This window comes from Hylobates moloch, unplaced genomic scaffold (assembly GCF_009828535.3).
Source record: "Hylobates moloch isolate HMO894 unplaced genomic scaffold, HMol_V3 SCAFFOLD_12, whole genome shotgun sequence".
In the NCBI taxonomy this organism is placed as follows: Eukaryota; Metazoa; Chordata; class Mammalia; order Primates; family Hylobatidae; genus Hylobates; species Hylobates moloch.
The window spans coordinates 59,857,062-59,929,150 of NW_026652287.1; the positions used below are offsets into that span (position 1 = coordinate 59,857,062).

Here is a 72,089-nt window from a genome sequence, read left to right on the forward strand (position 1 = left end):
AGAAGGTGTCCACACCTCGGGCTGACAGTTGTCAGGCAGGCAGGCAGCAGCATCCTGCTGGGGACAGAGCTGGATGAACAGAAACAGTGGAAAGTGCCTGGGGAGATGGGCACAGGGACTCAGGACCCCGCGCATGGGGTGAGCTTGTGCTTGCCAACAGCAGAGGAGGGAGGACCAAGGACAGGAGGCCTGGGGCCTGGAGGGGACACTGGCAGGGACATGGGGCAGCACTCCCAAAGAGAAGTGCCACCTGGCCAGGACTCCCAGAAAAGGAAGCCCTGGCAGCTGCCAGCTGTGTCCCCAGCCCTGTCCTTTCCTCTGAGACCAAGCAAATGGGGAAGGACTGAGCTCCAATCAGAGGCCATCAACGGAAGGGCCTCAGGCCTCACTTGGCCCATTAAAAGGTTTCACTTGGTCTGTTGAGTGTTGAAATTGTTTTCAGTGATATAAAATTTTTAATTGGGATAGCCTATGTAAAGAGCGAGATTTGCAATTTCTCTTGAAAAATAAAAAAGAAAAAAAAGGAACATTTTGGGTTTGGGGGTGTGATGAGCTGTAGCTGCAGGGTCGTGACTGGTGGGCATGGGCTTGCCGGCCGCCCTGGCCGCAGCACTCCTGGAGGCTGGCCACATCCCTTGCCACTCACTGGGGCAGCCCTGGAAGTCTTGGTTATTCATAGATGCCAAGAATCTTCAGTGTCCTGCAGCTGCATATGAATTTCTCTTTCTGCTCTCCCTCTGCCATGTGTTGGTGCTGTGGGGCAAACCAGGGTTTTGCTAGCAAGAAAATCCAAGGCAGTATATTTTAGACTTCCCATCACAGCCCCTCTCCTGTCCCCTTCTCATTCCGGGACTGGTTCTCTCTCTTATTCAGCCAGCATTGCAGTCCACAGGCCTCCCTCCAAAGGCTCCTGTGAGCCCAGAGATCATAAGTTAATCTCCCCCTGGACCCACCACACTCCCTGTAGATTGCCCAGGCTGAAGACCAATAATTTGGAGCTCTTTCAACAGGCAGTGCATTCTGTTGGCAAGTGGGTTCTAAGCATCTCCTGCCATTGTGTACCCAGATGGGGGAGCAAGGGGAAAGAGAGCACCTGTCACATCACATGCCCAAGGCTGCCAGAGAGTGACCAAATCCAGAGAGGTAACATGTGTGTGACAAATGAGTGTGAAGCAGGCTGGAGTCAATCAGAATGGCTTCCTGCAGGAGGTGGAGCTTAAGCTGGGCTAGTGAGCGAGTGGAACAGGGTGAAGAGCTTGCTTGCTGGAGCAGGCTAGGCCTGAGCTCCAGGATTTGATCTTTTGGGTATAGCTATGTGCTGTTGGGTGTGGCATTTAGGATCTCTAGACCTCGGCCTCAGTATCTGAAATGGGAATGGTTCTAGTGTCCACACCCTTTTCAGCCTCACCTACTGCAAGGCTCAGCCGCCATCTTTCTGGAGTGGTTTGGTCATGTTTGCTGGAATGAGTCCTTCCTGAGCTTCCTCAGGGCTGGTCCTCTCTGCTCTGTGTACCAGGACTCAGGATAAGCCACGTGGGAGGTGACCAAGAATCACTTTTTATGTGGCCAGTGGTGGGGGAGGTCTTGTAGGGATTACTGTGGGAACCAAGGTCACTCTCAAGTAGGTGAGATGGAGAACAAACCCACGAGGTGTTTGCTGCAAGTTGAAAAGTGAAATACGTGGCCGAAGTAGTTTCATAACATTCCTCCTACCTCTCTATGCCCCCCCCAAGCCCTTTCCTACATTTGGGAGGGATGGCTGTGGTGACTGGGGAAAAAGAACTAGAGAGTTCTACTAGTTGTCTATCAGACAGGAGCCTATGATAGACTGAGGGAAGCTGGGCAGAAAATAAGCTAAGGGTCACAGTGGTGCCCAAGCTCAACGGGAATCAGCAAAGCTGCACTATAATTTCAAAAATACGTGTATGGTATAAAATAACTGTTGACCTCATTGTTAACCTGGAGTCCTTGGCCTCTGAGAAGGATGGTGTCTTCTTATGCCCTCTCCTTCAACTCTCAGGATGAGAAACTACAATTCTGAGTGGAGGGAAGGGCATCCCTTAGTTCATGGGGCCAGTGGGAGGCTTTCTTCCTGTGGGGCCTCTTTGGGTCTTCCAGATGGTTGGAAGCGGCCCTTTATCCTTTCGGGAATAAGGGTGAGACCAAGGGAAAAGACACCGTTAGTGCCTGGCTAGTTTTTTGGATGGCACCCACTGCAGGTCACCTTCTGGAGGTCCGGGATGCCCACCGCATATTACCTTCTGCAGATCCAGGGCGTCCACAGTAGATCACCCTCTGCAGGTCCGGGACACCCACTGCAAATCACCTACAGATTGGGGGCACCCACCCGCAGATCACCCTCTGCAGGTCTGGGGCATTCACTGCAGATCACTCTCTGCATGTCCAGGGCACCCACCAAAGATCACCTTCTACAGATCTGGGGCATTCACCCTAGATCACCCTCTGCAGGTCTGGAGCATTCGATGCAGGTCACCCACCGCAGATCACCCTCTGGCAGATCACCCTCTGCAGGTCCAGGGCGTTCACAGCAGACCACCCTCTGCAGGTCCGGGCCACCGCTGCAGATCACGCCCTGGAGGTCTGGACAGTTCTTGAGCACAGGCACATGCATTTTCATATCCTGAGGCGAATTCACTGGTGTCATTTCCCCAGCTTCTCCGAGTCTGCCCTTTCCACGGATGCAGAGAAATTTTCCATTTCAGTGACCTTCTCCACCTATATTTCATGACTCGTGTGCCACCCTCTCCTCAGAGCTTTGAGCTGAGGCCACGTTTCCGGCATCCCACCGTGCCTCCACTCCAAGCTCTTTGCACCTGCCAGGTGAGACAAGGCTGATCAGAAGATGCTGTGATGAGATAAATCACTTTCCCCTCGTCACCCTGAGGACTCTCGTAGCCTCCTGTTCTGTGAGATTTCTTCTAGAAAGTGAATTTTCCCCGAGGCCCTGGGAGCAGGAGCACCCTGCCCCTTGGGGATCTCATTGGCCCCTCTTTAGGTGATTCCTATGAGGTGGCTTCCATGTTTGGTGCTGGTCCACACTGGAGGGCCAGGCCCTATCTTATTGGTATTTGTGCCCCTCCGAGTGCCAGTTCAGAGCTGGCACAGGGACATTCAATGACCGTTTGCAAAGAAAATGTGTGAGTTGCAGAGATTCCCTTAGACCTATGCTACAAGGCTGTTCAGAGAATGAGCATTTGCAGGAGGTAATAGGTGGGAGAAGTTGAGACTGTGACCCGCAGAGAGCTCATCAGCAATTTGGCAACCTTGGGTCTCCACATAGGGCTCAGCCAGGCTGTGATTTACCTACTCACGTGTCTCAGTCACTCTACTAGGGCTGGGAGGCAGAGAGAGAAAAGGCAGGAGGGAAGGGAGGGAGGGAGGGGAGGAGGAAAGGGGACAAGGAGGAAAGGGGAAATAAAAGACTTATTTTGCATGATAGAGATGGAGAGCATTGGTGGGGGGGTGCTGGGTATGAAACTCATACTTTTGTAAACACACAAAAAGAGAAAAATAATAGGTGTGCGGTTAGGTTTGCTGTTCCATTCATCATTGCCCCTCTAATGTCAACAGCCAGCCCAAAAGTCCAAATGTCCCACCTGGGGTAGCCTGTAGGAATCCGTCCTGTGCTGCAATCCCTACGGGAGCCTGGGGACGGTGCACTGGTGAAAGCTGTCCGGTGTGTCTTATTTTTAGCAGCAGGGGAACGTGGACACCTCTGGGTCAACCCTGGGATTCAAATCATGTAACCCAGGTCTCAAATTCTCTCTTGCTCTTCTCTTCACCTATGTGGACTCTAGAGTTACAAATCCCTCCTGGACAGTGGAGGTGGAGTGTGGCCAGTTGTCATTTTGACAGGTCTTCCTTGCTGTTGTCCTCGGCTGTTCAGGTGACCCCCAGATGCATGTGGCTGGCTGTGTGTGACCTGTGTAGACCAGGGCACCTTAGTGGTTTCCTTAGTAACCTGAGCATGCTGGGAAGGCATGGTTTTCATGTGGGCCAGGTAGGGGACAGCCACTTCAACTCACCAGGTAAATGGCAGTGGGACAGGGCACTGGCCTGACCACACTTGTGAAAACTTCACAGAGCACAGAAGAAGAGTAATGCATACACCATCTCCATACAGCCTGAGAGACTGTATCGCCCTGTGTTTGCAGCGACACGGACAGTTGGGTCTTCAGTCAATTCAGAAGACATCAACCCATCAGTCTGTTATTTATCATCTTTTTTTTTTTTTTTTTTTTTTTTTTTTGAGACAGAAACTCACTCTGTTGCCCAGGCTGGAGTGCAGTGCCACAACCTCGGCTCACTGCATCCTCTGCTTCCCAGGTTCAAGCCATTCTCCTGCCTTAGCCTCCCAAGTAGCTGGGACTACAGGTTCCCGCCACCATGCCCTGCTAATATTTGCATTTTTAGTACAGACAGAGTTTCACCATGTTGGCCAGACTGCTCTCGAACTCCTGACCTGAGGTGATCTGCCCTCCTTCGCCTCCCAAAGTGCTGAGATTACAGGCATGAGCCACTGTGCCAGGCTCATCTACCATCATTTAAACAACTCAAACTCATGTGCTTCCTTCTAACTCTAGGTCTGTTCAAGAGCAAAGGCCACTGGATGTACGTTGGATCCCACTGTCCATCTAGGGCCATGACTTCCACACCTTGGCATACCTCGGCATCACCTGGAGAGCTGCAGCCCCAGCCCTGAGGGCTCCTGACCGAGGAGGTCTGGGTTGAGGCCTGAGAACCTGCATGTTTAACGAGATCCTAGGTGACACCGATGCCGCTGGTGTGGGGACAGCACTCGCCATAGTCAGAGAACTGTGGTCCACTGGCAAAGTGTGAATCCTGGGCCAGGCTGGATTTCTCCAGGATTTTACTTCTCCTCCTGCTTTTCTTCCTTTCCTAGAGTCAGGCCAGGAGGACTGCGGGCAGCTGGGACAGAAGTGTTTGGAGGTAACACATTGTATATGTTCTCCTTGTTCTCCTGCCCTGCTCACCTCCACTCCCTTCCACAGCTGTAGGCTCGCTCCTCTGCTGTGGGCTTTCCTCTGTTCCTCAGTCACCCTCTGAATGAGGGCACCCTTTCAGGTGACAACACAGACACTCCACAGACATCTGCTGGCTGCCCGGTCTCCAGATGCCCTGCGGAGATGTGATTGGAAGAGTTTGGGGCAATTCCAAGGGAGTCAGTTGAGAGAATCATCCCAGTTGGTTGGAGGAGAGCAAAGAGGTAAGACTGAGAGGAGACGCTCTGTAAGATGAGCACGCAAGAGTATGCCGGGGCAGAGCGGGCATAGGAGAGCTAGCAGGAGTGGGGGACAGGGACGTGTGCTATCCTCCCAGGCAGCTACAGCCCAAAGCCATGTACAAAGGGAAAATCACCAAGAGGGAAAATGACCACTGAATAATCTCCCAGGATCTGCCAAGTCAATATTTTTGTTGTTGTTGTTGTTTGACACAGGGTCTTGCTCTGTCACTCGAGCTGGAGTGCAGTGGTGCCATCATAGCTCAATGCAACCTTCACCTTCCAGGCTCAAGCGATCCACTCATCTCAGCCTCCTGAGTAGTTGGGACTACAGACACACACCACCACGCTTGGCTAATTTTTTTTTTTTTTTTTTTTTTTGTAACACAAGGTCTCACTTTGTTGCTCAGGCTGGTCTCAAACCGTTGGGCCCAAGTGATACCCCCACCTCGAACTCCCAAAGTGCTGGGATTACAGGTGTGAGACAGCATACCCAGCCCCAAGTTAAGACTAAGGAAGCTTTGCAGTAACACCTCCACCTTAGGCCCACTCCGAGACATAGATTCTGTCCACCCCAGTGGACCAGGGGGCAGAATCTATGCTATTTCATTGCAATTGTAAGCTTTTGTTTGTTATTTTTAAACTTATTTTCTTTCATGTGAGTTATGTGGATGGTTGAATCCTCATGATTTCTTCTTGCACAGGGCATAGCATCCCCAATTTCACCTCTGGAGCAGCGATCATATAGTTTATTGCACAAATCAGGCATTTCTTTTTTCTTTTAACAAAATTAAGATCACAATATTTTGTATCTTGCTCTTTACATGTTATAGGATATAAATACTTCCCATTTGACTGAAGTATCTACTTAATCAAAAAGACTGATGCTTGTGTAATATTCCATTTTATGAGTGTATCGTAATTTATTTCATCATTTCCACATTGTTGAACATTTAGTCTTTTATTCTTCTACTTGTCATTGCCGTTTTTATGTAAGGAAGACATCTTTCTGTGCACATCTTTGTGGTCATTATGGGTTGTTTCCTTAAAACAGATTCCCGGAAAAGCATTATTAGGTGAATAAAATGACTGTCTTTTAATCCCAAATAGGGTAATGGTATCTCCTTCCTCAACTTACTAAAGAAAAAATCAAGAAGTCGTGAAACTAGGTCCTGTCAATGTCTTACTCCAGGAACCTCTAGCAAGAGAACAGCCATGCCCCCCAGGAAGTGGTGGAAGGCCCTGCTTCCCTCCATCCACACAGTCTTCTCCCTGGGAGCCAGATAGACAATGCTGACGTAATTGGCGTTCAGGCCTCCAAAACAAAATTAAAAGACTGGCCAGAAAAAAAAAAAGAAAAAAAATTCTGTGTCTTCAGACACCAAGGCAGCCTTCAAAAGATTTCTGAGCACAGATGGCTGAGAGGTCAGAGAATGGGAAACCCAGGGTCCCTCCGTGCTAATGCTGGTGCCCGGTCTTGGAAGATCTGGGTCTCCTGCCAGCTTCCCTCCCCACCTGTCCCAGAGTCAGAAGGTGAACATCTTTAAGCCTAATGGGGTGAATGCTGACGATACTAGGAGCTCATTTGTAACATAAGGGACCTACTACAATCCCACTCCTCATGCAAAATTGACAATTTATGGCAATATTCCTTGTTTAGAAAACAAGGCTATCCAAACACTATAATTACAACGTGCACCAGAAGCCAAGAGTTCCCTGCATTAATGCACAGGCTCCAGATACATTCGTCAAATAGAGTTTTTTTTTTTTTTTTTTTTTTTTCTCTTTGCCTTCTTCTCTGGGTACTTTTAAGTTCAGGGACAGAGAACATGTCTTCATTAGAAACATTAACATTCACAGGCTGTAGTAAATTTTGACAGTGAAAAGGTCTCTGTAACCTTTAGTTGTGCAGAAATTTACTTCCCAAGAAAATTACATCTGGCACTGTCTTAATTAATGCTAGCTTTCTTTTCTGAAAATTGTGGGCTTGTCAGTAAAAAAGGCAGAAAAACCTGAATTTAAAAGGCTGGACACAAAAGACGCTGAGAAATAAAGCTCTGCGAGATTTCATAATATTGCTCTGTTTTTGTTCTACAGTAAGAAGATGAAAAGATCTCATTTGATTTTGCCAAATGCAACAACATACATGTAATGTAGAATTGATTTGCATTTTCTCTCTTTTGTCTCTGAGTTTTATCATGTAAAGTGTGCTTGGGAAGGTATTCTATTTTAAAAGCAATAGGTCAAATAAAATCCATACCTACGAGGAAAAAAAAATAATGTATGACTTCATTTTTTTTAGCCTTTCTCTAACTGCTAGTATTAATCGCAGCTAACAGGAAGAACCGTGGCTGTTTTTGCATGTGAATTTTGATTATCTGACATTCTCTCTCCTGGTTTAAAATGGGTTCTAAGTATGATGGGAGAGCTTGGCTTCATGTCCAGGTATTTGCATTTTGCATGGCTCAGACTTCTATTTTGAAAATAAGATGCTTTGGCTTTCTTTGGGGTTTACAGATTACCCTAGGTTTATTTTTTTCTTCTCTATTCAGCTTTGCATTTTGATGATCTAGCATTACCTTTCTCCAGTTTGAGAAAGCCTCAAATACGTGGTCCTAAGTCGTTCTTTCTAACGTATGTTTTGTGTCACGTGACATGAAACATTTTTTTTTTTTTTTTTAATTTACTTTAACTTCCAGGATACATGTGCAGAACGTGCAGGTTTATTGCTTGGATATACATGTGCCATGGTGGTTTGCTGCATCTGTCAACCCCTCATCTAGGTTTTAAGCCCTGCATGCATTAGCTATTTGTCCTAATGTTCTCCCTCTCCTTATCCCCCAGCCCCCAGACAGGCCCCAGTGTGTGTTGTTCCCCTTCCTGTGTCGACGTATTTCTCATTGTTCAACTCCTATTTATAAGTGAGAACATGCGGTGCTTGGTTTTCTGTTCCTGTGTTAGTTTGCTGGGGATGATGGTTTCCAACTTCATCCATGTCCCTACGAAGGACACAATCGCCTTCCTTTTTTATGGCTGCATAGTATTCCATGGTCTATATGTACCACATTTTCTTTGTCCAGTGTATCATTGATGGGCATTTGGGTTGGTTCCATGTCTTTGTTATTGTAAATGGTGCTGCAGTAAACATACGTGTGCATGTGTCTTTATGGTAGAGTGATTTATATTCCTTTGAGTACATACCCAGTGACATGCTTTTAAAAATGGCTTAGTTTTGCTACGTGTATAGGAGGCTGGAGAACTAGAAGGTGCGTGGTCTTGGAGAAGCTCTGTAGCCATCAAGGCCACTCTGGGGCCAGGCAGGGTGGATCACGCCTGTAATCCCAGCACTTTGGGAGGCCGAGGCAGGTGAATTACCTGAGATCAGGAGTTCGAGACAAGCCTGGCCAACATGGCGAAACCCAGTCTCTACTAAAAATACAAAAATTAGCCAGGCTTGGCGGCAGGTGCCTGTAATCACAGTTACTGGGGAGGCTGAAGCAGGAGAATCTCTTGAACCCGGGAGGCGGAGATTGCAGGCGAGATTGTGCCATTGCATTCCAGCCTGTGTGACACAGTGAGACTTTGTGTCAAAAAACAGACAAACAAACAAACAAACAAACCCACCCTGCATTCTGATGCTGAGAGAGAGAAAGGGTGACTTGTCCAAAGTCCCTCAGCTCCCAGCCTCCTGGGTCCCTTACCACTCCACAATACCCTCTACAACAGCACACAGGAAGGAGGACTCTCACCTGTTCCACTTGCATTGTGAAACCTAAGAGAACAGTGATGGGATCGTTGATTTTGATTTGGGGCCAGTACCTCCAAAAATGTGGGGCAGTCCTGCCTTGGAAACGCGAGGGGATTTTAATGGTATCCAGCCAGCATGGTGTCCAGCTAGGGCCTGCCTGGGCACTTTCTGTCCTCTCAAGGTCAGGGAAGAAGGCTGTCTTTGGCTCCGGCATATCTTGAATGTCTCTGTGACATTGGCTGGCCACCCCTTTTAATAGAAAGAGAAGGACTTAGGCTTCATCAAGCCTTCATATTGAGCTGAAATTTAATTACATGGTTTGTTTCCATTATAAGTTCTTTTTAATGGTTATTTCATATTTATGGTAAGTGCTATTAGTTTTCTATTCATAGTAATAATATAAAACTTCTTTTAAAAATTAAATCCATTTAAGTAAAAAAGAATGAATATAAATTAATAAAAATATTAAGTAAAAGAGAGTACCAATGGTTCCCCGGGTGTGGTCAAGAATGATGAGGGTGCTGGAGGAGAGCTTAAGGTTCAATGTGGGCAGAAGTTGCTTTAGAGGACAGAGAGGAGCAGGTGGAGGGTATGTTCTGTTCTGGACCCCCGGGTGGGACACGTCTTCCTCAGTGTTCCAGGAGCTTTTTACATGAAGGTACCCATTATACATAATTTACGTGTGTTGATCAAATGATGAGTGGGGGCCTCTCGCTCATTTAATAACTCACCGTGGAGGCTGTTGGAGAGACTCCCCTTGTCTCCATGCTTAACAGACTCTCCTGCTGCTCCATGACAGCTGGATAGGAGGCAATATTTTAAGATAAAAGGATTATTAAAATAGTGCATGTGCTGTGTTCACACTCCCATGTGCTTCCTCTTTATCTGAGTTGTTGTTGAGTGCCATGTAATTTAATAAATTATAACATATTTATAAATAACAACTCGGGTTAATGTCATCATGCATTTTTCACAACTTAGCATTGTACACAGAACGAGTGGGAAAGTCAGGGGAGAAGGGGTCCAAAATGCAAAGAGCAAGGAGGGTGCTCACAGCACCAGGTGGGAGTGGGCTTCCCCCTCTGAAGACAACAGCTTGTTCAGGGTCACTCATGTGCAGAGGGTGGCCTATGGGTCCATCGGGGGCTGAGGGATATGCTTGGGGCCTGTGGAAGAGCTTTGGAGGCTGGGGAAATATGGGGTCTGGGATGAGTCTATGGGGAGTCCATAAGGACCACTGGGGTCCTTGGTGGTCAGTGTGGGTCCATATGGGGAGTGGTAGGAGGGATCAGAGTCCAGATCTAGACTCTGCCTGAACCTCCTGCAAGCCTTTCACCCCTTCTCTCCCTCTCCAACCCAGGGCCTCACTTTTCCCACATGGAGCTTAAGCAAGAGGCTCCTGTCCTTATTCTAAGATTCTAGTTTCCCGTAGGAGACAGAACCATTAGCAGGTGGCTGTATTATGGTTAGATGTCTCAGACTTGTCGGGGGCTGTAAGAGTGTGTGGGGGCAGTGGGAGTGTGTCCAGGGCTACGGGGGTCCATGGATTTGGGAAGGGGCTCAGGGCAGACAGTGTCCAGGCAGGCTGCCTGCAGCTGAACTGACCATCTACCTCTTCATATCCTACCTGCCTGGTTTGTAACTGCTCAGGAAATTAAACACTGTCCATTTGAAAAATTAGAGCTAAAACCAGAAGAGGGAAAATCAAAAGATCTGAGATGAGCCAATTCCTCCTCATGCGAGACTTGGCTCCAAGTGTCCAGCTCCTTCATGGCCCAGAGACAGTGTTGCTTCTCCAGGCAAACCCAAATCTGAGAGATGCCAAGCTTGGGAAGGTGGTCTTAGCTGCAGCATCCGGGAGTCCCAGAGACTGTGGGCATGCATTTTCCAAGCAGTGTCCTCTTGTCCCTAGGCAGACGTTGTTCTTTCTCTGTGGCTGGGCCAAGAGCACTGTCCTGGGGCTTCCTAACCACTCCAGACCCTCTGTCCAGCCACCTGGTGCAGAGAGGGTACTTGGAATAGTAGACACCCACCTTGGACTCATGCGGGGCCTTGACTAGGTCCCTGGACTAGGAGAGCTCCCTTCCTTCCTGGGCATCCCCAGAGGGCTGTTGAGTTGATGTTCAACATCTAGTAGAGAGCTCCAGAGATGCTCCCAGGAATTAGGGATCCCTGGAAGCCAGAGCCTGAAAAGCCCCCTCTGGAACCCACGGACCAAAGGTGTCTCTTTTTGTCTATTTTATTTATTTTATTTTATTTTTTACTTTTAAGTTCAGGGGTACCTGTGCAGGTTTGCTACATAGGTGTACTTGTGTTATGGGGGTTTGTTGTACAGATTATTTTGTCACCCAGACATTAAGCCTAGTACCCATTAGTTGTTTTTCCTGATCGTCTCCCTCCTCCCACACCCCACCCTTCAATAAGCCCCAGTGTGTGTTGTTCCCCTCTATGTGTCCATGTGTTCTCATCATTTAGCTCCTGCTTGTAAGTGAAAACATGTGGTGTTTGGTTTTCTGTTCCTGTGTTACTTTGCTATGGATAATGGCCTCCAGTTCCATCCATGTCCCTGCAAAGGACATGATCTCATTCTTTTTATGACCGCATAGCTTTCCATGGTGTATATGTACCACATTTTCTTTATCCAGTCTACCATGGATGGGCATTTAGGTTGATTCCATGTTGTGGCTATTAGACCAAAGGTTTCTAAGTGGGAAACCCGGAGTCTCAAAGGATGAACTAGAAGGGGGATTGTGAGCCCACAACAGTGACATGAAATATGTGCACCTATGCATTTCCATCCTCATGACATTCTCAAAAGGCTTTTGATGCTAAAATATCAAACAATAAATAAAACAGGACAAAACGCCCTTCATTTGCAGACTTGCCTAGGGTCCAAGGGGTAAGGCTCTTTGGAATGTTTTTCTGCAAACCAACTTCGCTCCTAAGCCTCTTTTCTGACATGTAATGTCTCAGAAGAGAAAAGGCAAATCAGTTTCTTCCTGGAAAACTCTGGCCTCCTGAGTGAGAAATCAAATCCCTACACACTGAGCTAGCCCTCGCATTCTGGCTGCTGGGCCCTGTCCAAACCCTGGTGAAGAGGCGACCTGGGACTCTTTCCCACAGGGAAGATCTGGTCCAGCTTTCTAGGTGGCCAGCCAGGCCTCGGAGTACCTTCCTTTGCCGCTGCTGCATCTATCCCGTGGTTCAAATGTTTCCTTGTGTTACAAGTCCTGGGGCAGCCCTCTGCTCCTGACACACCATGCTGGTGTGGTCTGGATGCTTGCACACACCGTGCACATCATTTCTGCCCTGTGCTGAGCTGTGCAGGGAGCTGGAGGGGAACAATATATTACCACATTCTTTGCCTAACAATTGGTAACACATGACACTTGTATTTGCCCCAAGATAATGTACAAATATGTTTTACAGGGTTTCCTAATGATAATCATGATATTTCATTCTTCTTGCCCTTCTAATAATGATAACAGTCTAGCATTATTTTTTTTTTAACTGTTCTCAGCGAGTGTGACATTCAGTTCAGAGAATCGAATGTCAGCAAGAAATCCACATGCACTCCCTGAAGCTGGGAGAAGCCCCTTCCGTTTATTTTTAGGTTGCAAGAGAATGAAGTGATCTCACCTTATTCTTTTTTTTCCCCCTTAGAAAGGTGTTTGGCATTCAGCGCCGCTCTGATGTTTCTGAAGTCTGGTCTGAGGTGTAGGCATTCTAGGTCTTTTTGCAAGCTGTCCTAATGAGAAGGTGGGGGCTTGATCAACACTGGGTGGAGGTCATGGAGGGAGAGAATTCCTGCCTTAGAAGAAAGGTTTCTTTCAAAGCAGGCTTTGTATATTGAATGAGGAATGGCTTGGGCCCCTCAGCAAAAGACCCAACTAATTAATAGGTAAAGCAGCCACTTTAAGGCTCCTTGTAGACACTAGGTAGAAACACCTAATTTTTTTCCCCAGCTACTTCACTGTTTTGCAGGGTGCATTTGACATGCCAATATGTTTTTTTTTCATCTTTGTCCTCCACCATTAGGGAGCCTTATCTTCAGGGTTAAATACCCAACAAATAGCATATATATATACTATTATTAAAATAATAGTGTGTGTGTATACATATATATACACACACACTATTATTAACCAGTAGCAGTTCTAGGCATGCTGAAAACTACATTTGAGCTGTTCACCAGAAAGTATGCATAAGAAATGAAGATTGATCAAAACCGAGAAAAAGAAAATAGAGAGCCAGCAATGATAAAAATTAATATGATAAAGGCTTAAGTTAGGATAGCATTTGTTGCCTCTATCCTCTAATTTCTTAGTTTTAAACTGATGCTTCATTGTTCAAATTATCTAAGCTATTTTGACTTATTGTTTTTTTCCCCCTCTTTTTCTTTTCTTTTTTTTTTTTTTGTAGTGGCCAAACTTGACCAGAAGTGTCCTATTTTTGGCCAAGAAGTGGTGAGATTCTAGCAGACACTAAGCCCTTTATGGCTGGCTGGCTGACAGCACAGGAAATGGTGGCGGCCGTAGGTAGGACACTACACTGAAGCCAGGCCTGGGATCTGATTATTTAGGGAGGCAAGTATTTTTGTTGATGAGGGAAATGAAATCCTCCAAGAGCAAAATCAATCTTCTGCAGAGACCCCAGAGCATTGATCCAGGTGCACATTGACAGGCTCAGGCTGTTTAGCTATTTGGAATGACCACAAAAAATGAGCAAGTTGTTAAGAGTTTTAAGAGTTTTGGTATTTATTGGCAACCGGTGCACTCATATGATTAATCACACATTCGAAATGTGTGTGCCGTGGAAATTGACTGCAACGCAGCAGAAACAAAGTTTTCAGTTATCCTCGTATAATAAATTGAAGCTATATTCCTAAGCAGAATTGTCTTCAAGATTCCAATTTGCCTTGTTAAAAGTGTTGTTTATACAGTAGTTAGCAAAAACGCAAGTAATTACGTGCAGAATTCATTCTAAGCAATTCTTTATTTTCCCCCATTCTGTATTGGTTTTCCATCTTCATTACCCAGTATTTTGGTCCATCTCAGCAGAAACCTGACTGGTGAGATGGCGGCCAGGACGGCGGCCTTGGTGGCTTTGGCCATGTGCAGAGTGCATCTGGTCACAGGCATCAGTGTGTGGGACTCGAACAGGCGGGGCTCCAGGACTCCAGCTCCAGGGCCGTGTTGACAAGGACAAGGCAGGAACGGCTTCGGTGCTATATTTCATTTCATAAAACAATATTTACTTCTGGAGAAGACGCCTCTTTATTTATTTATTTAGTTCGTTTTGAGCAGGAGCACAGTTTGGTATACACGTCGCGGTGGAGCAAGCCACATCTGTTTTGGTTGCGCAACCAGCAGGACTTCATTTCATAAATATCATCCGAGTCAAGAATACAGCTTTTGGAATGCAAATTATGTTTAAGTGCATAAACATTGCAGCGACTGTGTACCCCCCTAAACCCCCCCAGCATAGGAGGGGATAGGGCAGCAGGCAGTGGGTGCAGGCTGTTTGCAGAGACCCCCAGTCAGGGTCCCTGTGGAGGGTGGGCAGCCTGGAAGGGTTCCCGCTGGGGAGGGGAGAGAATGAGCGCAGTGCCTAGAGGGGAAGCCCACTCCGCAAAGCCCTGTTTCCCAGAGGCTCCTGCTTGCTTTCCCCGGAACAGAGACCTCATCCATATCTATCAGGAGAGGCCTAATTATAGAGCTCGGAGATTTTAATGGCACAGGGAAATTTAAATGCGGTGGAAAATATGAATATTCCTAAGCCAGCAGTCAAAATACGAAATGATTGGCTTCCGAATCAATGAATTATAATTTCTCAGTGTATCCTCCAAGGTGGAGTCGCTCTCCCTTCCCAGGAAGAGTTTTGTGCAGGCAGACGTGTTTTAATGAACTGTACTTCAGTATTTTGTTCAGCAGAACCTTGCCTCCCTCCAACCGCGGATGCTGCAGCCTTCGTCAGTGCTCGGTCCCCCCAAACAGATTGCAGGGGACAACAGAAAAAATCACAGCATCCTGGGGGCCACCAGGGGGCCAGTACCTGACAGGCACACTTGGGCCACAGCCCTGGCTTCCTGGGTGCCTGTAGGAAGGGTATCAGGGTGTCAAAAGTAGGGGACCAGGCTATTTGTCTAAAATAATCTGGCTCCTGCTCATGCACCCAAATCCCCCATCTCAAAGCCGCAGTGCCTTTGTAACTGAAGCCTTTTCTAGCTGGAGCAGCCAGTGGGTCCCCCACGCGGGACACGCCCTTCTCAGCCTCAGGCGCTGAGTGACTCCTTTCCTCCGGCTCCTATATCTTTACCTGTGGAGGAGATAAGGATGTGCCCCAGCTGCTGTCCATGCAACCCTCAAACTGGAGAGTCATGCCATAAATCCTGTTTTATTTTATGGACAAATAAATGCTGAGGTAAAATATTCCAGGATCGTCGCTTGAATACTTGCCATAGCAGCGGTACTGTAATAACCACCGTGACATTAATTTACTGCATTGTGCCGTGGGAAGAAGGAAGAAGGAGGGAGAGGGGCATTAAAAGAGAAAAATGACTTTCCTTCGAATTTATTGGGATTGGCCTCCCTCGTTTTCAGCCATCATTAGTTGATTAGGCCCTGATGACACTGTGGACAATCGTGCCGGAATAGTTGGCGGAGAGACGCCCTAAAGGTACTCTGTTAATTGAGATGATGTTCATCTTGTACTTACTGAACATAACTGCAGACCGTGGAATTGGTGGTTAGTGTGGTGGAACCAAGCGGGGGGGCCGGGCTGTGGCCAGAGGCCGTGGGCTGGGGTGGGAGCACCTGCTGCTTCCCTTTCCCCGCCAGACCACGGCATCCACCCAGAGCCCTGGTCACTCCATCTCTATTCTGAGCACTGCTGATGAACCTGTCAAGAGAGGATAAAGCAAGCTTCCCTTTTATCCCAGGAGTGCTGCTGAGCTGCCGCTGCACAGAGACCACAAGGAAGATCCCTCCCTAATCGCCGGCTTTGAGGACTGACTGCAGTCTGAAGGATGTCATTCCGAGACCCGCAAGCCGGAACTGAGACCAGGCTTCTCTTTTTCCCAGGCCTCTGGGGCTTGCCAGCCGTGATGCTGTAGACAGTCATTCCTAACGGGAATACAGACGGAACTTCCATCCGCATCAATGGCTAGGGCTTGTCCACAAGGAGATCCAAGCCGGGGCAGAGCGAAGGACTCTCCACCCTGGGATGGAGACCCAGTTTCATGTCCACAAGCTCCATTGGCAGCGGCCTTGGCCGCGTCTCCCCAGCAAGGAGGGCAGCTCCACTTCGTGATCTTTGCTTAAACATTTTCAGAGGCCCACACTCACTGTCTGTCCCCAGGGCTAGAGAATTGCTTGCTAAAGGTATTTAGGAAAGAAAATGGAATCTGACATGTTTGAGTGATTTAGTAAGAGCCACATACCTTCCGAGGTGCTTGACATCCATTATCCCACTTAATCTCCTCCTACCCTATTTATCGTCATTTAGGGTCAGGGAACCGAAGCTCAGAGAAATGAGCTGGCCCAGTGCCCCATGGCCTGCAGAAGCCTGGAACAGGGAAGTGGGCAGGGGAGGTCTCTGCTTCCTGAGAGACAGTGGTTGCAGAAGCTCTAGGATCAGACTCCCTGAGCTGGAATCTGGCAGTGCTTCTCTCCTGCTCTGTGATCTTGGACATTGCTTCCTGTCTCTCAGCCTCTATTTAATCATTTCTAAAACAAAAATAAGTACACAAGACCATGATGCGGGCTCGGTATTTGTGAGCAATTTTGATTGCCGTAGTCGTTGTGGTTAAGGGGCCATCAGCAGTTATCTTTCTTGGAATCCTGGTACCTAGGAGGGGGAGGGAGCACAGGATTGCTCTAGCCTCAGTCATGTGAAAAGGGAGTGTCTCCCACACTCTCCCCACAGCCCACCACGCCTGTCATGTCTAGACAACCAGACAGATGCTCGGGCCTGAAGGGTGACAAATCCACTCACAAGATACAGCTTGCTAAGTGGCAGTGGCCTTTTATTCTCTGACATCTTTCCAGACCCTTGAAGGGATTAGAACTGGATTAGTTTGAGATGAGCCTGGCTCTGCTGTTATCACCTGTTTATAGGATAATGACATTATCTAGTTTGGCCCGTAAGGGCCTCCATACGTAGGAGCTTTGTTCTCTTTGATCTGGAGGGTCGCACACAACATATCTTTAAATCTAAACAAACTCACTGAAGCCTCAAGATAAGTGGTCAAAATACCCAGTGGGAAGAAAGGAGCCTCTCTTTTCCCTTCTTGCCCAATGCAAACAGCAATTTTAAAATTGTGTGCACTCACATGATTTTAAAACCTAAAACTCATCCTGCCACTTTGGACCCTAGCTTCCTTGTGTCTCCTTTCACGTGTGCACAGAATTCTGAAGTTTGTAGAGCTTTTTCAACCCGTCTCAACTTACATGGTGAGCACAGCCGTCTGTGAGCAGAGCAGGGTGAGCTCAATACACATGATACAGGCTGGGACACAAAACACAAGGCTCAGGGAAGACAAGGAGTTTGGCAACCTCATCTCTTTTTTAAGAGAGGAGCTGTGGTTAAACCCAGCTCATCTGGAAAAACCCAGCACTCATTTCACTGCCTGAAGCCATCTATGACCCAACCTCTTTGCCCAGACAGCTTTCCTTAAAGAGGATCCTCATTACCCTTCACAGAAAACATCTGTTTAGACAGATGTTCCAGGAGGTCCTTGGCCCAAGTCCACTTTCTTGTCCCAAGGCTTCCCTAACACCCATCATCCCTGTTTAAAAATTATTTTTATTGAAGGATAATTTACATGCAATATAGGCAATCTGCTTTAAGTGTACCAACCGTTTGTTAAGTTTTGGAAAATGTGTACTGTTGTGGAAATGATGCAGGGCAGGAAAGCCCCCAAACTAGGGCTTAGCCTGGGAAGTTTCTTGGTTTTGCCCAGGAAAGAATTCAAGGGGGAGCTGGTGGTATTAGATAGCAGCTTCTATTGAAAAGGCCATGCACAGCAGCAGAGGGACTGCTCCTTGCAAAGCAGGGCCGCCCCACAGACTGTGTGCCTGGAGGAGCAGCTCAGAGGCACCTCTGCAGACACATTTATACCCACTTTTAATTATATGCAAATTAAGTGGCAGGTTATGCAGAAACTTCTAGGAAAAGGGTGGCAACTTCCAGATCACTGGGTCATGGCCATGGAAAGGGGCAGGGTGTTGCCATGGAGTGGTGCCATGGAGTGTTGCCATGGCAATGGCAAACTGACATGGCACAGTGGTAGGTGTGTCTCAAGGAAAATTGCTTCCACCCCACCCATTTCGGCTAGTTCTCAGTTTGGTCCAGTGTTCAAGCCCCACCTTTGGAGTCGAGTCCTGCCTTCTACCTCAGAACCGCCACCATAATCAGGATTTAGAATATGTCACCCCAAAAAGTTTTTTCACACCCCTGGCCCCTTGCTTTCAATCTCCTACAGCTCCTAGTGAGTATTGATCGTTCAGTCACTATAGTTTTTCTTTTTCTAGAATTTCGCCTAAGTGGAATTATATAATATTTACCAGCTTCTTTCTTATGTCTGGCTTCTTTTACTTGGCATGATGCTTTTGAGAGTTAGGCATTTTGTTGTGTGTTTGATTAGTTTGATTTTGTAGTGTGTTTGATTTGCTGTGTGTTTTTCTTTATATTGCAGAGTAATATTCCACTGTATGGATATACCATAAAATGATTTATCAATGCTCCAGTTTTAGACATGCAAGTAGTTTCCAGCTTAAGGCCATTCTGAATACAGCTGCTATGAACATTTAGGTACAAGTTTTTGTGTTAACATGTTCTCACTTATCTTGGACAAATATCTAGCAGTGAGATTTTGGCCCAAATGATAGATAGATATTTACATTATAAGAAACTTTCTATTTTTTAAAGTGGCTGTATTCCTGCCAGTAATGTTTAACATTCCAGTTGCTCCACACACTCACCAACACTTGGTATTGTCAGTCTTTCTAATTTTACCATTCTTGTGTATGTATAGTAGCATCTTGTTGTGGTAGTATTTGCATTTCCTTAAAAACTAATGATGTTGAGCGTTTGTTCCTGTCCTTAATTGACATTCATATTTTCTTTGGTGAAAGTCCAGTTCAAATTTTTTGCCCATTTAGATTGATTATCTTCTTATATTTGAGTTGTGCCAGTTCCTTATATATTCTAGGTATATCTCCTTTTTCAGATATTTCTAGCAAATATATTCTCATAGTTTGTGGCTTGTCTTTTCATTTTCTTAGCCATGTCTTTCAAAGACTAAAAGTTCTAATTTTGATAAGTCATTTATTAGTTTTTTCTTTCATGGTTTGTGTTTTTTGTGTCTTATGTAAGCAATTTTTACTTAGGCCAAGATCACAGGATTTTCTTGTCTATTTTCTTCTAGAAGTGTTAATTTTTATGTATAATATGAGCTAAGAAATGAGGTTTATATTTTCCATGTGCATATATTGTTATTTCAGAATGTTATACCTCTCAATGTATATAAGTCTTTTCTATTTTATCTCAGTAATAATTTGTAGTTTTCAGAACATGTCTCTCACATTGTTTATTTTACTCCTATTAATATTTTTGATACTATTATAAAAGTTATTTTAAAACTTTGCTTTATAAAAATTTGTTGTACATTTTTATTTTTATTCCTTTTTTAATTTTTAATTTTTGTGGGTACATAGTAGGTGTGTTTATTTATGGAGTACATGAGATATTTTGATACAGGCATGCAGTTTGTAATAATCACATCACAGAAAATGGGGTATCCATTCCCTCAAGTATTTATCCTTTGTGTTACAAACAACCCACTTATACTCTTTTAGTTATTTTTAAATGTAGAATCAAATTATTATTTACTATAGTGATACTGTTGTGCTATCAAATACTAGGTCTTTTTCATTGTTTCTGACTAATTTTTGTACACATTAATGATCCCCACTCTCCCATGTTGTATATTTTTCTGTCTAGACCACATTTTCTGCTACATTGCTAAATCAACTTATTAATTCTATCTTATTTTATAGATTTCTTGGATTTCCTCCATAGATTGTCATATTATCTGTATGTCATTTATTTGTTTTTCTTGACTTATTGTCCTATACGGGACCTCTACTGTAAATTTTAGTCAAAGTGGTGAAAGCAGACTTCCTTGCTTTTTTCCCAATCTTAGGGGAAGATTTAATCTTTCATCATTAAATATGAACTTAGCTGTAGGTTTTTCATAGATACTCTTAATCTAGTTGAAGAAGTTCTCTATATTCTTAGTTTGCTAACAGTTTTTATTCATGAATTGCTGCTCAATTTTGTCCAATGCTTTTTCGGTATCTATGATTGCAATTAGTTCCTGCTATGCTATTTAAAATCTTGCAAGAAAAACCTCAGTGCTTATGGAAAAATTGGGGTGACAGGCACCACACTAAAAAACTTTATCAGTGACACACACAAGAAAAGAAAAGATGAGAACCTAATAAACATGGTACCACTGTTTTCCACATATTACTACATAGCTGATTTCAGCTCAATGCAGTTTTTTGCATTCATCTAGTTTTCCTTGATAGCAAAATTGTGCAAAAGCAAACACAAAATTCAAATTGTTCTTAACATGTGAATTGCATTGAAACAAATTCACATTTCAAAACAAGTGTTACAGCAGAATTTATTGTAAATGTTTGTGTTTTTTAGTTTATTAATAAGGTAAATTGCATTGATTAACTTTTGAATGTTAAACCAGTCTGCCGTTCCTTGGATAAGCCCATTTGGTCATGATATATTATTATATTTGTATTTTTCTGGATTTAATTTGTTAAAATTTGTTAGGGGTTTTTGGATGAATATTTATAAGGTGCGTTAATGTGTAGTTCTGTTTTATAGTAATGTCTTCGTGTTATTTTCATATCAGATTAAGGCTGGCTATGTAAAATGATTGAGGATATATTTCTTCTCCTATAATTTCTGGAGTGTTTGTGTAGAACTGATATTGTTTATTCTATAAATAAACAGTAGAATTCATTACTCAAGTAAACTAGGCCTGAGATTTTCTTTGTCAAAAGTTTTCAAATGATGAATTCCATTTCTTTAATAGATAAAAGGCTATTCTGGTTATTTACTCCCTCTTAAGTGTGCTTCAATAATTTGTCTCTCAAGAAATTTGACAATTTCTTACAAGTTATTGAATTTACTGACACAAAGTTATTTCTCATATCTCATTATTATCCTTTCAAGTTCTGTGGGATATGTAGTGATGTCTGTTCTTTAACTCCTAATATTGGTAATTGCTGTGTTCCTTTTTCCCCTTCATTTTTATTAATTAGTCTTTCTAAAATTTTCTTCATTTATTGATACTTTGAAGAACCAAATTTTGTTTTCATAGATTTACTCAATTATCTGTTGTCTATTTTATTAATGTCCAATCTTTATTATGTTCCTTTTTTCTGCTCACTTTGGGTTTCAGTTGCTCTTCATTTTCTAATTCCTTCAAGTAAAAATTCAATCATTGGGTTTAGTTTTTTCTTTTCTAATGTAAGCTTTAAATATAACCAATTTTCTTAATTATCACTTTATCTATAACCCACACATTTTGATTTTTTAAAATTCAGTTCATACTATTTCCAGGCCATAATGTTGTTTTATTTTTCCTGTGATTTGTTTTTTCACTCACGGATTTTTAGAAGTATGTTTTTAATTTTCAAATGTTTGTGGTTTTTCCAGACACCTTTCTGTTATTGATTTCTAGGTTATTTCCACTGTGGTCAGAGAATATACTTCTTATTTTTCAATTTTTTAAAAATTTATTTAAACTTATTTTATCACCTAGAATATAAGCTACCTTAGTGAATGACCCATATAGACTTGAAAAAATGTGCATTCTACTATTTTAGGATTTTCTCTAAATGTCCCTAAATGTCACTCAGTTTTGGTTAATTGACAGTGGTGTTCTGGTGAATGTTTAACTGAATATCTGGAAAGAAAAAGTCCTGATATGTAGTATTTGATACCTTCTGTGGTATATGCATTCTTATCATGGCTGATTTTAAGCTAACAATGTGCTGTCACCAAACGTGGAGTTGGGAAGAGAAGTATACAAATTTCTTTCACTAGCCAGTGCAAGCTAGTTCTAGCACACCGCAGCGATTGTGGTATTCAAATCTTCTGTATCTTTGTTGCTTTTTGTCTGTATATTCTTTCAGTTACTGAGAGATGAATGTTGTATTCTCGAACAATGATCTCTGATTTTTCCATTACTCTTTTCAGTTCTTTCAGTTTTTGTTTTAATGTAATTTAAAGCTTTATGAAGTGTATATGCATTTAGCATTTAAGTGTGTTATAACTTCTTGATAAGTTGATCCCTTTATCCTTATGAAATGTACTTCATTGTCACTGGTAATTTTCTTTTCTTTGGAATATACTTCTCTGATACTAATATAGCTACCCCCAGCTTACTTTTGATTAATGTTTATATGGTGTAGATTTTTTCATCCTTTTACTTAAAATTTTTTGAATAATTTCGGATTTACAGAAGACTGCAAAGGTAGTACTGAGATTCCTTGCATAGCTATCACTCATCTCTCCCTAATGTTAACATCTTAAACAACTATGGCAGATTTGTCAACATTAAGAAATTAACATTGGTGCATTGTTATGAACTAAAGCACATTCTTTACCTGGATTTCCCCAGGTTTGCTACTAATTTCCTTTCATGTTCCAGGATTCTATCCAAGAGTCCACATTTGTATTTAGTTATTGTGTCACCTTAGTCTCCTCTGGTCCATGAAGATTTCTCAGTCCTTTTATTGTTTGTCATTGCCTTTATGCATCTAAAATGTACTAGCCAGGTATTTTGTAAACTGTTTCTCAATTTGGGTCTGTCTGACATATTCGCACGTTTATACTGGGATTATAGAACGTGAAGTGTCCTCATTACATCTTTTAGGGGTAGAGTATGATAAAAATGACACTATTACTGATGTTAACTTTGATCATTTGGTTAAGTCTGCCAGGTCTCTTCACTGTAAAGTTACTATTTTTTTTTCCATACTGTATTCATTGAAAATGAGTCACCAAGTTCCCAGAATTAAGGGATTAAGTTATACTTCCTAGAGGGGAGCGAGTATTTATATGTAAAGTTATAGAGTTATAGGTATGTGTGTGTATACACATACACACATATACCTACAATTTTATATTTAAATATACATATATAAATATATATTATACATGTATATACACATATACATAATGTTTATTGTATAAAGTTTTTCAAACATTTGTCCCTTTTCCCAACCCCTTGCTTATTTGTAATTTCTTTCCCTAACACTGAGAAACTTGGCTTCCTTTATTTATAAATTACTAATTTTTATATGTAAAGCAGTTTTATTAATTGCTAAATATATCCCTGTGAGAAACACATTTACCACTTAAGGTACTGTGTTTATATATAGTTTTTTTTTTTTTGTCTTTATTTAGGTCAGCACCTTTTTTATTCATCCCAGTGGTGATATTATGTCATATTTGTAATAGGGTTAGATTCATTTGTCAAGGTCTACATTCCGTCCTGGGATCTTTCAATATCCTGGTTGACTTCTTAAAGAAAATTCCGCACTGTAAAGTTTTCTTTGTAGTGTACAGTTACGTTGATTTTGAGATAAAAAAGCAGTACCATCTATCTACCACCCATGAACCATACAGAATAGTTTCATCCATTCTAAACATTTTCTTCTCTGTCTTGTTATAGTCAATGCCTCCCCACTCCCTAACCCCTGGCAATCCTGATATGTTTTCTGTACCCATAATTTTGTCTTTTCTATAATATTATATAAATGAATCAGAAGGTAAGTAAACTTTGTTTCTGACTTCTTTCATTTAGCAAAATGCACTTAAGATTTATTCATTTTGTGTAAATCAATAGCCCATTTCTTTTTATTGCTGAGTAGGGTTATTCCATTGGATAGCTATACTGCAGTTTGTTTGTTCACTTACCTGTTGAAGAACACATCAGCATTCTTTTTCTTTTGCCCTCTCTGTGCCCTATATTTAAAGTGCATTTCTTTTAGACAAGTCTTGTTTTTATATACAAGCTGACTTTTTTTAATCAAAATATTTAGACCATTTACATTTAGTGTAATTTTTAATATGATTAAATTTATCATCTTGCTATTTGTTTTTTAATTTTCCCATTTGTTCTTTTTTTCTGCCTTCTTTTGGATTAGTTACTTTTTAACTACATTTTATTTCCACTACCATTTTGTATTTTAGTTTTCTAAAGTTTAAACATACATTTTTTAACTTACCAATTTACTTTCAAAAAATATCATGCCACTTAACATACTTTCTAAGATTCTTAGAACAGTATACTTGCATTTCTTTCCTTACTTCTTGCTATTGTTCTTATATGTTTAATTACTTTTTTATTAACTTTTAATGTGAAGTTCCAAACTAAGAAAATGGCCTCTAACCATAAAGAACAGGATCAAATCCTGGCTCTCTTACTTACTCACTGTGTAATCTTAGGCAAATCACTTTACATGTCTGTTCCTCAGTGTTGTGGTAAAGTTGTCTGTAAAATAAGAAGCTTGATATGAGGAATAAGTAAAATAAGGCATGATATGCATGCCACACCATAGCTGGCACACATGAAGCAAGGGAACACAGTCTCCCTTGTAGACCAAACACCAGAAAAAGTTTGTTGGGAGTGGAGAGCTAAAAGTGAACAGTTTCCCATCTCTGAGCACACTCATTGCTTGCTACTCATAGTCTGGCCCTCTGTGACACCAGGAAACAACAGCAGATGCCAAAATGAACCACAGCAGCAAACCAAGGGTGCCCATCTTTGTCAACACCAACAGACATAACTGATTCTTTCTCAAGAAAGAAATTAAACTAAAAATCAGTTATACTTTATGTGCACTCCCCAAATCACAAAGACTAGGCTGCTAAGGAAACTTGCTTCTGCAAACTTCAAGTGTTGAACTTAAGTGGTGAGTGCTTTTGTCTGCAGACACCACGTAGGATGCCTGCTGGAGATTGGGGGCTTCAGAGCTACCTTATTTTCTTACTTCCTGGACCAGCTGGCTGCCTCTTCTCCTGAGCTGCTAGCTTTCTTCTGGAAGGATGGATAGGCTAATGCACTTGTGAAGTAAGCTCTGGGTTCAGACACACCTGGGTGTAAATCATGGCCTGTAATTCATTAATCATAACCCTGCAGAAGCCACTTAGCCCCACCAACCCTCAGTTTCCTAATCTATAAAATGGGAATAAAAATGAAACTTAACGAGATAATGCATTTTAGCTAAGAAGAGTAGTGGGATAATATTCTAAAATATTAACCAATCTTCCCTTCTCTTCCTCTCTTTCATTTATCCCTCAGTTCATTTTGTTTCTATCTCTTAGGCCCTAGGCAGAATACAGCAGCAGAAAGCAGGCAAAGAAAGGAGTCTTTTCTGACTGTAGATTTCCAGATGCCTAGGCCCTAGGGCAGGGGCAAGTCTCAGAGGACAGATTCAGGAGACAGAGAGATGATGAAGGGCCATGAGTGTGGGCTGTCAGATTGGAAACCAGTCTGAATTAAATCTGGGAGGAATGAAGGAAGGGAAACGGAAGGGTGAGGGCTCTGTTTCCAGGCCAAGTGCAAAGAGGCAGCACGGCCCCAATCAGTTTTGTGGGATCCATCAATGGCTGTAGAATGAAAGGGAGAGGAGACAGGGCCCAATTGCCTGGGCTAGCCTTTGAGTTACACTGGCTGGGTAGTCTGTCCATGCACACAGGCTCCAAGTCAGAGGGAAGCCCAGGATGAGGCAGGACCCACAGAGTGGCCCCTCCACACCCATGAGTTCAGAATGCCAAGCTTGATGGAGCTTGTGGGCAGGACCAAAACCTCCTTGGAGGTGACCTGCATGGACAAACCTCCAAGGACCAGATGAAGGGTGCACAATTTAGCAAAGAGATGCCACCAGAGAAGGGAGGGTGGTATGTGAAAATTTCTCTCTGCTCTTCTGCCTCTACAACTGCATTTTGATGAATTCGTGCAGGTTAAATGAGTTTATTTCACAATGTGACTTGACAGTAATAATAACACAATCATGACACACAACCAAGGTCTCAGTTTTTGGCAGTGATCATGGGTGCATTTAATATGCCCAACAATCTGCTAGGCACCAGGGCCTGGCTATCAGGGAAAGAACTCCTGCAACTTGGAGTCCCTCTCCTTCACTCAGCTTCCTCACAAGACCTCGTGGAAGGAAGAAATCCTCTTTAAAAGCAGTGATATTCATGCTTCAGCATTTGCTGAGCCCCTGCTGTATACTGGGACCAGGAAGAGACCCTGCCCTCATGAGGTTGTCAGTAGATGTACATTAATCAGTTAAAGACAAAAGTACCCTCAGAGTGACCAGTTTCTAATGAGCAAGCAGAACTTGTGGAAGGCTGGCTTCCCCCTATGGCCTCTTATAAGTGTTTAAAATCAATCAATCAATCAGTCAATTCATAGCTGTTCACTGAGTCCAGCCTGGTAGTCTAGGGCTCCCCTGGCCCAAGTGGTCTCTATGGAAGTTGCAGACACAGAGGCCCCCTCCAGATGCTGTAACGGATGTGAGAGCATTTGGCAAACAAGAAACTTCAATCAGACATGACAATTTCTGCTATGATGCTTATTGTTATTACTGCAGTCATTGTTGCTATCACTGTCATTAATACAAGCAGCCATTGTTTGGAGGAGATGGCCTGATTGGAAAACAGGACCAGGCTTGCACTCAGGATCAGGGTGTCTGCAGGGAGCAATGAGCACAGGACGGAGCCTCAGCCTTCACTTGATTTCTTGCCATTCCTGGGTCTCTTTTTACCACATCCACGATGTCACTGGGCCCTCTACCGCTCACTAATTATATTTTCATTACGTCCACTTACCTCTTTTACAGAACCAAGTGTGGTTTTTTTGTTAGTTTTTTGTTCTGAGACAGGATCTTACTCGGTCGCCCAGGCTGGAGTGCAGTGGTGCCATCATAATTCACTGCAGCCTCGAATTGCTGGGCTCAAGCAATCTTCCAGCCTCAGCCTCCCAAAGCACTGGGATTACAGGCCTGAGGTACCATGCTGGACCTGTATTGTTAAAAGAAACATTCCACAATTATCACCAATGGGAAGTCCCTATTATTAGACATAAATAGGAAACAACAGTTCAATAAATACAATGATTAAACATTGTTTGTAAATTGTAGCTAAATTCAGCCCCATGCCCCAGCTCTGAGATAGATATCACTCAACAGAGAGCCTCAGGATGGAATGAAAAATATAGTGGGGTAATTTTCTCATCGTGGAATCTATGTCATTTACTACTTTGTGCCTCAGCTTTAAGTCTCTGGCCAGCCATTTTCTCCTGTTGTGTGCAAGTTGATCTAAAAATCCCCACCCAGGCCCATCCCACATTCCTGCTTCCTGCCCTCAGGGCACCTTGCTGGGCGGCACTTATGTCAGCCTTCTCTCCTTTACTGTTTTTTTTTTTTAATTAAAATAGAATTTATTTTTTTGATATATAATAATTGTACATATTTATGAGGTACATGTGATACTGTAATACAGGCATACTATGTGTAATGATCAAATCAGGGTAATTAGCACAACCATCACCTTGAATCTTTATCACTTCTTTGTGTTAGGAACATTGCTAATCTTTTCTTCTAGCTGTTTTAAAATACACAATATAGTCTTGTTAACTATAGTCACCTTACTGTGCTATCAAATGCTAGAACTTATTTCTTCTAACCATATGTTTGTACCCATTTACCGACCTCTCTTCATTGCCCTGCCCACAGCCCCCACACCCTCCCCAGCCTCTGGTAACTATCATTCTACTCTCTACTGCCATGCAATCAACATTTTAGCTCCCACATATGAGTGAGAACATGTGATATTTGTCTTTCTGTACCTGGCTTATTTTACTTAACATAATGACCTCCAGTTCCATCCATGTTGCAGCAAAGGACATGATTTCATTATTTTTACTGGCTGAATACTATTCCTTTACCCATTCATTCATGAGTGGACACTTAGGTTGATTTCATATTTTTGCAATTGTGAATAATGCTGCAGTGAATATGGGGGTGCAGGTATCCCTTTGACATACTCATATTCTTTCCTTTGGATAAATACTGAGTAGAATGATTTTATCTCCTTTAGTGCCTTACCCCTGTTCCGTAGAGTCACCTCCCAAGTAGGCCACCTCCACATAACCCTGGCCTCCAGCTCTGCTTTCAGGGAAACGTAAGATAAAGCATGGCATCTTTCCAGCCCCTAAAACTGCCTTGTGCACCCCAAAGACATGAGTCCTATAACACCAGCTCCATTACCTGTTAACTGTGAAACCTGAAACAGGCCAGTTAGCGTTTCTGAGCCTGCTTGCTTGCATGAAATAGTGGTAACCGTGCTTACCTTACAAGTTAATAGGAGGACTAAATGAGTCAATGGCATACAGCAACAGTTTTAGGAAAAGGCAGTGGTTAGGTTGGGCATGGTGCTTCATGCCTGTAATCCCAGCACTTTGGGAGGCTGAGGTGAATGGATCACGTGAGGTCAGGAGTTCGAGATCAACCTGACCAACAGTGAAATCCCATCTCTACTAAAAATATGAAAATTAGCCAGTCGTGGTGGTGCGTGCCTGAAGTTCCAGCTACTCAGGAGACCGAGGCATGAGAATTGCTTGAACTCAGGAGGCAGAGGTTGCAGTGAGCAGAGATCACACCACTGCACGCCAGCCTGAAGGCCTGAAGGACAGTGAAAGACTCTATCTCAGAAAAAAAAAAAAAAAAGCAGTGGCACACTCAAGGAGCCCACCCAGGTGCCTGGAGACTGGCTTTTGGCCTGCAGGTGGTGGTGAGGCAGTGCAAGTGTGACAGCTGCTGACAAAGAGATACTACTTGCTTTTGCAGAACACACAGATCTATAGGCCAGTGTCAGCCGTGGGCCGGTGCTCACCTAGCGTTTGTTGTGGGGCTGGCCCAGCTGTCTGCATTGTTGGGGATGTTAGAGTGGCCCGTTCTGGGTGGAAAGTCGAGGTCCAGGAGGTCTCTAGGTAGCTGTCCTCTGTCTGATAAAGGATCCTTGGGGCTTTCTGTCTGGCCACTCTGGAAACCATGGGCCATTGCAGCTACTAGCTCAGCCCTGATGGGGAGCCCCACACATCAGGCTTGAGTCCTTCCACTTACTCTTCTCTTTCTCTGCCTCATCTGTTACCACTCCCTGCTGGCCTCCTCTCCTACCTGCAGCCCCTCCTGTGCATCCAGCTGGAGGTCTGGCCACACCAACAGCTGACCTGGTTCCCTAGACTTTCCAGCCCATGTCTTGGACATGCAGTTCCCACCCTCTGCTTCTCTGCAAATTCACCATCTTCCTTCTGAGACTCCTGTCCCTCAGATCTCCTGCAGAGACCTCATCTTGCCATCTGATGACTCTGGGATGCACCTCCTCCCTCAGCCTGTGGATTCCTGAAGGGCAGCACCTAGTCTCTGTCAACTGCCCCCTCAAGCACAGATGCTGTGAACAGGAGTCAGCGTTGGCTGTGTACCTGGCTGCCTTTCTGCCCCCCGCCCTCAACTACCTCATCCCACTCTGCCCTGGGGGTGGCTTCAGATGAGTGAAGCTCAGCTCTGGACACCCTGGACAGATTGTTGTTTCCCAACTGTGTCAGACTCGTTGCTGCCCTTTGCACATTCATTAGCTCTAATAAAAATGCCCTTCCTGCAGGTCCTCACACACTTGTCATTCAGGTCTCAGTTCACATGTCACCTCTTTAGAGAACTTCCCTGACCACCCACTGTAAGGTTCCACTTCCTCCGTCTGAAATGATCTGATGTGTTTTCTTAGTAATGCATGCTCTGCCTCCACTCTAGAGCATGAGGACAAAAATCCTGCTTATCCTGTTCCCCCTCTACCCCCAGGTTGCTGGCACAGGGCGTGGCCCATAGGAAGTATCTACATGTATTTATTGAATGAATGAATGAATGAATGAATATATAAACCAATCAATGAAAAAACAAACCAATCCTACCAAAAGCCTCAAGACAGACACGAGTGGGAGGACTGGGTAGGCATTACTGTCTCCAGTAACAGATGAGGCACTAGAGTCAAAGAGTGCTCACCAGAGAGATTGACAGCCTGGAGCCAGCAACACTGCTGTTTTTGCCCTGGGCTCCTTCTCTCACCCACCTCTACCCACCAGTGAACACCCACTGGACATCTGGAAAGGGCATCTTCTCCATCCCTGACATCACTTTGGTCAGAACTGCGCTGGCCTCACTTTCTGATTCATAATTCAGCACCAGCAGCTCACTGCTCCAGTCAGGGATGAAGCCTCCCATTCATTCAAGATGTTTCAGAACCTCTGCTGCATCGCCCCAGAGGCAGCACAGGGCTTGGTACAAAGGTGGATGCATCACAGGCTCTGCATCCCTGGTGTTGATTTCTATATGTATATCCCACCTATTTGAGTGCCAGAATTTATCAGGCAGAGACCAGGTCATTATTTCAAAATTTCTTTCTATTTCCCCCTTTCCCTAAAATCTGAGGGTGGGGTGCTTCTGGAAAAACAATGCGGGATTATAGGTAGACTTTTCTATAAAATAAACATGATGGCATGAAAATACTAAAGGAACCAAGATGACATCTTCAGAAAGATTATTTTTGGAAAATAATTCATTCGAGAATTAATAAATAGCGCTAGTGTGACAGAGTGTTTGGGGGTGTTTTTTGTTTGTTTTTTTGGGGGCAGTTATTATAAATTGTCTTTTATTTTAAAAAATAGTATCAAATGCTATATTATAAATAGCAATTTTTGCAGTTTTATTGAAATATAATGGATACACAAAAACAGCACATTTAAAAAATTTTTTACTTTAATTTCTGGGATACACATGCTGAACGTACAGGTTTGTTACATGGGTATACATGTGCCATGGTGGTTTGCTGCACCTATCAACCCGTCATCTAGGTTTTAAGCCCCACATGCATTAGGAAATTGTCCTAATGCTCTCCCTCCCCTTTCCCTCAACCTCCTGACAGGCCCCTGTGTGTGATGTTCCCCTCTCTGTGTCCATGTTTAATGTGTACAATTTGATGAGTTTGAAATATGCAAACACCTGTGATACCATCCCCAAAATCAAGGTAGTAGGTACACTTAACATCTCCTGGAGTTGCCATGATGCTTTTTTCTTTATGGTAAGAACTCTTTGCTTGTTTGTTTGTTTTGAGACAAGATCTCGCTCTGTTGCCCAGGTTGGAGCGCAGTGGCATGATCTCAACTCACTGCAGCTTCTGTCTCCTAGACTCAAGCCATCCTCCCACCCCAGATTCCTGATTAGCTTGGACTATGGGCATGAGCCCCCATGCCCAGCTAATTTTTATTTTTTTTTTGTAGTTTTTGTAGAGACGGTGTCTCACCAAGTTGCCCAAGCTGGTCTCAAACTCCTGGGGTCAAATGATTCACCCGCCCTGGCCTCCCACAGTGCTGGGATTACAGCATGAGCTACTGTGCCTGACCTGAGATAAGAATCCTTAACATGAGATCCACCCTCTTAACAAATTTTGAGTGAACAACATTGTTAACCATAGGCATTATGTTGTACGGCAAATCTCTATAATGTACTCATCTAACATAACCAAAATTTTATACCCACTGATTTTTTTAAATATGGTGAATAGACAACTATTTTCTCCTTACTCCAAACCCAGAGCTTCTAAATTGGGTTTTTGAACCCGGGGATTTGAACCTTGGGATTGAATCTGACCTGCAGTCTATGCTGGGATCCACAAAAGTGCTTTTTTGTTTTTTTATTTTTGTTTTTTTGTTTTGTTTTGCTTTGTTTTTGTTTTGAGATAGGGTCTCACTCTACAGCCCAGGCTGGAGTGCAGTGATATGATCTCAGCTCACTGCAACCTCTGCCTCTAGGGTTCAAGTGATTCTCCTGCCTCAGCTTCCAGAATAGCTGGGATTCCAGGCACGCATCACCACTCCAGGCTAATTTTTGTATTTTTAGTAGAGACAGGGTTTCACCATGTTGGCCAGGCTGGTCTCGAATTCCTGACCTCGAGTGATCTGCCTGCCTTGGCCTCCCTAAGTGCTGGGATTTCAAGTGACAGCCACCGTGTCCTGTCCAAAAAATGCTCTTTCTATTGCTGCTGGGGGTAATAATACTGCTTTCCAAAGAGCTCTACAGTTTGCAACAAGTCCCCTCCTGGCTGTGGCATGAGAGGTACTTCCTGAGGGAGACAGAATGCATGTGATGAGCAGATCACACTACAGTGTGCGACTTGCTCACTGATTCCAGCATTCGGTTTGGGCTAAACTGTGTTCTTTCCATTATCTTGGTTTAAAAAATATAGTTTTTTTTTTTTCATTTTTTTTTTAAATCAGGATTTTATACATACCTGGAAAATTAGGAAGTGGGACCACACTGGGCGTATAGTTCTCCAACCAGAGCTGAACCATGCTCTCCCCAGCAGACGAGCTCTTAGGTCCTGCCTGCTCTGGTCCTCACCTGGCCTGCTTTGCTCTTTAGGCCTCCTTGTCTGTGACCCTGGTTTATAAGAACCATGCTTCCCAGCCTTCCTCCCTAAATACCCTAGAGCACAGATCACCCCTCCACCGTCAAGCAGCTCTGTGAATAGTCAAGGTTTCTGCATAAGCACATTATTTTGGAGGCTTAGGTTTCATCTTGAAAAAATGTGTTTTCCATTTTATTATATAACAGGGCTATGTATATTTTAATTAAAATTTATATGTTTTTCTTCCCAATGTATGGACTAAAAGTGTCCCTCCAAGAAAATGTGCCAGGCTGTTCTGAGGCTTTGAGTGTTCCAAAGGTGTTAGCTCAGGGTGCCTTCTCTCCAGTTTGAAAAATACAGGCTCTCCCAGTATTCTTGCTCATCATGTCTTTAGTTTCTTTTTGAAATCTTCCAAGTTCTTAACTTTTGGGCACTTTTTATAATAAGAAATTAAGTGCCCTTAATTTGGGGATGTTGATCTGGCCCTCAGAGCTACAAGCCCCTTTGGGCTGGCCCCAGTGCTTGTGTGGGGAAGGGGCCAGGCCCCACGTCCACATGCGACCTGGCTGGCTTGTGCCTGGAGCTCCTGGGCATCACACACTCAGCTTGCATAGAGCTGCCCTCGGAAACTTTTGCGGGTTATGGCTTATGAAGGGTTCCGGAGAGTTCAGACGCAAATCGATAGCATGCATTACAAGAGCGCATGAGCTAACAAAGATGCTGGTGGGCCATGCATCTTAAAACAGCTTCTTGGGGACTTTAATTGTCGGGATGTTCAGGAGAAGAATATGACCTTACGGGGCATTTTCCAGAATAGAATAGTCTATATATTAAAAGGCAGCAAATGATTCATAACTGGTTAGCGGCGGGGCCTATGGGTCCATGTTTCCCATGTGAATTTTTTTTTTTCCGCATTGCAAACTCTTACATTAAATTGTGATAAATGAAGAGTGGGGGCTACTCATACAAATCAATGACTCTAGTGTGTGTGTCATTAGCCTGAGAGATGCAGGCAGCGGTCAGTCCCATAAATCATGTGATGATCTGCTGTCTGCAACACGATGCAAGCAAGCAGGCACATTAGGGAGGTTAAGGAATGAAATTAATCTGTGCATTTTCCTCTCCCCCTGCCTCCTTCCCCATCACCTGGTCATACGGAAAGAATTAAAATCACATGATCCGAACTAAACCAGCTCCAGAACAGTAAATTGGTTAAGTTTGACTTCACCTTTCAACTCCGAGTTAATTATGTATTAGGGGATTAATTTATTCACAGGCACTGGGAAAGGAAATGGAGAATGGGAGAAACCTGCCAGGGCCTCTCATCCAGGTGCCAAAGTTATTAATTACTCTGGCTGTGCCACAGGCTACCTGGACAGACCCTGGGGTGGGGGGCTATGGGATCGGCCATGGATATGGCAGGGTCTGTCCTGCTCTGAAGATCAGCCACCTTGGGTTGCAGAAAAGGCCCCAGTCTGTGTTCCACAGGGATGCTTGTGATGCTTGATTGCTGGAGTATCTTGGAAGCCTACACTAGAAGGAGCCTTTCCCCAGGGTGTGTAGCCAAATTACACTTCAGATGGTAACTGATACCTCTTCCAAGGCCACTCGCCTTGCCTGGAACTCCTCCAGTGAAAGGCAGCTCTCCATTTGCAAAACTACCCATTTTACACATGCAACTTTGATTTGCACAACTCAGGGGTCCTACTCCACCCCCTTGGGATCATATGGAATACTAGGACTACGTCTCCCCCGCACTCATGATGCCCCCTGTTCACCTGAGGACGGGGAGCATGTTCACCTCAAACGTCCTCCAGGGTGCCTCTCCAATGGCAGCCTTTGCAGGCCTCTTGCCATTGTGGTCTTCCTGGGAGGTCAGTCCTGATCTCTCTTCTGTGGTGCGGTCCCAGCCAGGTGAGAACAGCTGCAGGTGCAGCGGTACCCAGTGGAGCTCCTGGAGATGAGACCTGGAGCAGATAGGGGAGGTCCTTTCTCCGTACCGCTACCTGGTGGTGATTGGGCACCAGATCCAGCAGGAAACCCCAGGAAACTCCTGCCTATTTAAGGGTCATGTCTGACCACACCCAGAAACAGCCTCTCAAGAGAGTCCAAACGCTAGCATCATCTCCATGGAGCCATGTAAGAGGAATTGTTAGACACATTCGTCCATTTGTTGTTAAGACACAAGGATGCTGAATGGATTTGACACAGACCCTTTGCTTATAAAAGCTCACAACACCCAACATGAATGGTAGCATTAATGCTCTGTGTGTGTACAGCACTTCACAATGTTCTGAATGCGTTCCCGTGTGTATGGGACATTGTTTAATCTTCCCAGCAGTCCATGAGTTGGGTCCAATGATTCCCATTTGACTTCCTAAGGAAACTGAGACTCTGAGAGTTTAAAAGACTTGGCTGAGTTCACATGCCTGGGAAGTGGCTCAGCCACCATAAGATTCAGTTGCAGGAAGGATGGGACCATCTAGGGGCTTTCTTCCTATCAAATCTACGGATGGAAAGTTCTCAGAGTCCAAGCACCCATGACTATCTCAAGAGGTTCTATGCAGCTCCCAGATCTGTGTGCTGTGCTCCAATAGGGTTACAAAAACAAGTTGAGCTAACATCTAAAAACTAAAAGCTTTCATAGAAAGAAGGGATTTTGGCTTCCCTTGAAAACTTGGAATCTGGCCATTGGGCTGACATTTCACTGTAGTGATACTGGGTGCATGATGAGTGATGGCTCCACTCCAAGGGGTCTGAGCTCTCACAGGCTCAAGAGACACATTTTGGCCAGTACACACATTGAGACACTGACCCCCCAAATCCTCACTCTGCTCAATGACCCAGTGGCCCTCCTCTAACCCTCCCATAACCCAGTCTTACTGCTGCCCCCTTCTCCTGGGGCACCCACGCATCCCTGTCCTGCCCATACACTCTCTCTCCCTCTCTCTCTCTCCAAGCCCTTCTTGGCTTCAAGTCAAGCTCTGGTCATTTCACCAGCTCCTCTGCCAGCCTTCTCCTTCCTAAGCTCCAAAGGATTTTTCAGCTGGTTGATGCAGGTGAGCACGCCAGAGCCAGATGCACCCTAGAGACATCTAAATCCAACCTTCTTGTCTGTAGTAATGAAATTAAGGTGAGACAGGTTGCCTGACCTTCTATGTCACCAACCCCATTCCCAGACCCTCTCCTGGCCCCAAGATGCCACCCTGATCATGTTGCTATCTGAATGTTCACCTTGCTTGCTCTTTTGGGGAAAAAATACCAAAAACACAGAGAAAAGGGAAATATTGAAATCCGCAACATTCAGAATTAACCAAAAATCAAAATTTGCCATATTTGTTGCAGAAGTTTAAAAAAAATCAAGGAATTCTGAGTCCTATCCAGGAAGCTGGCTTCATTATACTCTTAAGGTCTCTACACATCTCTTCCTGATCCCCTTCCATTCTCTTCCTCCAGAAGGAAGCAGTATTGTGACTTTTTCTCCAAATCCTTCTAATCTATGTTTACACACACACACACATGCACACACGTTTGTAAATTACATATATTGTTTGGTTACATGCATGTGTTTAGATCTACATAAATCACTTCTACCTTTTTCCAACACCATTGCATTTTTTAGGTTGATATGGTTTGGCTGTGTCCCCCCACTGCAAACCTTACCTTGAATTGAAGTTCCCATAATCCCCACATGTCATGGGTGAGACCTGGTGGGAGGTAATTGAATCATGGGGGCGGGTTTTTCCTGTCCTATTCTCATGACAGTAAGTCTCACGAGATCTGATGGTTTTATAAAGGGGAGTTCCCCTGCACACGCTCTCTTGCCTGCCACCATGTAAGATGTGCCTTTGCTCCTCCTTCACCTTCTACCATGATTGTGAGGCCTCCCCAACCATGTAGAACTGTGAGTCCATTAAACCTCTTTCCTTTATAAATTACCCAGCCTCGGGTACATCTTTATTGGCAGCATGAAAATGAACTAATACAGAGGTCGACTCCCACCCTCACCTGTAAATCCAGCCTGGCCAAATCCCATCCTCAGAGGGATATAGGATTTTGTATCCCAAATCCCCTTTATAATTACTTAATTAATATTTTTTAGACAGAATCTCACTCTGTTGCCCAGGCTGGAGTGCAATGGCACGATCTCGGCTCACTGTAACCTCCGCCTCCCAGATTCAAGCAATTCTTCTGCCTCAGCCTCCCGAGGACCTGGGACTACAGGCATGCACAACCACACCCAGCTAATTTTTGTATTTTTAGTAGCGGCAGTGTTCACCATATTGGCCAGGCTGCTCTTGAACTCCTGACCTGTTGATCCACCTGCCTTGGCCTCCCAAAGTTCTGGGATTACAGGCATGAGCCACCCTGCCTGTCCCCCTGATCCCTTTTTGATGGGCATGTGCATTGTGGATTTTTTACTATCACCAATGAAACTGGAACAAAACTCTGCATCTTTTCTGGGGTTTGCTAACGAGGTCTGCCTAGAGTTTTATTTACCCTCTAAATGTGTCATCGGTCCCTCTCCTCAGTGGGACTGAGACCTTCTGGGGGCCCCTAGGGACCACATGTGACGATACCCAGCACAGGCCCCATTTGGTCCCTCAGTATTTTCCCTGGCTTGTGTGGTCGCATCTCTCCCTTAGCTCTCCACTGAGGCTGCACGTGCTGGTCACACAGCCCTCCAGCTGGCTATGTCCCCACATGTAAGCCCCAGGGAGCCCCAGCCCATGGCCTGTGAGTCTCAGGCCCATTAAACCTCTCACTTTGTATTTCCTAATTCCTTTAAGAAATCCCCAACCTGTCTCCTTGGATAGAAATAAAATAAATGTAATATCTATTGCTATCGCTTAAACACAAATTGTGGTATTTTTTATTAAATACTCTGTTGTCAAATGCTTGACATTCCTCATAATAGATAAAAAAGCAACTAAAACTAGTTATTTTCTGTTACCTTAGAGGCTTGCAACATAGTTTGTATTGTATTTACTTGTTATGTTCTGCTTGTCGCATTTCATTATAAGCACGTGAATTATTTTCCCTATTAAATTAAAAGGCAATCTCCCCGCCCCCAGCTACCCTTGAGCTTGTATAAAAGGTGAAGATCTGGAGCTATGGGCTCTGGGAAGCCACCTGGTGATCAGGGTTACAGATCCTCTGCCAGCTCACAGTCCTTCTCTGGCATAGGCTGGCCCAGCCCCCATTCTTGGTAATGGGATCAGGCGAACCACCCCAATAAACTGTGTGGTGGGGAAAGGCTACATGTATCATTGCTCTAGCCTTACAATCTTTTCTACCCACTGTTTCTTATCATCATCATAGCATCCCTATAAGGCAGCAGGTTGGGACTACTGTACCCATTTTACAGATGAGGCAACAATCCTGAAAGGAGCTTTTGAGTTATGGTCAGGCTTAGGGCTAGAGCCCTGCAGCTTCCACCGCTTCCACCAGCACTGTTGCCCCACACATGTGCCAATTGGAGGTTACCATGCACCAGACGCTTGGGGAATCATTTCACGTGCAATGCCTTCTTTGATCCTAACAGTAGTTCCTTGAGGTAGAAGTACTGTTATCTCTCCTTTATAGTTTTTATGAAACTGCAGCTCATGGAGGACAAAAAAGTGCCTCTAGTTGTTTAAGTTTCACATGCAAGAGCTGAGGTTGGAGCCAGGTCTGTCTGACTTTAGAGCCCAGTTCAGAAGCAGTGAGAAGAAACATCTTCAGCTCTTTGGGGTCACCATCTCTTTTAAGAATGGGATGAAATCCGTGCCCTGACCCCCTTCCCTCAGGGAGTGCTTATTTCCCACATCACTGGCATTTTACCTATCATTTTATGAGCTGCTGGGACTAGCTGGAACTCATGTCTGGACCCACACAAGTCCTGTGATCCAGGTCAGAAACTCCCTCATGAGAGCTTGGAATCAGATGCTTTTGTTGTGTACACAGCCTAAATCAATTGCAACCTCACCAAATGCTCTGTCTCCTGCCCTGCCTTTCCTTCATAAGCTCTTTCTGGCAGCTGAGATTTTCCAGACTCAGAATTTGAAATATGTTCCAGTGGAACTTGGGAGAGTGGAGTTTCTTACAGTGCTGGGATTTGACCTGTTTTTCTCTGAGCCCATGGGGACTTGGAGAGTAATGAGCCTGTGCACCCCTGTCAGATCCTCCCACTCTCTCAGTGCTACCCTCCCTCCCGTCATGTCATGGCACTTCTTTGAAAGAGGAGTTGATACCTGAGTAGTAATTCATGGTGCAGATGCACCGCGTTTTCCTTACCCACTCATCCATTGAGGAGCAGTTAGGTTGGGTCCAAATCTTTGCCATCGTGAATTGCACTGCAATCAACATACACCTGCATGTGTCTTATTTATATAATGATTGCTTTTCCTTTCGGTAGACGCCCAGTATGGGATGGCTGGATCAAATGGTAACTCTACTTTTAGTTCTTTGAGAAATCTTCATACTATTTTTCCATAGAAGCTGTACTAGTTTACATTCCCATCAGCAGTGTCTGAGCGATTCCTTTTCACCACATCCACCCACACATCTTTTTTTTTTTTTCTTTTAAAACATGGCCATTCTGACTAGCATAAAGTGGTATCTCATTATGGTTCTAACTTGCATTTCCCTGATGACTAGCAATGTTGAACATGTTTTCATCTTTGTTGCCATTTGTATGTCATCTTTTGAGAAATGTCTACTCATGTCGTTCACTCACTTCATAATGGGATTATTTGTTTTTCTCTTGCTGATTTGTTTGAACTCCTTGTGGATTCTAGATATTAATCCTTTGTTGGGTGTACAGTTCCTTCAGATCACCTGCAAGCCTGGCAGGTTCTCTAGCCAAGAGCCCAGACAGGCTTGGTACCTGGCAGAAAGTCATGAAAGCTCAGTTTTCACATCTGTAAAATGCAGGACCCTTTCCAGATACTTCCATGTCAGTGAGAGAACTCTGACTCCTTTATTTCTAAGGACCACATACCTTACTATTTCTCCTCTCGCTACTCATTTAGACAGTGGGCCTCTGGTTTGAGCTGTTCTTGCTGCTTAATCTTACAGAGAACATTCTCAGGATTCCCGCTATCTTGATGTGTCTCTCCGCACCAGCCACTCCATCACCTGAAAGCTCTGTAGTAACACAGCACCTCTCAGCTGAGGCTCACTTCCCTAACACAAGTGCTTCCCAGCATGCACTGATAACACTCGGCCATGCAGGGAGAGAGGAGCTGATAAGGCCACATGCACATCAGAAAATGATGCCTTTTAAATGCAACAGCCACCTTACTCTGGAGCTAAATCACAGCACTGAAAAATATCTACAGGTACCTATGGAGGAGGAAGATAAAAGAAAAAATACCTGTTTTTGGATGGAAAATAAGAAGCCATGAAGAATAAGGTTTTCATGCATGGACTATGTCAAGGTCCCATGATTGCCAACAAGACCACCATGATGGAAGCATCTTCTTCATTGGCCAATGGACATCAGTGCAAGGATGGTTGTGCATGGAAAAGAGGAGGCAGAAGGGCAGGAGGGACCTGGTCAGCCTTCAGAGTGAGCAGACTCTAAACTTGACTTCTGCCTGGCCCATTGGATCATACTGCTCATGCAGTCCGTTTGGGTTTTGTTTCCTTTGGGGACCTCTTTCACTCCCACAAATATCCTACAACCCTTGAGTAGTAATTAAAACCCATCAGAGATTAAAATAGAATTAGGTATGGTAAAAGGGAGCTGAAACAGTGAGAAAGGGAGGAGAAGGGAAGAAAGATTAAGGCAGACAAGGGAACCTGTGGAGAGAGTGAGAGCTAGAGACAGAAGGAGAGAAGAGGCAGGGCCATGGAAACAGACACACCGTCTCTCTAAGTCCTTCTCAAAGACACTGGAAGAGTTCTGGAAGCCGAACAGGTATGGAACATGGCAAGCAGTGGAATGGAGAGCTCAGCCCATTTTCTGGATTTATAGGGCCCCAGATCACACACCCTGGAATTTCTCATGTTGTTCTCTTTATTACCCATCCCAGACCTAGATTTTCAGCCTGCAAAGGCACTCTTGTTTCATCAAAACCAGAATTCCCACTGTGTTTTTGTCAAGCATCTTTGACTTCCTCCTGGGATTCTCATCTGCCTTTTGTTTCAATTCCATATCTGTCTACCCTGTCTTCTTCTTCTTCTTCTTCTTTTTCTTCTTCTTCTTCTTCTTCTTCTTCTTCTTCTTCTTCTTCTTCTTCTTCTTCTTCTTCTTCTTTTTTTTTTTTGTCTCACTCTGTCACATAGGCCAGAGTGCAGTGGTGTGATTTCAGCTCACTGCAACCTCCGCTTCCTGGGTTCAAACAATCCTTGTGCCTCATCTTCCCAAGTAGCTGGGATTATAGGCATGTGCCACCATGCCCAGCTAATTTTTTTATTTTTGATAGAGATGGGGTTTCACCATGTTGGTCAGGCTGGTCTCCAACTCCTGGCCTCAAGCGATCCACCTCCCTCGGCCTCCCAAACTGCTGGGATTACAGGTGTGAGCCACTGCACCCGGCCAACCCTGTCTTCTTCTTTAGGTCAGAATTATCTTGATGCCTTCCCAGACCACAGCTGGTAGGCTGCTTCCTCCACCACTCTGACGGAACTCAACTCAGTCCATCGTCTCCACCCCATACCAGGAACTCCAATTGGCCAGCAATGTCTCCCCGACAGGGGAAGGGTTTCTCTAAGCTCAGAGGGGTTGACAAAGTGGAAACTGCCCACTCTAGAGGTGGCTTCTTCTCCCCAAGGCCAGCACAGAATTCTCCTAGGCCGTGGCATTCTCTTGGAGAGCATCTTGATGCAGATGAAGGGTGCTATATAAATCAATGGATCATAAATCTGTTGGACAGCACTTATACAGGTAAATGCATGTATGTTATTCACTCAGTGAACCTTCCTAAAAAAGATAATATGCTCAATATCTCACTGTGCTGACATGTTTCAACTCAATTGATAATGGGTCAGGATTGAGCAAAGCTTACAGAGTGAATTACCTTTTAGCCATCCCTTCCAGTTTAGGGTTGCAGTCACCAACAAAATCAATGTCAAAGGATTCTTGTTGTCTCAGGCAATACCAACAGTGACTCCTAATGAAATAAACCATTGAAGCCTTTTAATCAGACCACCTGCCTAAAAGGAGGAAGCCATCCAGAGGAGGCTGGGGCTCTAGGGACCTATTTTCCCCTTACCGGTCAACGCCTGAGTGATTCTTTAATTGTAGTAATGATGTGCTTACCCTGGACCCAGACACTCGGGCAGCAAGAGGCAGCAATTCTCTGGGGGAGAGGGTTGGCGTGACCTCAGCTGGGGCTGCACAGGTCCCCGAGCAGGGCTGCATCACCAGGGGCCGTGCAAATGCCTCCAGGTTAGGGGCCTGTTTGACTCCCAGACATGTGATAAATCTCTATTGAAAGAAAGCCCTGCAATAAATGAGCCCTGCTCTACATGTGAATTCTAGGGTCACTGTTACAAAAATAGGAGCTGGCTGCAAATGTGACCGTCAATGGGCTTCTTCCTCTACCCCTTGCTCTTCCCTCCTCCCCGACCTGCAAATTTCTGAAAAATTAGCTAACATCACCTTAAATATATTTAAATATTAGGAAGCTGAAGGGAGTCCAAAAACACCAGAATTGACCTAGAAGCTCTCTGCAAGGCTCTCTTTTGTGTCCACTGATTCACTCTGAGGCACATTTATGGTTTCCTTCTTCTTTATGGATCATCCCTGGATTTTCTTTGGAAATTCATCTTTCCCTCATGCTCCTGTCTGAGGGTGCTCTTCTCTTAGCTCCGTGGTGGACCCAGGATTCAGTCTGTATTAGTCTGTTTTGCATTGCTATAAAGGAATATCTGAGGCTGGGTAGTTTACAAAGAAAAGAGGTTTATTTGGCTCATGGTTCTGCAGGCTGTACAAGCATGGCACCATGAATTTTTTTATGGAGAGACCTCTAGAAGCTTTTACTCATGGCAGAAGGTGGAGGGGGCCAGGCATGTCACATGGCAAGAGGGAGCAAGAGACATACCAGGCTCTTTTAAACAACCAGCTCCTATGTGAACTAATAGAGTGAGGACTCACTCATTACCATGGGGAGGGCACCAAGCCATTGATGAGGGATCCGCACCCATGACCCAAACATCTCCCATCAGGCCCCACCTCCAACACTGTGGATCACATTTCAGCATGAGATGAAGAGGGGACAAAACATTCCAATGATATCAAGGTCTAACTTAGTCAGTAGTTGATTCCCTAATGAATCTCATCCTGTCAACCAGAGTGTCAACTCAGGACTTCTAATGGGGCGACTAACAGTGAAAGGCCTGGTTCTCTCTTTCTGATCAGACATGGACCTTTGGAGTGTGTTTCTGGTTGGTCATTAGCTGGTGAAAAGCCCATCTGAAAATGTGACCCACACCAAGGAAGTTGAGATAAGAGGCTAAGGCAGTGATTCCAAGCCTCAGGATTCCTACCTGAAGTTCTGACCCCCAAGCAAGATCTTCTTGGATTATTTGGTTTGTGAGCCAAGAAGTTCCCTCTTCACTCTGGCCACTTAGGCTTGGGGTTTTATCTCCCTTCTTGTCCTCTTCCTCCCTCCTCCTCCTTCTCCTCCCTCCTCCTCCTTCTCCTCCCTCCTCCTCCTTCTCCTCCCTCCTCCTCTTTCTCTTTCTCTCATCTCTTCTTCTTCTTCTTCTCCTTCTTCTCCTTCCTCCTCCTCCCTCCTCCTTCTCTTTCTCCTTCATCTCTTCTTCTCCTTCTCCTTCTCCTCCTCCCCCTTCTTCTTCTTCTTCTTCTTCTTCTCCTCCTTCTTCTTCCTCTTCTTCTTCTCTTTCTTTTTCTCCTACTTTTCCTCTCTCTCTCTCTCTCTTTCTCTCTCTCCGTTGTCACAGGCAATCAAAGAATCCTAGTGGATTTCGCCCACCTACAAGAAAAAACTCATGAGCATTGGGAAATAAGGCTTCTTTCCATCTGAGGAAGAAGCTCTTCCTGGGAATCCACGGAGGAAGGGCTCCTGTGCTCCTGTGACCACAGCACCAACCCATGAGGCTACTGGTTTTGAGTACTAACCAATAAATTTACAAAGAGCCCTTTAAAAAGCCCTAGGAAAGAATTGAGGGCACAGATGGGAAGGGAGCTGCCTCTCTTGGAAAACACATTAAAACAAGAGCCACTATCTGTGTAGCTGGTCATACTCAGAGGCACAAGATCCCTTGAAGTCCAATTTTTGTGATTGATGATGATGGCTACAGAGAGGAGCTCCTGCTATGGGTAACTTTGTTGAATCCCCAGTGTGTCCAGAATGGCCAAGAATGAGTCTCTCAGCAGCCAGCACCCCTTAACACTTCCCATGAAAGATCGTTCAGGTCCCTAGAAAAGATCCATTCATACTCTGGATAGCTGGATCAGTGGAGATGACAAATAAGGTAATCAGGCATGCCAGTAAGTTGGAAGAAACCAAAGTCAAATCAACAGCGTATGAGTTCTCCTTTCCCTCGGGTCTATGTGGAAGCTTCCTAGATGTCTGAGCACCCAGACCCCAATAACTTCCTCTCACTCTCAGTCCTCTTTTGGGGCCAGTGCCATGGGACCAGTTAGTGCAATGGAGGTCCAACATTCTGCAGGATCCTTGAGTAGGAAGCTGGTGGAGCACCCACCGCCCTTTGTCTACCACGGTGATGAATGGTTGTTGACACGGCTAAATAGAGGTATTATTAGTAGATTACATCTGAGAGGCTGGACTCGTGCAGAAACAGGGCAACAAGAGCCCTGGGCCCTGCTCAGCCCCCAATTAGTCCACAAAAGCCTAAACCACCAGGTCGGGGATAAAAGTGAATAAATGTTTCTAAATTCTTATCTTAAACACACTTAAGCTTAAAGCTATTTAACTGGGGCTTTAAAAGCATGTGAGCTTCCTGGAGCCCAGCTACCTGCCTCATTCTCTTGCTCTTATTTTTGCTTTTATCCTTTTAGTCTTGAAGAAGCCTAATTAGAAGCTTGAACAGGGCTCTCTCTCCCTGCCCTTAAATCAGTAATTGGCTTCAGTGCAGAGACTGTCAGGAAATTAACACATCACAACATGACAGCTGTTAATTTTTTCTCCTTATTTGTCATATGAATCACCGCTGATTTGCCGGAGTGCATAACAAATTAGTGGGCTGTAATCAGCGGTCTCTCTTCTGTGAGCTGCACCTTCCCTTTTTTTTCCCTTTTTCCCCCCTCTCTCTCTTTTTCTCTCTCCCCCTACAGTCCATTACTTCACTGCCTCAGCAGAGATGACTGTTCCTAGGTGTGTCATTGTCAATAAATCAGAATAAGCAAATGCTAAAAGCGCAAGAAGCTCTTTAAACTTTGATGAAGGCTTTTAGTTACATTTTTAAACTTACACTCATAACTTGAATCTTTTTTTTTTTTTAAATTGTCACTCCCTGGTAGTGATAGACTGTCAGGTTTCCAGTCATTTCCTTATCCAACGTGCCAGGGAAGGTGGAACTCCAAGTGTCATTTGCACAAGTTCTGGCTGACGGAGGAGGTGGAAGAGGTGTTAAGGAAGGCAGGGGAAGGGAGAGATATCAGAGATTGCAACAGGGTCAGACCAAGGCACTTTCCCTTTTGAGTGAGGGATTTACGGGAGGCCAGGTATGGTGGCTCATGCCAGTAATCCCAGCAATTTGGAGGCCGAGGTGGGTAGATCACTTGAGGTCAGGAATTCGAGACCAACCTGGCCAACATGGTGAAACCCCATCTCTATAAAAAAAAAAAAATACAAAAATTAGCCGGGCATGGTGGCATGCACCTGTTGTAGTGCCAGCTACCCGGGGAGGCTGAGGTGGGAGAATCACTTGAACCTGGGGGCGAAGGTTGCAGTGAGTCAAGATTGTGCCAATGCACTCCAGTCTGGGCAACAGAGTGAGACCCTGTCTCAAAAAAAAAAAAAAAAAAAAAAAAGGGAGATATTTAGGGGAGAGAGAAAAACGGGAGGAAGAATGGGAGGTGAACACACAGGATGGGATTCTGGAATCTCATCCTCCTCAACCTTTCCAACTTGACTTATTGTCCACTGTATCTGGGTCATTTGAGGAGTGTGGGCCTTTGTTTGAATGCCTTTGTAGGGACAGTCAGGACTACCAAATAGAGTCATGCGTTCTCAGACTTTATTCCTCATTCAGCCTGGCAGAAGACCTATTGGTGGGCCTTAAACTCAATACTTATCACCTCCTGAAAGGAGGGAGCATAGGAAGGATGGTATCACTGGAAGGCTTCACCATGTGGGTTTCAGTTCTAGACTCTAAGATTTGCCAAACAAATCTGTGTTCTCTGCATCCATACTGTGGATGCAGAAGGGGAAAGCACTTCTTCCTTCTTCCTTCTCAGCCTGGACCTATTGTAATGACAAGCCCATGTCTTTCTAACCCGGGGCCAGTAGGGAGTTGGTGGTGGCTTCACATCGGGGCACTGCCTCTCAGGGACCTATCAGCATGTTCTTTTGGCTATTACAGACTGATGTTGAACCTAGGGGTGAGAGTATTTCAGGGGTGAATTTCTTCTTTCCTTTCATTTATTACCCATCCATGCATCCATCCATGCACCCATCCACCAATTCATCCATTCATCCATCCACCAATTTATCCATCAACCCATATATCCATTCATCCACCTACCCACCTATCCCTCCATCCATCTACCCATCCACTCATCCATCCAGTCATTCATCCATCCATTTACCCATCCATCCATCCATCCATCCATCCATCCATCCATCCATCAGTGTACTTTGCATGCAGCAGCATGGCATGAGCCCAATGCATGAACAGGAGGTCAGAGGGAGAGTGTGGGAAATGCCATCTATCTCAAGATAAGCCCCTCTCAAGGTACTCCAGGATGTCCCCATGGTGGACCTGGAGGAGGGTGAAAAAGCCTTGCATTCTTAACCATAGCCATAAGCAGCTGGGTTATTCTATGTATCCATATTGGTCTTAAGTCACCCTTTTCCCAAGAGTTACTGTAATGACTTTCTTGCACTGAATTCTAATTTGGCTACTTGAGAGTTGAGTTTAGTTCAGTTTATCGAATACATTGGCAGGACTATTATGCACTAGATACTAGTTTAGGAGCAAAAAATTCAATAAATTAGAGTCTATGCCCTTGAAAATTATATAATTTTTAGAAAAGCTGTCATAATTTTAAAACTGTATTTTGTTTGTGTGTTTGTTTGTTTGTTTGTTTGTCTTTCAATTCTCAACACCCAGGACATGGAATGTATGCCCTGCAGGCTGGTCTCTTTCCTGAGAGCTGAGATGTCCTGTCCTAAGGTACACAAAATAGTCTTCTAAACCTCAGCCATTTTAATAGACAGAGCCATGAGGTCTTGCTCATGTGAAAGCCACTGAAATCTTTTGGAAACACAATAATTGTTTTTTTTTTTTGCTTGTGATAATTTATGTATGTTCAACGTATTTAAATACAGTTTAATATGCTGCATCTTATAAAAATCACCGTTGAGAAAGTTTCTCTCTAATGTCATTTTTGTAAGCTCCAAGAAAGGGTTTTTGAGCAAAATACCAATTTTACAATTACTCCGTTGAATCCTAATTTAAGAAAAGAATCATTTATTCATTATGTGAGGTGGAATGAATTTTCCAGGAGAGACTAAGATTGACAGTAATGAAGTACGAGCTTCACAGAAGAAGCGGTAGTGGGAGTTTTGAAATTCTGGGACCAGCGCCAGGCCCACCACAGGTATGGACACCTGGCTGGTCCTGAGGGCCCCCACAGGAGTGGGGCATATCAGGTTAGATGCCTCTGAAGACAATAGGGATGGATTCAATAAGTGTTTCCGACACTTGGTAGAATCCAATGGACCAATGAATCCTGCCACCTGCTGGCTGGCCCTTGAGGGCAAGGACACTCTTCCTCCACTCACTAGTATCTCTCCAGCACAAGCTGACTTCACTATCCTCCCATTCCTGCTGTCTTTGACCTCTGGTCATCTTCTATTCCTATGTTATACAGAGCTTGCTTTTCTCTGAGCACATCCTTTTTACTCCTCTCCCTTCTAAATTGCTGTATGGAAGCCATGTTTCTTGATAAAGAAACCAGCTTAAATACACCTTATATCTTCAACGTCCATGCTATAGTGAATGCTGTGGTCTTGGCGATACACTTTAGGAAGAAACTTTCCCTGCAACCCTCAAGGGTGACATGTCAGGATCAGGAGTTTGTGTCTTCTTTGTATCCCAAGCCTTTTGAGAACTATTTCTACTTCTGCCTCTGCACCTTTTAGATTAGCACCATCTGGCTCTGTTACCCTCTACTTCTTGTGATCCCCAGCATTTACCAATCTCCTGGGCACTTTTGCCATTCACCAGGAATCATGAGAACTGGGTCAACATCCTCCTCTACCACCAAATATTGTCATTATGAAGGGTGAACTCAGCTTTAACAAGGATGATCTGTAGCCCATCACTGTTGTGTTACAGATAACTGATCCACTTGCCCATCTCAGTGACCTCACCCTACTTTAGTCAGCCAGCCAGGTGCTGGACCATCTGCACCCCTAGGTGCACCATACCTTCTCCCTAAAACTACAACTCTCTCAAATCTTAAATGCTAGGACCATCTCATTCTCAGGTCCAATGTCTTATCCTAGCTTTCTTAAAGATTTCCTCATTTTTGTACATTTACTTCTATTTTTCTGAGACTTCTGGGTCTTGGATGCCGACATGGTTTGTATTCCCACCGAAATTTTGACCTGTCATCCCAAGGTGTCAAGGGAGGGACCTGGAGGGAGGTACTTGGATCATGTGGGAGGTTTCTCCCATGCTGTTCTCATGATAGTGAGGGAGCTCTCACAAGATCTGATGGTTTTATAAGGGGCTCTTCCCCCCTTCACTTGCTTGCTCTCTCTCTTGCTGCTTTGTGAAGAATGTGCCTTTCTTCCCCTTCACCTTCTGCCATGATTGTAAGTTTCCTGAGGCCTCCCCAGCCATATGGAACTGTGAGTCGATTAAGCCTCTTGTATTAGTCTGTTCTCACGTTGCTATAAGGACATACCTGAGACTGGGAAATTTATAAAGGAAAGAGGTTTAATTGACTCACAGTTCTGCAGGGCTTGGGGGGCCTCGGGAAACTTACAATCATGGCAGAAGGGGAAGCAAACATGTCCTTCCTCACATGGTGACAGCAAGGAGAAGTACAGAGTGAAGAGACTGAAGATGGTTATAAAACCATCAGATGTCATGAGAACTCACTCACTATCACAAGAACAGCATGGAGGTAACTGCCCCCATGATTCAATTACCTCCCATTGGATCCCTCTCATGACATGTGGGGATTATGGGAACTACAGTTCAAGATGAGATTTGGGGAGAAACACAGCCAAACCCTATCACCTCTTTCCTTTATAAATTACCCAGTCTTGGGTATTTCTTTATAGCAGTGTGAAAACGAACTAATACAGATGCCAATACTATTTTCCTTCTTAGCAGTGCCTTCTCCCTTTGTTTCTCCATCTCATCTCCATGGTCTTTTGTTTCAACCATTCTCATGCCACTGAGTCTCCTCTATGACACTCCTCCTTTGCTTGTTTATGCCTCACCCAGGCAAATTCTTATTCCTGAAGCAATCTCTTCGTTCCCCGCCTCTATTTTCACTCTGAGTTGGCAAGGACCGCTGGAGAAACATCACGCAAACTTTGCAAAGTTTGCAAACTGGAGGCACCACAAACACAAGTTCTTTAGGTGCTGATGAGTCTTCTGCACTGATGATCACTCCTGCAAGATTTCTCTCCAGGACAGTAAATCCTCTGAGTGGTTATTCCAAAACTCCTCAATGGTTTTCCGGTCCCTTACTGCCACCTCCCTCCTTCACCCTTCTCCTTCTCTCCCTTCTCAGTGGAAAGCCGTAGCCTGTCCCCATGTTGGAAGTAGGTCTCCTACTCCCACCTCCCTCCCTCATCCTCCTCCTTCTCTCCCTTCTCAGCAGAAAGCCCGTACCCTAGTGTTGGAGGTAGGGCCTCTCAATTTCCCTCTGCTCCAGTCTTCCCATTCCTGCCCCCTGAGCACCATGGCTGGGTGGATTTATTCCTTCATACACACACACACACACACACACACACACTACCCAGGCTGGAGTGCAGTGGCGCCATCTCAGCTCACTGCAAAATCTACCACCTGGGTTCAAGCGATTGTTCTGCCTCAGCCTCTCAAGTAGCTGGGATTACAGGAATGCACCACCGCACACAGTTGATTTTTGTATTTTTAGTAGAAACGAAGTTTCACCATGTTGCCCAGGCTGGTCTTGAACTCCCATCCTCAGATGAGCCACCCGTCTGGGCCTCCCAAAGTGCTGGGATTACAGGTGTGAGCCACTGTGCCCAGCTCTCTTCTAGATTTTATCATCTCCCACTTTTTCTCTCTCTTTGCTTATTCCTTCCAACAATTAAGCATACTTAAACATCTCCCACCTTTATGAAGAAAGAGATCTCCTACAGACCTGAGGACCTTTTGGCCCTCACAACCAGCAAGTTTCTGAAGAGTTATCATCTCTTGCTGGACCCACTTCTCATAGCTCCATTCCCTCTTTAATATACTACCGTTTGACTTTGGAGCCCTCCATCTCTCACCAAGATTGTTTAAATGCTTGCAGACAGATAACACTTTTCAATTTTTAGCTAACCTCTTTTATTTTTCTGCAAACATGAGGGCATAACTACCTCTTGAAAATTTGACTTATGAGACACCACAGCCTCCCTGGCTTCTTTCTTTGCTGCCTTTCTGGCCATTCCTTTTTGGGCTCCTTCGGAGACTTACTTCTCATGATCTCCTCTCTCTCTCTCTCTCTCTCTCTCTTTCTCTCTCTCTCTCGATACAATATGTCATTTCCTTGGGATTTTATTGTATTTTTTCTCTTTACTCTGCATACTCTGTTGGCAAGCTTGGCCTCTCCTTTTGGGCTCCAAATATGACTTTAAGCCTAAACTTTCTGGGCATCTACTCTTGGATATCTCATGAGTATCTCCAAAGTGAACCTGCCATCTCTCTCCCCATCTTCAATGGACTTTGGTTCTTTTCTAGGGATGAATGACAAGAGGTCATCCTGGGTTTCTTCCTCTCCAATACAGCCATTGTCTAATCAATCACCAAATTATATTGATTTCCCCCATCTGTCCATTCTTGCCGTTCCCACTGCCATGACCCTGATCCACCACCACTACTTTCTCTCATTTGATTAATAAAACAGCTTCCATCTTGCCAGCCTTCACTATACCCAACATATTCCACACTGCAGCCAGCATCTTTTTCTCAATGCAATTTTATTTATTTATTTTGAAATAGAGTATTGCTCTGTTGCCCAGGCTGGAGTGCAGTAGTGCAATCATGGCTCACTACAGGCTTGACCTCCTAGGCTCAAGCAATTCTCCCACCTCAGCCTTCTGAGTAGCTAGGACTACAAGTGTGCCCCACCATACCTGGACAATTTTTTAAATTTTTTGTAAAGACAGGGTCTCGCTATGTTGCCCAGGCTGGTCTTGAACTCCTGGGCTCAAGTGAAATTTGACCTTGTTGTTTGCATGCTGAGACACTGCTGCAGACTGCTGTCATCCTTGACACAGTTTACAAGGACCTTTATGATGAGACATCAGCCTAGGGTGGGTCCTCATTTGCCCACCCACATCACAGGTTCTAATCCAGAAACACTGAATTCATTCAGTTTCCTGAAGTTCTGATTTTTCTCTTCTCTCTAGGCCTTTGTCCATAGTATTTTCTCTACCTAGAACACCACTGTCTACCCATTTACTCCTCAGGTTGAAGCTTCACTGTTGCTTCCTCTGTGGAGACCTCCCTAATGTCTGTACCCACCTCCCAATCTCCCAACCCAGAGATTGGGGCCTGGGTTTCTGTTACTAGTATGACAGCCAGATGTGGCAGCTCACATCACGTGGCCTTGATGACATGTCTGTGCCACATCAGGCCCCACTCCGAGAAGACAGTACTCTGTGTTGGGGTAGAAGCTCCGTTGTGTTCATTGCTGGAGCCCTGCCAAGCACCACGCCTTGCCCAAATAGTTTCTCTGGAGGTGTCAGTCGAGTTGGTCAGATGCCTTAGTCATCCGTATCCACAGGGACAGACCTGAAGGTGCCTTTTCATATCCTTGCCTGCAAGTCAGTGTGTGTCTTAGACTCTAAAGTTTGGAATTAAATTTATTATCTACATACCTTTTGGATTTTATCTAATTTTCTAAGACAGCTGGGTCAATGAAAGTATCTCTATATCCCCAAATAAAAACTTACACACACTTAGATTCTGCACGAATCTAAGTAGCTGGTGATTTCAATCTCCTAGCAGATGCTTGGCCCTGCAATAGGCCCAGCTGGGCTGTGCCCTAGGGCTACCGCCCATCGCACATGTTGGAACCCACCCCTGGTATTCTGGAGAAGCCCTCTCAGCTAGAATTATTTTCAGTTCAGCAGTTCCTGAAACCCTAGAGCCTGTAGAGGGAAAAACAGAAATGATTTCCAGTCCAGGGCAAAGTGAGGCTGGATGGAAAAAGAGAGAAAGTCAGTTGTTGGACGGCATCAAAAGTCAGCCTGTTCTATTAGGCAAAAATAAACAGAGGCACGCAGAAACCAAACAAAACAAAAATGTTCATTAGCTGCGCCAACCCAGGCCACCCACTTCGTCGAACTGACCACATCACTTCAAGATTCCCTACACACGGCCCCACCCTTCCCTGCTCTCCCCAGGGGTAGACAAGGCATCAGAGTGGAAAGGAAGAGACCAGCTCAAACCAGAATAACCCCCATCCCCCACTTCCAAAGCTGCCCAGAGATGGGCTTTGGCAGCAAATCCAACAAGACGTCAGTCGTGGGGGAGTTCCCTGCCTGGCTGCCTCGGTTTCTCCTTGATAGCACAGACTCATTGTTATCCGTTTACGGAAATGAGCCTAAAACAGGGGTCAGAACAGATCAGTATCTGTGGGGAAGGGCAGCATTCTTTGGAGAGGCGTATTCAGGATTCATTATCTCTTTATAATTAAAAACAAACTATTTTTTCCCATTAAACTTTACAGAAAGTTAAGTCCAATTAAAGCATCTGGCCTCCTTAGGGAGTGCAGAGATAGCATCCTCATTAGCTCCTGCAGCGACTCTTGGGGTTGGGGGAGGAAAGGCATGGAGATTTCACTTTATTCGTTTGTTCACTGAGTTTTTTCCTCACTCCACCAGCATGTGAAGGTGGGGACCTGCACATTTTGCTCACCACTGTATTCTCAACTCCTAGAACAGAGCCTGGCACGTGTCGGACAACTGTGGAGGGAACTGATGAGTGAAAGAGAGAATGGAGAAATGAATGAATCAGCATAAGCCCCACAGGGACGAAGACTATAACTGGAGCACCCTTTCATCCCCACTGCTGGACACAGGGTGGGGAACACTAAATGTGCGCTATGCATTGTTTATCGAACCAGGCTCTATATCAAAAAAACAAAACAAAACAAAACAAAAAAAAACAGGAAGCTTTTCTGGATCAAGGCTAGCATTTTACAGTTGAGATACAGAGGCCCAGGGAAGAAGGGAGATTTAAGATTTGCTTGTAGCAAATCTGAGCTGGTCGGCTGCGAGGCTCTGGCCAAGGTGGGGTTGTTGAGCCCCAGGTAAAAGCCCCACCCAGCCCCTCTTCTTGCTGTCTGCAGCAGGGCAGCCACACTCTGTGCTCAGCAGGGGGTCTTATCTAGAGTTCGAGTCCCAAGACCAGATCTTCGGGGCCTCCTAATAGAAGGGCAGAGATCTTTCCTCATGAATACGCTGGGCCCTTGTGGCTCACTTGACTCTCAGCAGCCGCCACAGATCCATTCTCCTCTCTGGCCCCAAGAGCTCACCTGCTTGCAGGTTTCTGGATATGGCTAAAATGAAGCCAGGACAGGTGTCAGGTGAAGGGCCAAGGTCTAGGCTTAAGGGGTGCTGCTTTGCCCAGAGAGGCCCAGATGAGCCAGCCTCAATTTGTAGCACTTGGAAGAGCCCCCACAGCTTTTGGCGACTCAGGACAATAAGTGAACTCCCAGGAAAGTCACTCTCCTTCCAGGCCCAGCCCAAATGCTACCTCCTCCGGAAGGCTTTGCTGCCTCCAGTGCTGGGGTGCTGTACCCCTGCTTGGTGGCAGTCCCCTCCTCTGGGTCTCCAGTCACTTCTCAGTGGCCTCCCTCAGCTTGTTCATCTGTCTCTGCATAGGACTGTGTGCGTCAACACCAGGACAATGTTTCTGGTCTTCTTTGAAACTTCTGTGTCCAGCACAGTGCCTGAATCCTAGCAGGTACTCAGGAAATACTTCTGACAAGTAGACAAGGCTTCTCTGCATCTTTAGGACCAGAGAAGCCAAAAGAAACTGAAAAGATGCTCCATAAGAGGCTCAGGGGTTACAGGGGGAAAGGTTGTGAAGGAAAAAGACCCAGCCCTGGCCAACAAGCTGAGATCTCTGGCCATCCTGTTGCCTTTCTGGGCCTCAGGGCCATGAGGCTGCCGGATGCAGTGGGACTGACCCCTGATGTCCACCCTGGCACTGTCAGATCACATGATCCGTATTAGATAAAAAGAGCAGATATACACCTTTGTTTAAGATGCCACATGCCTGATCAAAGTAAAGGCTGTTTACTCAACCACTTCTTAAACTCAAGAATAGCAGATTTGCTCATCTGAACCCAAGCTGCAGACAGCACTGGAGAGCAGAACTCATGCCCGAGGGCTTTCCCTGGAGCAAAGTCAGGGCTGGAATGGTCACGAGGATGGCTTGGGAGGTGGAAGGAGGCAGCAGTGCCTGTCCTCAGTGTCTGTGTGTGCTTCTTCTCACCTCTCTTCCCTTCCCCCGTCTCTCCTCTCTTTGCAGGCCATTTGTGGGGCACATAGGCTGGGTTTCCTGGGAAGTAGACTCTTGGGAAGGAGATTAGTGTGCAGGAGTTTGCTAATGAGTGCTCCTGAGATCCCATCTATGGCAAGGAAGGAAAAGGAAGGAAACAGGATTGAGCAGAGGCGGAAGTCAGGCTGCCGTGAAGTCTTGGCTGAACACTGCAGCCAGTCCTGCAGAGGGTCCTGAAGATGGGATGAGCCTTCAGAGCTGCCCAGCTCAAGGGAGAGACTGCTGACTGGGCCTCTACATACCCTGTCCCCATCAATCAACACTGGGCACCATTGCCTGGGACAGCAGTAGAGCTTGGACAAGGCAGTGGTCTTCAGCCAAGGCAATCCTGAAAGGCGCTGGCTGCTGCGGGCTGTCTGTCAGGGGCTCTCCCTGAAGAGAGGAGAATGAGTCCCAAAAGGAGGTCTATGCAGCCCTTCCCAGTGGCCACCCCATAGGGGTTGACAGTGAAGGTGATCGGAGTGGCATCAGCCATGGTAGCCAGAGAGCTGTTCAGCTTGATGGGGAAAGGGAATAAGGAATGAAGACCACAACCCATGTGAATTCTTCTAGTCATGCCTTCTCTAACCCCCAGCACATTAATCTTGCCTGGCTTAGGAGGGAGTCAAATGTCAAATTTAAGGCTATTCTACTTTTTTTTTCTTTTAATTCTATTTCCATAGGTTATTGGGGAACAGGTGGTATTTGGTTACCTGAGTAAGTTGTTTAATAGCGATCTGTGCACCCATCACCCAAGCAGTATACACTGCACCCAATTTGTAGTCTTTTATCCTTCACCCCATCCCACCCTTTCTCCCTGAGTCCCTGAAGTCCATTGTGTCATTTTTATGCCTTTGCATCCTTATATCTTAGCTTCCACTTACGAGTGAGAACATATGATGTTGGTTTTCCATTCCTGAGTTACTTTACTTAGAATACTAGTCTCCAATCTCATCCAGGTTCCTGCAAATGCCATTAGTTCATTCCTTTTATGGCTGAGTAGTATTCCATCGTACATATATATGACAGTTTAGTTTCTTTATCCAGAAGTTGACTGTTGGGCATTTGGGTTGGTTCTACATTTTGCAATTGAGAATTGTGCTGGTATAAACAAACATGTGAGTGCAAGTATCTTTTTCATATAATGACTTCTTTTCTTCTGGAATTGCTGGATCAAATGGCAGTTCTACTTTTAGTTCTTTAAGGAATCTCCACACTGCTTTCCATAGTGGCTGTACTAGTTTACATTCCCACCAGCGGTGTAGAAGTGTTCCCTGTTCACCGCATCCACACCAACATCTATTATTTCTTGGTTTTTTGGTTATGGCCATTCTTGCAGGAGTAAGGTGATATCACATTGTGGTTTTGATTTACATTTCCCTGATCATTAGTGAGTTCAGTGAGGTTAGCATTTTTTTCTTTTTTGTTTGGCCATTTGTATATATTCTACTTGAAAAACCCGCATTCTACAAACTCAGACATCCAACCCGGAAGCCCTTCTTCTTCATTGATCAGAAGGGGAGGAGAGGCCTGGAGAGGGGAAAGGAATGGTTCAGGGCCATGCAGCATATGGAGCCAGGAGTAGAGCCACTGATGCTGTCTCCCAGTCTAGGGTTGAGCCGAGAGCACCTTTTTGGCCTATGCCTTGCAGGTGACCATCTTTCTCTTCCATCAACACTGCACCGTAGACCCAAACTTGGGACATTTTTGCACTTTCACAAAACCCAATTCAAATCAATTAGGCTTTCGTGAGTTCTTATTGACTGCTCAGTAGTGTCCTCAGGCTACAAGGAGGCAAGAAAGAGAGGAGTCAAGGTGCTGCCTTTGGTATAGGAGACAAGAACCATGGCCAGAGAATGACCAGGCACGGTGGCCCACGCCTGTGATCCCAGCACTTTGGGAGGCCTAGGCAGGCGAATCACTTGAGGTCAGGAGTTCGAGACCAGCCTAGCTAACATGATGAAACCCCATCTCTACTAAAAATACAAAAATTAGCCAGGTGGGGTGGTGCGTGCCTGTAATCCCAGCTACTCGGGAGGCTGAGGCAGAAGAATTGCTTGAACCTAGGAGGTAGAGGTTGCATTGAGCTGAGATCGCACCACTGCACTCCAGCCTGGGCAACAGAGTGAGAGTTGGTCCAAAACAAAACAAAAGGCATGGCCAGAGAGTAAAGGGAGAGCATGGCCAGGCAGGCTGGAAGCAAACACCCTGCGAGCATATTCCAACCTGAGGGGCAGGTCTACACTGCTCAGGATGGGCCAGGAGAGAGGCTGTGGAAGAGGCTTGGGAATGACTTTCTGTCCTGGCAGTAGTGTAAGGATGTCAAGAAAGATGTACAGGAGGACAAAGGCATTGCCTAGGGTGGGTGGTCTAGGCAGGGCACCCCTGCACCTCTTAGCAGAACTTGAGGTGAGCCAGGAAATCACATTGCAGAAGGACAGAATTGTGTCTGATGTTCACTGTGGAGGGCCCCTGTCCTGCCTGGGAAAAGGCCACTCTCTTTGGAGTTCAGTCAATGAGTGGTCACAGTGGAGAATAGTGATCCTTGATGCTCTGGTGGCATCCAGAGTTCTGCAGAGGACCTGCCGTGGTCAGAGGGTTGTAATTCATAAGGTGGCCACTCACTGCAGGCAGGCCAAGGCTGCAGAAGGAGACACCAGTGAAACAGAGGGAAGACCCAGCAGCGGGGACATCCACACGGTAAAGATCACAGCAGCTAAAGCCCTGCAGGAATTAAAGCCACCAGAGATTAGAGTCAATGAGAGCAAAGGAGAATTTTGGGGGCCTTGCTGGGACATTGGGCCATCCCAGGCCCAATGAAGGTGAGGACATCTGGTGCTTTTATGGTGAGGGCCACCCAAGCCAGGCAAGTGTCTTTCCCAGGCTGCTGCAGAGGTGGGTGGCATTGGGTGCTCACAAGCATGGGGTTGGCCAGCAGCAGCCCAGGGGTCATTGTACTTTGCAACATTGCATTTGCACTCCCAAAAAGCTGCATTCCTGGAACTCCTTCCCAGTTATTTTGGAAAAGGTCAGAGCAACAACTGCAATTTCTAGTACCACATCAGCAATCAAACTCCACGCCTGGATTGGCCTTGTTAAGGGGATGATGTTTCTAAGTGGTTGAATGGTGGAACACGGACCCATTAATGCTGGGGTGACAGGGACTATTGCTGGGTCCCTAGGCTCTCCTTCTACCAACATGTGCCCTATGTAATAGTCATTAGTGCCAGCAACAAGTATTTCTGAAGAAAGGCAAGCATTAATAGCTAGCTTTGTCAATGAAATGGGACAGATGTTACCTGTGTTGCTCCCAGGGTGGACACCTTTGAAAGAGTGCCTGATTTGTGATCTGCCCTTCTTCATGTTATGGGACCAACAACATTCCAGGAGGCAGATTGTCTGTCAATCTGAGATTTCTGATGAAACCACAAGGAACAGATTTCCAACCCCATCCAATCCTGCCCTGCCAAGATGGAGAAATTGTTCTAAGTTCACGAATTCGTAAAGTTGTTTGTTACTGCAGCACAACTTCTCCTATCCTGAATAATACAGCACATCTCTGCTTAAACTCTTCAATGGTTTCCCTGGCAGCTATGGTATAATCCCAAATCCCCATCGCAGCCTATAAGTCTTTATTTTTCTGCCTCTCTTCCAACTTCATCTTCTACTGGTCCTGCCTTGGTCACTTGGTTTCAGCCACAGTGAACTTTCTGCTTCTCAAATATGCCATGCTTATTCCGGTCCCAGCGTCCTGGCACTTGCTATTATCTCTGCCTGGTATAATCTTCTTGACCCCCAGTTCTGACTGGATTCAGATCCTCTTAGCTACCACCTCCTTGAGCAGGCCTTTCCCTCACCACTGTGTCTAAAGTAGCCCAGCCACTGTCTATCATTGTAACCTCTTTTAAATTTTTTTTGAGCATTCATTACTCTCTGAAGTTACTTAGGCTTGTAAGTAAAATGCTTCTCTTTTCCCTTGGAATATGACAGCACCTAGAATAAGGCCTGGTACGCAGTGAGAGTGCAGTGAACATTTCATGAGTGAGTGAATGGATGTGCAATCCGTGGAATTCATTGCCTCATGGACAACACACAAAGGAGAGACTAGATGAATGGTTCCATTTCTACAAACAGACAACTCAATGCGTCCCAGAAATCCAGCACTGCTGGCCCTACCTAGTTCCTGGCAGGGAACTCAGCTCTGATTTGGAGCACTGACCATTTCCTCCCAGATTCGGGCACAAGATTCACTGTGATAAATGGCCTGAGCTCCTCATTGCATTTAATGGCAAACCCTGATCCAAGTGGAACTGCAGCCACGTGGCCCGTGGGAGCCCTGGAATATGACTTCCAGGGAGACCACAAAACCTGGACAGGCGGATGCCGTTCCAGATACATTAACTCATAATCCCCAGGAAGCGTGCACTTCTGATGAAGAAAGAGGAGGCTTCCCCCTCACACAAACACTAATAGCCGTGGTTAATCCTCATCCCAGGAAAAGGTTCTTGCCCAAGCGTCTGGAGAAGCCTCATCAACGTCAGCACAAGGGCCCGATGCAGGGACAGATAATGGTTCTGGAAGGTGTCTGTTCAGTGGCCTTCTTGGATTATGGATTGTGCGGGGCCATTGCTGGGGTGGTCTCTGGGCAGCAGGGAGACTGGTGCAGCCCCAAGCAGCTGCCTGGCTGAGATCACCTGCTTGTTCTTGGTGTCCAGAGGTGGCTGTGGCTGTTCCTGGAATTTTGGATGTGTGCTTTTATGCTCAGGAGGGATGCGGGAGCCTGTGTCTGGGCTCCTAAAGTGAAAAGGGCGGGGCTGCAGTGATTTTGAATCAAGTTGGAAGTCCGAGATGCCCATGGAGCCAACCAGGCAGCCCTCCTGCTGCCCTGCGACCCCGACACTCACTCCTTCCCCTTTATCTCCTGCTCCTTTTCTTCTAGCCTTGGCTGAGAACATCCTCCAGGTCTTAAAACTCAGCCTCCTGATTTCTTTTTTTTTTAATTTTTTTTTTTTTTTGAGGAGTCTCGCTCTTTCACCCAGGCTGGAGTGCAGTGGCGCGATCTTGGCTCACTGCAGGCTCCGCCCCCCGGGGTTCACGCCATTCTCCTGCCTCAGCCTCCCACGTAGCTGGGACTACAGGCGCCCGCCACCTCGCCTGGCTAATTTTTTGTATTTTTAATAGAGACGGGGTTTCACCGTGTTAGCCAGGATGGTCTCGATCTCCTGACCTCGTGATCTGCCCGCCTCGGCCTCCCAAAGTGCTGGGATTACAGGCGTGAGCCACCGCGCCCAGCCCAGCCTCCTGATTTTTGTTTCTCTCCCCCAGGCTGCGTGGTGCTGGGGAGATCCTGGGTCCTCCCAAATTTCCCATCGTCCCTGTTGTGACTACTGCCAAACTCCACCCTAGGGCTTTTCCCCCCAGTTTCTTCTTGCGAGCCAGAACAGAGGCTCTCAAACAGCAGTTCACACACCTGTGTCATTTGTGTTAAACGAAATAAAAAGAAAGGCCAAGAAGTAAGTTTTTTTTAAAAAAATATTTTTTGAAATAGGTTTTTTTTCTTTCTTTTTTTGAGATGAGATTTTGCTCTGTCATCCAGGCTGGGATACAGTGGTGCAATCATAGTTCACTGAAACCTCAACCTCCTGGGCTCAAGCAACCCTCCCACCTCAGCCTCCCGAGTAGCTGAGATTATAGGTGCATGCCACTGCACCTGGCTAATTTTTTTTCTTTTTTTCTTTTCTCTCTCTCTCTCTCTCTTTTTTTTTTTTTTTTTTTGTAGAGATGGGATTTTGCCATGTTGCCCAGGCCAGTCTTGAATGCCTGTCCTCAAGCAATCTGCCCACCTCAGTCTCCCAAAGTGCTGGGATTACAGGCATGAGCCACCATGCCCAGCCTTCCAAGGAGTAAGTTTTTCATAAAAAGCTAAATGTGTTTTCTTTAAAGGATTATCTGTTATTTGGGGAGCATTTTCATTCTGAGACAACACAGGGATGGTAGCTATTTATGCTCACATTTTCATCATGTGGACTGCACCTGGCATCACGAAGCCTGAGCCCATCCAAGATATGGGACATTTCTACCTGCCCGTCCTGTTGCTACCTGGAGTGCATTAGGCTGAGACCTCATCATCCATGTTTCTGGGTCCTGTATCCCACAGGGAGGTCTCTGGGCTCATCTGTCCTCTAACCTCTTGACCCAGGGATCTCGTGCAGGAACCGTCATGAGTTCACCCCTCATTCAGTGAATCACATTCATTAGTTCTTTTTCCTCCACTTCTTTGGGCTCCTCCTCCGTCTCTCCATGCCACTGCCACTCCCGAAATTCATGGACCTGTCATCTCCCACTCATATTGCGGCATAGCCTCCAACTATTCCCGAGCCAGTGTGTTTTCAGCCCACCCTCATCCACCAAGCAAAGGCCAGTGTGCCCATCTAGTTTAAACACGGCTTTAGTCTAGAAGTCACACACTGGAGGCCTTGGGGCTGTGCCCAATAAGGAAACATAGTAGCTACCTAGGGATGATTTCTTCTTCTTCTCCTTTTCTCTTTGGTCAACATGTGTATATCTGAATATCAGAAGGCCCTGGCAAGGCTGGGTTTGCATTCTCGCATGTCAGTAATTACCTGGGGCTAAGCTTCCCCTTTCAGGCAACTGGCCCTCTCCAGTTTGCCCAGATCCTGCCACTGCATGTTGTCTCTCACATGGTCCACTCCACTCATGAAGGTCACCTACCCATCATCTGAAGGCCCTGGTGGCTGCAACCCCTATGTGGTTTCCATCACCCTTCTTTCCAAGAAAAGTAAGCCCATAGATTCTGCACAGAACTTAAAGAAAACTATAAAGTTAGGAGGCTGCCGTTAAGTTCCTTCCATGGTTTGGTGAGCCAGCAATAGCTCTCTGCCTTGACCTCCCTTTCTGTGAAATGGGGACACAATCAATCTTCATGTCTGGAGTATAAAAAGATGCCATGAAGAAGCACATTTACTTTGAATGCCCTGAGCTCGTTGGAGAGCAGGTAACATAAAAATCCAAGGTGTTATTATTAGATAGTAAGAAATTTTGTTCCATGCTAATTAAACTCACACCTTACCACTTCCACACGGGAAAGAGGCAGCATGACAGCCTGACATGTTAGGAGCGGGAAGAGTTCTGCATGCGAGCACAAGACAGGCTGCCTCCTCCTCGCCGCGCCAGGCCGTGATGTGTGTGTAAATCTGCCTTCCAGCTCCTTCCTCTCATCCAATCCGGACTCCGACATTTGCAGAGAGGCTGATGGAGCTTTCGGCTCTGCACAGAGCATTGACTGTTCTCTGTGCGTGTTAAGAAGTTGTCAGGCTGGGGTCAGGCAGGTGAAGATTTAGTGAAGCAGCCAACAAAGTTTCCCCACCACTGGGTTGCCACCACTTATGGAAACGCCTGCAGAATGCAAGCGAGAAAACAGATATTTCTCCTGCGATGGCTTTAGCACTCCTTTGGGGATGGGGGCATTAAGTCTTCCTCCACCACCAGGAGGCTGCTGACAGGGCTGTCTCCCAAAGACTTGGTAGGGGGCCCCTTGAAGGAGAGTGGGCGCCAGCTCTATCGATCTGATTGCCCTATTGCAAGGGACAATTGCAGGAGAAAACAGCGGGGTTTTTTCGCCTCCTTATTCCAGGGCCAAAGAAAAGACTATCCATGGAAGGTAATGTAGCTGTCACCAAGGAGAGAGAAGTGGAAATTCACGGTTCTCTTGTGAGGCAAAGACATCTGTGTTATTGCACCCTAAGCCAATAGTTTTTAAAACAAAGTCATAAAACAAGCTACTGTATATAAAAGAGGTGGAAGCTATGCAGGGCTCCCCTCTACTCTGTGCAGGGATTTGAAAAGAAGCAAACCTTAAAAGAAAAAAAGCAGAATGAGGATGGCTGACTACAGGAAGCCTGAGGGATGCGGGTGGAGCTAAGAGGTGGTGGGGTGGCTTCCCTCCAACAGGAAGGACTCCTGCTTGCACTCAGGAGGGAGGGTTTGGGGGCACATGAAGAGTGAGGAGCTGGACAGAGGTGACACCCAGGCCTCCTTCAGCTCCAGCCTGGGAGAGGGTCAGGGCAGGTGCAGTCCCAGAACTCTGTCACTGTCATGTACACACTCACCTGTGCTGAGCTCCCATGGCCATACTCAGCTTCCACAAACATCTACCCATCTGATTTCCAAAACCACCTGGGAGACAGACCAGATGGAATCACCGCCCCTATTTTTTTTTTTTTTCAGATGAAAGAACAGCAGCTTGGAGAGATCCCCTAGTTGGCCAATGCCATGGTGCAGGTCTTCTGACCTAAAATCCAGTGCCCTATTTTTTATTTTTAAATAAAACCTTCTTTCTTCTTCTCTGTCAAGGTAGGTCCATCAGCCTGAGTCTAAAACCCACTTCACTCCAGTGGATGGTGACATGCACCAGGCTGTTCTTGCCAATCCTATAGAAAGCCATGTGTTTGGCCCTCATGGCCGTTGTAGATCACTGGGACCTGCTAGAATCCTAGCTAAAGCCTGTTGGTGGACTGTTTCTTGGATGGCTGGACTGGAAAGACTTCACCAAATGGGCCAATTATCTAAATGGTGAGTTGTTGTTCTGTTTATTTCTAAGGGATACAGTTTGGGCCCTAGAATTACAGAATTCAGAATGAGAGGGGGCCTTCATTCAACCTCCCATCAGCATAAGAATCTTCTCCCAAAGTTCTTGACCGGTGATGCTCTGGTCTCCCTGCACTACAGGGGGCATGGAGCCTTTCCTATGCACAGACCTGGTGAAGGGCACCCGCCACCCTTTTGTACCAGATACTCCCACCCTGTGTCCTGACCACGCCCTTCATTGCACTGGGATGATGCCCACGTGTACCAATCCCTATACTGGCCAGTGGCCTCTGACCCAGCAGCAAAAGATAAGCTGAACCACTGTCCTTCTAGGAATGGGAGCTAAGATCAGTGTCAGAGGGCAGGGGACTTCCATGTTGTGGGTCAGTTTCAGGTAGACAGATCCAGTTAAAATCAGAGCCACATTGGCAAGCCAACAACCAATGAGAGCTGGGGTTTTCAGGAATGGAAACTGTGAGAAGGAAACAAGGCCAGGCCAGTGGGATGCAGGGAAGGATGCAGTAGATCCATGCCATGTGGCCGGCCTACGCTAGCATTAATCATCCAGATCACCACTGACCCTAGCTCAAGTCAGCATGAACAGGGGCAGACCTGCGGTATACGGCTGCACAAGCTGTACACTGCACAAATTATGACCTCTCCTGGTTGGCAACATTATGGGAGCCTTTGCCTGGCTTCCAGAACCCAGGCTAGAGGTCACACACTGGAGGGTTGGGTTTGAGCTCAGCTCTGCCTCTGACTGGGTGGCTTCAGTGGAACCCTGCCTCTCTCAGGGCTCAGTGCTGGCTGGCTGCCTGTGAAATAGAATAGCAATGCCAGTCCCACCTGCCTCAGTGTGCTCAGGAAATGAGAAGATTGTGATGAGAAAGGGCTTTTAACCTAAAAGCCCCATGCAAATGTGAAAGATATCTTTCTTAAAAAAATGTTATGTGATGTGAAGAGTGGACGTGGATTCAGCAGTGGAAACAGGAAATGGGAGGATGAATCAGCTGGGCCCTGGTGGACATAGTTCATAGGGGAAACACTTGCTCTCTGGCATTGGGAAAAAGAGTGTGGATGGCTCTTGGCAGCCAGTGCCCTCCTCCTCCAAGTGCAGCAAGTGTGGCCACAGCTCATAGGTGCCCCTTCTCTAGATAACCGCCTCTGCCATGGGAGCTGCCATGCCTGGGAAGCTATGTTCCTGTCACCCCCTCCTAGGGCAATCACAACCAGTGACCGGCTGAGATGAAAGGCCAGGCCTTTCCCGCCAGTTGTAGGCTGTGCTCCAGAACCCTCTCCCAGTGGAGCCAAGGTGAGGCTTTCCCTGAGACCATGTCCTGATGGGGTGTTTCTCAAGCCCTATCCTGCACCGTCTATCTCTTTTTTTATTTTTATATTTTTAGAGACAAAGTCTCGTTCTGTTGCCCAGGCTGGAGTGCAGTAGCAAGATCATAGCTCACTGCAGCCTTGAACTCCTGGGCTCAAGTGATCCTCCCGCTTCAGTTTCCCAAAGTCCTGGGACTACAGGTGCATACCACCTGTAGTGCCTGGCTCTCCCTCCATCTCTTAATAGGCCTTGCACAAAGATCCTCCTTCAGAGGTCATCTCATAAAAATCCCTGGGGCAGGCCCTACTTCACCAGAGCCCAACGTACAGCGGCAGCCGGCAGAGAAGTAAGTGCAGGAGCACTTGATTGAATCTTCAGGTAGCCAGGCCCTCCACACGCCTGAGCCACTGCACTGGGGCATAGGGTAGGGGAGCCTGGAAGCAAACTCTGCACCCTAGATTCACATGCAGGCATGTCCTTAAGAGGGGTCCCTGAACCCAAATGTCCATCAGTGATAGACTGGATAAAGAAAATGTGGCACATATACACCATGGAATACTATGCAGCCATAAAAAAGAATGAGTTCATGTCCTTTGCAAGGACATGGATGAAGGTGGAAACCATCATCCTCAGCAAACTAACACAGGAACAGAAAACCAAACACCACATGTTCTCACTCATAAGTGGGAGCTGAAGAATGAGAACACATGGACACAGGCATGGGGGTCCTGCCGGGGGGAAAGGGGAGAAAGAGCATTAGGTCAAATACCTAATGCGTGCGGAGCTTAAAACCTAGATGACAGGTTGACAGGTGCAGCAAACTGTGGCACATGTATACCTATGTAACAAACCTGCACTTTCAGCACATGTATCCCAAAACCTAAAGTAAAATTAAAAAAAGAAAAAAGAGGGAAGGAGGAAAGTACTGAGCAGAGGGAGAAGGTGAACCGGGATGCAGGCACACGTGAGGCCTTGGCCAGTCCCACAGGCAGCTCTGAACTGAATGTCTATGTCCTTTGCAAATTCTGTGTTGAAATCCTAACCCCCAATGTGATGGTACCAGGAGATAGGGCCTTTGGGAGGGAGTAGGTCATGAGGGTGGAGTCCTCATGAGTGGGATTAGTGCCCTTATAAGAGGCCCCATGGCCAGGCACAATGGCTCATGCCTGTACTCCCAGTACTTTGGGAGGCTGAGGAAGGAAGATCACTTGAGCCAAAGGGTCTGAGACCAGCCTGGGCAACATAGCAAGGCCTTGTCTCCACTAAAAATAAAAATATCAGCTGGGCATGGTGGTGAATGCCTGTAGTCCCAACTACTCAGGAGGCTGAGTTGGGAGAATCTCCTGAGCAGGGGAGATGGAGGCTGCAGTGAGCTATGATGGCGCCACTGCACTCCAACCTGGGCAACAGAGCAAGATCCTGTCTCAAAAGAATACATAAAATACAATAAGATACATAAATAAAAGAGGTGTGGGAGAGCTCCCTCATCCCTTCTGCCATGAGAGAATTCGGAGGAGATGGTGGTCTATAAACCAGGAAAACTGTTCTCATCAGACACAGAATCTGTAAGAACCTTGGTGTTGGACTTCCCAGCCTTCAGAACTGTGAGAAATAAATTTTTGTTGTTTATCATCCACTCAGTTTAAACTATTTTTTTAACAGCAGCAAAAATGGACTAAGACCTTTGGAAGGGCCCCATCTTTGCATCCTGTCTCAACCAGTAATTGGGTGTAGGCTGCCCCCAGGGCGTGGTATGACCTTGGAGAGCCAGCTTTCTCTAGCAGAGGTCAATTCTTAGAAGGAATTCGGCTGAAAGCTGTCAGGGACCAGCCTTCTCAGGAGCCGGAGAATACATCTCTTGTTCTTAAAGGAGTCATCTGCATGGTGTAGCTACTATGTCCTTCCACCTTGGGGCAAGCAGAGCTTTCCCTCAGAGTCAACTTATCTTAAGCATAAAGGATTCGATTTTTCCAACGGAATTTCCAACGCATTGCTGGGTACCTAGTGCTGTACAAGTGAATCCATCAGGTACGTGGCATCTGCCTGTGAAGAGACCGCTATGTGGGAGGAGAGGCAGGCAAGGCACGGCTTATACCTTGGCCACACTGACTGCATGTCTGCCCAGGCCATTCCTCCCCATTCCCTCCCCAAGCTCCATGGACCTATCTGCCTTTATAGGTTGTGAACCCAGAAAATCTGAGATAGGTCTCAGTTAATTCAGAAAGCTTATTTGGCGAAGGTTGAGGACGTGCCCGTGACAGAGCCTCAGGAAGTCCTGATGACATGTTGCCCAAGGTGGTTGGGGCACTGCTTGGTTTTATACATTTTAGGGAGACAGGTGGTTCGGTCTGGAAAGGTGGGACAACTTGAAGCAAAGGCAGGAAGACTGGAAGTGGGGAGCCAGCTTCCAGGTCACAGGTGAGACACAAACCCTTACATTCTTTTGAGTTTCTGATTACCCTCTCCAAAGGAAGCAAATCAGATATGCATCTATCCCACAGAGGAGAGGGGTGACTTTGAATAGAATGAGAGGCAGGTTTGCCCCAAGCAGTTTCCAGCTTGAGTTTTCCTTAGTGATTTTGGGGGCCCAGGATATTTTCCTTTTTCAAGGTGCTGAAGGGATCCCAAGAAGCGAGTGACTGATTTCTTTTCTCAGCCCCATTGCAATAGATTTTTTTAGTTGTTTTCCTCATGTTCTACCTGCAGGAGTGTCCCCTGCACCCTTTCATGCAGGACATTCTGAAGAGTTTGAGAAGCAATAAAAGAATCTTTGCAATGTATATTAGTAACATTTAATTAGCCTTGGATTACTTATTAAGTGACAATTATCCCTATTATGTCTGTCACAGATGAGCGACTACATACTGTCTATGGTTTATGGGCCTAAAGTTCTCCACGGAGTGTCACAAATTCCCATTATGTCCCCAGCGCTGGGCTTTGCATTTGGAATGTGAGCAGAGGTGAATCGTCCCCTTTGCACAGCCAGATGTATCCCTGTTGACTCGGCAATGAGGCGGGGTCGGGCCAGCCTTCCTTCTGGTAAATGCAGAAAACTCATTAGCAGACACACTGTTGATGGGGTGCCCTGACTGGCGGAAGGGGATTGAGCCACTGAAACTGGACACATCCTCCCCAGGCATCATGTTAAATTCTAGTCTCACAGATGTCACACTGGAGGGCCCCTGGAGATCACATCTTCAAACCTTTGAATTTGTTGCTGGGAAATCAGAGTTGCAGAGAGCATGTATGGTGTGTCTCTGGACCACAGCTGCATCCCTGAACCTTCCCGCTATGCCAGAGGCATGCCCTAGACACAGAAGCTCGGACACCTCACTACAGAAAGGTCCTTTTTAGCCAAATGTCCAAATGTCCCATAAGCCACATTCCCTCTCTGTGACCTCTTTCTGACAACTCCCTTTCCATAGAAGCTGGAGATCTCAGGAATATGTAGACAGCTAATGACCTCCCCCATCATCACCACCCCAAAAGTCAATGTGATACATGGAGAGATGGGTGCCATATTTCTCAAGTTCTATGGTGCATGAAATCCTGCCTTTAGACTTTTTATGTGGAATATGTCATACTCTTTTTTTTATATTTTTTTATTATACTTTAAGTTCTAGGGTACATGTGCACAACCTGCAGGTTTGTTAAATGCTCATCATCACTGGCCATCAGAGAAATGCAAATCAAAACCACAGTGAGATACCATCTCACACCAGTTAGAATGGCGATCATTACAAAGTCAGGAAACAACAGGTGCTCGAGAGGATGTGGAGAAATAGGAACACTTTTACATTGTTGGTGGGACTGTAAACTAGTTTAACCATTGTGGAAGACAGTGTGGCAATTCCTCAGGGATCTAGAACTAGAAATACCATTTGACCCAGCCATCCCATTACTGGGTATATACCCAAAGGAATATAAATCATGCTGCTACAAAGACACATGCACACGTATGTTTATTGTGGCACTACTCACAATAGCAAAGACTTGGAACCAACCCAAATGTCCAACAATGATAGACTGGATTAAGAAAATGTGGCACATATACACCATGGAATACTATGCAGTCATAAAAAATGATGAGTTCATGTCCCTAGTAGGGACATGGAATACGTCATACTCTTTAAAGAATGTATACTGTCTCCAACACGAGCCATCAACTCTTCAGCATAAATGAGCTTTCGAATTTCCTCTGTAAAGTGCATTTTAAAACACCAAGATCTAAGAAAAGTCAGACACGGGGCCAGGTATTGTGGCTCACACCTGTAATCCAGCACTTTGGGAGGCTGAAGTGAGTGGATCGCTTGAGCTCAGGAGTTACAGACCAGCCTAGGCAACATGGCAAAACCCCATCTCTACTAAAAATACAAAAATTAGCTGGGCGCGGTGATGCATGCCTGTAGTCCAGCTACTTGGGGGGCCAAAGTGGGAGGATCACTTGAGTCCCAGAGGCAGAGGTTGCAGCAGTGAGCCTGGATTATCTCTCTTGTATCTGTGAGCCAAGATCACACCACTACACTCCAGCCAGGACAACAGAGTAAGACCCTGCCTTCAGAAAAAAAAAAAAAAAAAAGCCAAACTTAGAGAGGGGACCCAAAGGTAAATCAGGGGCAGTCCCACCCTGGGGGAGAAACTGACCATGGTGGGGAGTTTCTTGCAGGCTTCCCAAAGAGGGAAGCAGGTGGGCAAAATGAGGATGGAGAATGAGCAGCTTTAGAGGCCAAATGCCCCTGGCGGGAGGTGGGGGAGAAAAATATAAGCTGGGGAAGCATCCTGGTAGTTTCTTACCATCTGACCATTTTACACAACTGAAACTCAGAGCCTTTGTACAAGGGCAGCCAAAACAGATTTGCAAGTTAAATGTAAACAAAACCACAAAACTATTACATTTAAATAGAAAGTATTACAAAACAATGGAATTTAAATCAGCAATATTAATTCAGCACAATGGATTTGTCCTGTTCTGACGTAAAAGGCTGTCCACAGTATGTGAGTGGCAATCAGGGCCACCCAGTGCACTGTGTCCTGTTTGGCCAGCCCACCTTGGCATGGGCTATGGGCTGATCCCCTCACTTAACACAGTGAAACCTTCACACACCCAGCCACTGTGTGCCAGGCGGCCTATCCTTGGACAGAACACATCACCTATTCATAGCAAGTCTCTCTCAGCAATTCTCATTAGTCTGCAACAACTGGGACGGTACTACTTTGCCAAACTGATCAAACCATAAAATCAAACACCAGCTCTGACATCACATGGTGGCATTCAGGCTGGGCTTCCATAATCCTTGTAAACGTAACATTATACAATTCACAAATAATAAGAGCTTATGATCTACCAGTTAAAAGCTCAGACATAGAGATCAGGCTGAAACTGTCTTTCATCACCTTCATGAACTTCATCCCATCTAAGTATAACCTTGTCCAAAGCAGAGGCAGATGTTGCAGGATTTTCAGTATGGATTCTAGGGCCCAGAGGCCTGGGGTGGAGTCGTCATTCTGCCTCTTTGTGCTGTGTGATCTTGGACAAGTGACTTCACCTCTCTGTGCTTCAACTCCACGTTTTGTAAAATAAAACTCAGATGGTAACTGCCCCCATAAAATTGCTGCGAGCATCATAGGCATGTTAATGTGTGTGAAATATTTAGAACAGTGCCTGGCACTGTGTTAGCACATGTAATGTAAACAAGCATTACTCTCAGGTTGATGTGGCTCTTTCTAGATCATTTGTACACATTTACTAACGTGCAAATATGTTCAGTATGTTTGAGGTTTTAAAAAATGTTTAAAGATGCAACCATACTTCCTGAATCATTCTGCAACTAGCTTTTGCTCTAAATAATCCATGAGCTTCAATATTTCCTCCCCAACACATCACTACACATGTGCCAAGAAAATCTGCAGCAGCATTTGAGTGGGTGCGACAGCCCACACCTGTAATGTCAGCACTTTGGGAGGCTAAGGTGGGAGGACTGCTTATGTCCAGGAGTTTGAGTCCAGCCTGGGCAACATAGTGAGACTCTGTCTCTACCAAAAGATACAAAAATTAGCTGGATGTAGTGGCACATGCCTGCAGTCTCAGCACTTTGGGAGGCTGAGGCAGGGGGATTGCTTGAGACCAGGAATTCAAGACTAGCGTGGCAACATAGCAAGACCTTTTCTCTATAAAAAAATAAAAAATAAAATTATCCAGCCCTGATAGTGTGCATATGTGTCCTATCTACTAAGGAGGCAGAGGCAGTAGGATTGCTTGAGCCCAGGAGTTCAAGGCTTCAGTGAGCCATGGTTACACCACTGCACTCCAGCCTGGGTGATAGAATGAGATCCTGTCTGTAATCCGACCAACCAACCAAACCAACAAACAAAAGCAGGCATATAGAGCCGAGACTAAGGGTGGTGCTGGCTCATCCTCCGCCTGCTCCACTGGTCCTCTCTGGCCTAGCCTTTCAGAGCACAGCACTGCAGTAGCTCTCTCTGCTGATTCTGCCGTGCTGGGGCCTCCGAGTGCCTTTTACAGCACATTAGGGATCTGGCACCATAAGCACTGAACTTTCCTAAACTGAAGTTCATTTTAAATGCACTAAGGCAAAGATCAATTCAGAGGAAACTTAGCTCATCTGTGTGTGTGTGTGTGTGTGTGTGTGTGCAAGCATATGTACATGCATGCAAGTGTGCAAAGAGTCCCCGGGAATTGCTCTAGCTCATGCATTAGGGCACATGTGGACTGTGTATTGTGAGAGCAGAGCTACCTACAATGGCAGCCACTGTATTTTTCAATATTAAAAAACACTCCTGGTTACTGGCAAACAGCAACCTTCTCTGCTGTGGAAAGCCTCATGCACTGGGCTCCTCACCTTACCTAATGACAAGATATGCCCATAGGCAACATATTTGGAGGATGGCAGAGGCTGAAGGGATTATGGCTAGAGCACCCGGCCAGCAGCCCAGCTCTCCTCCACGGAAGACAGAGCAGAAAGCATGGCGGCAGGCATTTAACTCTGCACTTAGCCGCTGCTCATTAACGAGCTCTCTGGTGGAAGTCTTTGCAGCTACTCTCTGGCACTGGAGGCTTTGTCATCCCACCCACGACAACCTCTGTTAGTCAATAATAACAGCTTATTTAAAAATAGCAGCATCAACTGTTTGCACTGTTATTATCTGTGCCTGGCTTCTAGCCCCAGAAGACTTGGGAAAGGTGTGCGACCTGCTTTTCCGGAGCTCCTCTTGCTGAACCTGTTTCCAGATCTGGGGAAAAGACAGGCACATCTTTAGCAAACACTCACAATGTAATTGCCAGGCAGTTAGGGGCTGCGACAGTAAAATACAGCAGTTGGCGGCACGGTAGGTTCATTAGTCAATAAAGCATTGCCACGCGTTTTATTGAATTGTAACCCTATTTTGCCCTGATGCGGACCTTGTGGAGCCTCTACCTCCATATAAATCTGAGTGATTCATTTAGCATTCAAAGTCGAGTAAAAGGAGGATTTGGTCCAATTCCAATGCAACCCTGCTCCATTAGCTATCTCTATTATTATCTGCCTTTGCCTCCTCCGTCAGTGAGGACATTTTGATAAAAGCTCACATCGGAAATAAATCGGGGAGTGAATGGCAGGACATGAACAAAATAGCTTTCCTATAGGCCACTCTGCCCCTGGAATACCCAGGAATGGCTCAGGGCTGGTAAGGAG

General features: G+C 45.5%; 1 long non-coding RNA gene across 1 annotated transcript; it reads left to right on the forward strand.

The window, feature by feature from the left end:
• Positions 1-18,363: 18,363 nt before the first annotated feature.
• LOC131380782 (uncharacterized) lies at positions 18,364-53,068 on the forward strand. Its single transcript, XR_009208974.1, has 3 exons — positions 18,364-18,501; positions 46,824-46,886; positions 52,854-53,068. It is a non-coding gene; the product is annotated as an uncharacterized LOC131380782 (long non-coding RNA).
• The last annotated feature ends 19,021 nt before the right edge of the window (positions 53,069-72,089 follow it).